This window comes from Hibiscus syriacus, unplaced genomic scaffold (assembly GCF_006381635.1).
Source record: "Hibiscus syriacus cultivar Baekdansim isolate YM2019G1 unplaced genomic scaffold, ASM638163v2 tig00117056_pilon, whole genome shotgun sequence".
NCBI classification, from domain to species: domain Eukaryota; kingdom Viridiplantae; phylum Streptophyta; class Magnoliopsida; order Malvales; family Malvaceae; genus Hibiscus; species Hibiscus syriacus.
The window spans coordinates 5,245,758-5,317,846 of NW_024063539.1; the positions used below are offsets into that span (position 1 = coordinate 5,245,758).

A 72,089-nucleotide genomic window follows, 5' to 3' on the forward strand; every position below is an offset into this window, starting at 1 on the left:
TTGTTCGTCTCCTCAAGTTTGGATCGATGCTAATTCTGGAAGTACTCAGCTCAGTTCAACTCTAGATCGCATTCGGTATTAATAATTGGATATTTGTTCGACAAATCAACCACGAAGACCGAACTGAACGAAAGTACAATACATATATGAACTCTGAAGTAACCGGAATAGACTTGACTACTAAGTGAAATAAGTAACCTCAATGACTAAGAATTAAATAAGAGATTTGGATGAGTCTAGAAACGTTAATGAACATACATGATGTAATGTTCTTATGGGTCATGAACTATAAATCAAGCACGTCAGCATTTCATGATATCGTGAAAGCGTGAAAATGAAATTAAAAGTATTGGAATATCTGTTAGTTTCCTTAAGATCTATTCAGCGATGATTCCGAAGATAATCTATGGATAATAATTTTTTGTATTAAAAAGTAAATACCCTGGAAGGATAATGAATTTACCAATCGACAAGCATTAATTCTGGGAGATATTCATCTGGAGTTGTTTGGTAATGAAATCAATCGACATAGACTGTAAATGTCCTGAACCTTCATTTCTTCCTTATCAGCTCAAGTCATATTTTGAATAATTGATGATTCCGTCAGATATTAAACTCTTCCTATAGTGATTCTAAATTCCAACATTCTATCGGTATATTGAAGATCTGTGTTTCTCTGCATGTTAAGATTATCCAATACCTCTGAATAATATCTGTAAACTCTGGTGTGTTCCCTAATCACATGAATATTTTATCTGATTTTTTATTTGGATTCTGATTTGATACTTACCTGTATTCTGAAATGATATTTGACATGCATTCTGATCTGATACTTGACCTGAATTATGTTTTGATTTTTGATATATCCGTTTACGGACGGAATATGTTTTATTTGGGGTATTGTTGGGGGAAGAAAACTTGAAGGCTCCTCGGCTTTGTGCTCAGGACCTTACTGGACGTGACGGGGTTGTATGGTTATGGGGAACATACACATTTTGTTCGTGACGGATGGAGATTGTGTTATATATATATATATATATATATATATATATATATATATGTTTTAAAAGATATGTAGTTTTTTACTAGTTTTACCGGAACACACTAGATAACCTATTCTGATCACCTGAACTTATTCATTCAAAATACTTATCTGAACTGCAAGCTCATAGTCCGTTACCCCTGATATATCAGTAGGATCTCCGCTCAGCATAAAATCTGTAGATGTTCGGAATCAATAAGGGAATATATGTTTATTTGTATCTGCGCGTTCTTCAGCATGGTAGTTATGTATTATTGAGCTTTTTAAAACTCACCATGTTACTCACATTTTCATGTTAAAAGAATTGTACCAGTGCATCTATCGACATCAGTAAAGGAGTTCTTGCGGCGTTGAGCAGAGATTATGGGCATGTAATTGTATTTTATTTATAGTCTGAAAATATGTTTATTTGATAAATCATTTTATAAGTTACATGTTTTCATAAAAGTTTTAAATTGTTTGCTATTTTTACAGTGGGTTACTCCGGTGGCCCTAATGTGACACTCGAAATCGGATCAGGTTACCCGCATAGGACTGAATTTCCTTACATATGCAAAATAATTTCTCCCTCCCTAATTGCATTAAGAAACCCACTTCATCATCTCTATAAATCCCTGAAGTTAATTTAAGGTGATAATGATAAATTTGGGATCAAAGCTAGGGATTTGGGTATTAGGTTTAAGGATTTAAGTTTGGATTTATGAATTTAAAGGGATTGTGACAACAACAAAAAGGATGGTCAGCAACGGAAGTCTGACGACGGGTAAGTGATCGTTTGATGATGACGAAGGTGACCAGTGATGATCGATGACAGCTTATAATAAGGTTGAAATAAGAGGTTTAAGGGTTGTATTTTTTTAAAAAAATTATAGTGTTTTTTTAAAATAATATTATTAAGTTTTTTTAAATAAAAATTCAAACAAATATATAAATATTACATGTTTTACTTAACAGGTTTTTTAACAGTCGTTATAGCTTATGTATATAAAAGTGTAACATCATAAATGTTAGGTACATATTTTTAGTGAAAAAGTTTTTAGACACCTAAAGTTAACTCATGTTATAGTTTGACCACTTAATTTTGCTTTAAGCCAAAATATAAACATGATATGTAATACTTAACAATATATTTAACCGTCGTTACTGCGTAAATACCTAAAGTTTCACAGAGAAAACTTTAGATACCTAAAAATATAAAGAAAAAAAATTAGTCACCTATTTTTAATGAAAAAAATATTTAAACTCCTAAATTAACTTAAGATATAATCTAAACACTTATTTTTACTACGTAAAACTTAAATTTTATAATATTATAGTAATATCCAATCTAACGAAATAATGAGGTAAAATTTGATTCGTTAAATCTTTAAAATTATCATTTGATATATTATTAATGAAAATTTAATTTTATAAATAATATTCAATATGATGTCAAATATAATATTATTTTTTAATTTTTAAATATCCAAATTATGTCTGTGCATGTGGTGGTGCTTGGATCCCGATATAGGGCTCCCACATTCTTCAAGCCAGAAGGTACAACACACGGCCTATGGATGAAAGGCTGAATAAAGCCTTCAAATTGTGCTTTTTGTCCGTTTGGATCTTCGTAATTGGTCCAACCCGATATGGGAAACTCTGCCTTTTTAAATCAAAATTATCATAAATTAATAGACATCATCTTGGAGGTAAAATAAAACTATTGTTCAAATTATTTTTCAGTATTGTCAAATAAAATAATAAGAGCCAACTCAGGGGGAGCACCATGAGCTCCCGCTCAAGGTCTCTTCTTCTTTCTTCATAAAACAACAAAAACAATGTGTTTTACAATATTATAAATTAGTAATCGTACCTTATTATTTTAGTTGTATTTAAAGTTTTCTTTAAAATTAAAAATGTGTTTAAAAAAAATGTTTTATTAATTATATAATATTTGAAGTAATAGAATATGTTTTCATTCTATAGATTACTTAATTTTGAATTTCCACTCGGGTCTTGAAAATGTTCGAATCAACTCTAAAGGTAATTATTCTATGAAATGCTCTAATAAGAGAGTTACCAATCCAAAGAAGTACCCAATGTAACTTGTCTACCTTCAATCTTGTTTGCTCAACAATATAATCAACACAAGCCTGATTTAAACCATAACAGAATCTCTCTCCCTTACCAAGGTTCATTTGCAATCCGAGGAGCTTATGAAAAAGACCAATCACAGTACAAACCCCTTTAATAGAAGGAAAAACACAAGTGAGTTAAATTAACTTTCTTACACTTTGGATGATATTCAAATAACGCTTTAGAAGCAGCTAGATTTAAAAGATATCCATTCTCCAATCAAATAGGGAGTGATAACCTTTAGCACCCGAGAAATAACCTACGAGTCCTTCTTTCAATGCTATAGCAGAATATAGACATGGTTATACATGTATTAATCCAAGTTCTAAATTCATTGGGATAGCCCAAAACCATGAGGACTTGATTCTTAATCTAGTGAGGCAAAAGTTTTTATGAGGTCTACCTTTAAAGGGAAACCTCATGACGTTGATGTGATAGTTCATTGTATTGATGTAATGATCTATAATGATTGATAATGTGTGAATGAGTTAAATTGATTTTTTGACTAAGTTTGAAGGTCAAATTGATTTTTTTAAAAAGTTCAATGACTAAATATACGAGTTTAGCACAGTTCTACGACGTACTTTACCCTTAATTCAAATGTACAGTTCATGGAACTATGGTGCATAACCTGTATTTTATCCTCATAAGTGTTGTAAGCACTACATTATTAGATTATCATATCACTAAACCATTTCTTACATTTTCTTTACTTTTTCTTATTATATATTTTCTTCTTTATTTTTTTAGTTTTTAATAACGTTGTCTTTGTGATATGTTTTTCTCTACCTTATGACATGTTTTCGATTTTTTTATCGGTCGTTTGGTTATTCTTTTCGTTTATCTTTTTTCAAAGTAGGATTTGGCGTTGCTTCGATTGATCAAGATTATGCTTATTTATTGTCGTGTTGATTTCCTTGTTTTGGATCCTTGGATTGAATTTGGATACACGATTGTGTTTGTGGATAATATTCTCATGTCACTTGATTATGATTTACGGTTTGTCGGTAGTTTTTAGTAGTTTGATCCCCTTTGTGGTTCATTTGTCGATGCAGTCAAATCTGTTTGTATGAGTATCTATCTTTTATTCAAGCTTTTTGGTTAAATTTTTAACATTTTCCTTATATAATCCTTGTATGATTACAACTAATTAGTTTCTCGTGTCAATAGTTTTACGAAAATATACTAATTATATGTTTAGTTTATGATTATGATTATGATTGTAAATCTTCATTGTAATTTTAAAAAATTTCTCTTTTTAATAAAATTAACGGTTATGTCTAAAAAAAAAATACTTTTTAAGCATTTCCATCTTAACAAGCACTTACAGTCAAAGCGGAAAAGTCATTAAAAATAGAGTAGATTACACCACAGATAGTTGTGTTATGAATAAATTTATAATTGGATTATCGTATTTTAGAAAGTTACAATTAAATCTTTCTATTTATTAATTATAATAATCAGATTATTTGGCTATTTTATAATAAAAAAACTTTAATTTTTTGTTATATTTTGGTTACTCAACTATGTATAAGTTTATATTCGGCCACTCAAATCAAATGTAACTAAAAATGTAAAGGTCGTTACACACTTAAAGAAAAAGTGACTCAATTGATACAATTGATAAATAGAATGATCTAAATGTAAACTTTTAAAATATGATGATACAAATGTAAATTTACTCATGATACAGTGACCAAAGATATAATTTACCCTTTAATTTACCAAATTATCTTTGTCCGAAACCTAAATCAAATGAAATCATAAATGAGACTGAATCAGGACAAATGTCGTTCAAGTCGATCTCATATTATTGTAAAGAACAAAGCTTATCTCATATTTAATACATGTAAAGATTCTTAATAATTAAAACCGAATCATTAAAAAAATCCACAAAAACAGCGCAATATGATTAATTAATCACAATTATATGTAATTCAACAAAATACTGTGTGAAGATTCTTGTGCAAAGTTGACTTGTCATAAAATAATTATTGATAATTGTTGGACAATATTTTTATAATATTTTAATATAATAAATTAAGGTAAAATATTTTTAGACTTTATTGAATTTGTTCAAAGTTTTTAAAAAAAATTCAAAATCCATTAAACTAGAATTTGAACACAAAACAGTTTTTTCAGTAGTATCGGTACTACATGAACAATATTGATATTGTTCATATGGTATCGATACTCTCTAGGTAGTATCGATATTACCAGTTGTTTTCCAAATTGTTCAAATTTCACAATACAAAATTGGTACCGAAACTCAAGGGGTACCGATACCACTTTACGCAGTGGTATCGATACCATGAACCTTAGTATCGATACTGGTCGAGCCCAACGGTCTTTAACGGCTAGTTTATTTAAAGGAGTACCAATACTCTATGTTCTAGGGAGTTTTACTTTTGTAGAAAATTCATCCCCAACGGCTAGAAACGACCACAAACTCATTCGAACATATAAAAACAAGTTGAGGACACTTGAAGAATGTTACAAAACATATCCAAGCAATACATATCAAGAGAAAATCTCTTTCACACTTTATTTTTCCCTCTTCTCTTGTACATATATGTTTGAACTTATTGCAAATCTTTCAATTGTTTTTCTTGTGAGCTTAATTATTGTAAACACCTACCTTTGTGAGGGTTTCTTGTTTACATCTTTTAACCTTTGTAAAAGGGGAGTGATTTTAGTTTAGTCATTGAAAAATTAAGGGTTTTGTAAAGATTAGTCTTGAGCCTAGAAAAAGAAAGAACAAATTAGTGAATTTGTTAGAAAATCTTTAGTGTGGAGCTAAGGGAGTGGATGTAGACTTGGTTTAGAAGTCGAACCATTATAAATCCTTGTGCAAATTGTCTATCTCTTTTTACCCCCATACCCAAATTATTTAAAAGGCCAATTCACCCCCTCTTAGCGCTTTTTCAATTGATCAATTGAGCTTTATCAATACTAACAATAATGATAGTATAATTTTTTATAATATAATAATAGAAAAATATGTTCTACAAAGATATTATATATATTAATAAATAAACTATTTATAATCTTTCTTAAATATCTAAATCAATAATTATTTAATTTAAACACATTTAATTTTATGATTTTCAAAAAGTATTAATTGAATTAAGAGTTAATCCATACTAGAAAAATGTTGTTCTTTATGTTCATCTCTTGATTTCCAAAGATTCGTCATGATTAATTCAAACCGACCCTGATTGTACATTTGGTTTTAGTAGATGAGTCTCTCAACTGAGATTTTCTGCATACACGACTCGAACTCGAGACTCGTTTAAGGTCTATCAAACTACTTATCACTTGAACCAATCTTTTTTTAAAAAAAAATGTTATTTAAACATAAAGAATTAAGTTCACATTTGGAGTTTTTAAATATAATATATGAAATTTATTGAATTATTTTGAATGAGAATCAAATTGAAAATGTATAAGTTTGAGGATAAAAATTGTTATTATATAAAGTCACATCACTATTCTAGCTATTTTTAACAATGACTTGTTTGTAAAAACATTTTAATTAAGTAATCTATTTATAAGTTTTAGAAAAAGAAGTGACTTGATTATTACTAAACACATAATTGAGTACCTGGGGTGTATTCTACCTTTATAATCGTAAAATTGACGTTGAATATTTGGTTTTGGTTAATTTAAAAATTTATTCATTAAACTTTATTCTTTCTCTTATTTCAGTCACTGTACTTTAAATGTTTTAATTTAATAGCTGAACTTTATACGTTGATTTTTTTATCACTCGAATGGTACAATGTGACTTATTTTAATATTAAAACTCATCCAAATAAAATTTATATTTAATAAAATAAAAATTAACTTTTTAAAAGTAATTTTAAAGAATTACTAATTGAAATTTACACCGAAAACCCTATACCAAACCCTAATCCCTAAATGCTACTGCCAAAATATTCTGCAAATTAATCGACGGCCATGAAATTCCACAAGCATATTCAATGGAGATCACCAAAACTTCACTTACAAGGTCTCTAACCCAAACTGACGCCCAAGTTACTTCCTTTGCTTGTCATTTGGACGCGGACACAAGTAAATATTTATAGGAACGTTTGACGAAACAAGAAGCAGTGGAGCAGTGAAATAAGAGAGGATGTTTCAAATTCGCTAACATTTCAGTTTTCACTTATTATCGACAACATATTTCTTGTCGAAATTATAACTACGTCCATCATATTTTAGAATCCCAAAAATCTCGAGCAATCTTGTTCATATATATATAGTAGCTTGTCTTCTTCCGATCCTTTAGATTTCACAGTAGAGAAAATGGGAGGATGAGAAGAAGAATAAAGATGGAAAAGGGAGGAAATGAAGGAAAAACCTAAAAATATCATTTTTTAGACAAAAATAACATCGTATTGATCAAAATTTATTTTTTTTTAAAAATCCGAAATTACATCGTTTTGATATAAGATTCTCAATCATAACACCGTTAATTATTTAATAGACTTTTGGTTCACGTAATGTAATATTACATTTGGAAATAAGATTACTGAGATTTAACATTACTTTGGAAATATTGTATTATATTGTTTGATTGTTTAGCAGGAATGTAAGATTATAGTATTTGGTTAAATGAATAAAAAATTACTTGAATGCATATTTTATTAAATTATACTTTGTGATATATGTTTCTTTTTCAACAAGGTAAACTTTCATATTAAATTATAAATTTTTGAATGAAAATTTATAAAAATATTTAATGGTTATACTATATAATTTTAAAGAAAAAAAATACAATTATCATATAATTAATATAATTAGTATATCAAACTTATATTTTAAATAAATTTTATAAGTATTACATTTATTTATACAAAATATAATATAATATAATATAGAAAATAATATTGTGGTCTCGAGTGGACAAATATATTATTTTTCAATGTATAAAATTTACTCTTTTAATAATTCAAAATTAAAAATTGTTTAAATAATTTTATTTTTTATAATAATAACATTTTCATCATATTAAAAATATAAAATAATTTAACTACTCAAAATTTATTATTTTTTACTAAATCAAATTCTTTATATATTATTATTATTATTAAATTTTTAATTTTAAGAAAAGCACGATGAATAAGAATTAAGAAGGATTCATATGAAAAAAATTCATTATTTCAAAAGTACTTGTGTCCAAAATAAATGGAGAGAATTGTTCATTACCTTAGAATTTAAAAGTAATGACATTTTCACCATTTTAACTAAAAAATATTATTATTGGTAATAAGTTATTACCTGATAATGCTTTTTCAGTGAATAAATGTGAGAACACAATTCCGTAAAAGATTATTCTCATTGATAATAGTTTTTTGCGTGAACCAAACACCCTCTTAACGGAATGGCTACAAAATTTTAATGTATAAATTTTAGTGAGTAAATTTAAAACTTTTAAAGTATAGTAAGTAAAATAGGAGAGAGAGTAAAGATTAGTAAGTAAATTTATAGTTTACCCTCTGACTTTTGAATCGGCAAAATTTTGTCTTGTTTCCTGCTGTCTAAGACTTCATCCTATATAACATAGTCAATTCGGGTCTCCGATGCACTACACACTCCTCCGTCGCCACCAACCTATCATCACTATTGTATTTCCTTTACTATGGCTGACGGAAAATTGTCTAGCGAAATTGCCGGAAAACCAATTCGATGCAAAGGTAAACTGTCAACGATCTTTTCCTCGTTTCTTCATCTTCTTTGCTTGTTAGAGCATTAAACAGAGTGTTGTTATGTGCTTTACAGCTGCAATTTGTCGCGAAGCAGGGGAGCCTCTAGTGATCGAAGAAATCATGGTGGCTCCTCCGAGTCCTTACGAAGTTCGAATTCGAATCATCTGCACATCTCTCTGTTACAGCGACATCACGTTCTGGAAACTGAAGGTTCGATTCAACCTTTTTTTTATCTCTTGAATTTCTTAATTTTTGTTGCTTAACTGAAATATAATTATTCCTTGAAGGAACCTCCTGCTTGTTTCCCCAGAATTCTGGGCCACGAGGCTGTCGGGTGAGCTTGTTTTCTTCGTCAACCTTTTGTATTTTTCCATTTTCCTACTATTTCTCATCATCACATCAGAACGTTGACTTTCATTTACCCAGTCTTTATTATTTAAACCCGGTGAGCAAATTCATTTTCATTTAATTTACAAATCGGACATTATGTTTTAGTGTGGTGGAGAGTGTGGGTGAGAATGTAAACGAGGTCGCAGCGGGGGATGCCGTCATTCCGATCTTCTTGTCGGAATGTGGAGAGCGTGACGATTGCCGTTCGAAACACAGCAATTTGTGTTCAAAACTCCCATTCAGGATTCATCCATGGATGCCTAGATACGATACCAGCAGATTCACTGACCTTAAGGGAGAGACTTTATATCATTTCCTATTCATTTCGAGTTTCTCCGAGTACACGGTGGTCGATGTTTGTAATGTCGTCAAGATTGATCCTTCTATTCCTCCCAATAGAGCTTGTCTCTTCGGGTGTTGTGTAGCCACAGGTAATGTTCCTTTGATCTTCCTGCCATTTCCTGTTCGCAAAGTGCTTGATAAAAGGTGTACACATCATTGCTTTTTTAAGGGGTTGGTGCTGCTTGCAAAACGGCCAAGGTTGAGGCAGGATCAACAGTTGTCATATTCGGGCTGGGATCGATCGGACTAGCGGTATAATCTCGATCAGAAGTTTCACTCGCAATCCGATATCCATACATGTTTTCCAATTTGAAAAACTGACAAAGTTTGCTTTGTTTTCTAGGTTGCAAAGGGAGCAAAACTGTGTGGTGCAGATAGAATTATAGGAGTGGATGTGAACCCTGATAAATTTGAAGTTGGTGAGTGAATTTGTGCATGATAGTTTGTCATGGAATTATTGTTATTCAAATTGGGACTCGAAAGATCATTTTAAAAATAGCCAAATTCTCCTTACACGAGTAGTGATGGTTGTACATGATGATAATGGCATGTTTTGTGTGGTTTTCTGTTGATGTTTCGTCTTTCACATATATGCAGCAAAAAAATTTGGGGTCATTGAGTTCGTCAATTCAAAAGAATGTGGGGACAAATCTCTAAGCCAGGTCTTCTTCTTGTTGCTTATGCCTTACAATTGATTTTTCGGGTTTGTTTTGTGTAGTTTTGATGGAGCAGAGATCTCTTCTGAAATATAATGGTATAGATGAACAGAATATTCAATGAACAATTCGAATTGTTAGTATAACGTTCATTTGTTAAGCTAATTAAATAAACGAGTATGAACAGAAATTTTATGTTCATTAATAAATGAATGAATACAAACATAGTTGTGTTTGATTCGTTTTTAAGTTAGTTTATCGACTCATTTATAATCTCGTTTGCCCGGTTCTCCTTCTCCTTAAGGTAGGAACAAAATTGAACATAAAGTGAACTTTGGAGTTCAAACTGTGAAACCTAAGAAGCTTAGAACTAAGACTTTAATTTCACCATTTTCCTTTGGCTTCAAATAAAATAGTAAAAAGAGAGGGTTGGTTATTGAGGGGAATCGAATCATATAAACAAATATGTTGACGAACATATCCGTGAACGCTAAATGAATTGAACACGAACACGATATTGAGAATTTATATAAACATAAATTGAATATAAACACCTTTAAAAATAAATAAATAATACGAATAAAACCTTACACGTTGAAATGTGCAGCAAAAAAGCAGATTTTGAGGTAAAAGGAATATTTGTCGACTAAATGATTCACCAACTTGTGTATTCTTTTTCCTTTCCTATTAAAATTTGAACAGGTAGTCACTGAGATGACCGGAGGAGGTGCAGATTACTGCTTTGAATGTGTTGGGATATCATCCTTGGTAGAAGAAGCCTTTGCAAGCTGTCGAAAGGTATACTGTTTTCTCTGGCAAATTCAAGTAAAGACGAGATGTATCGAAAGGATTTTCTATATAAACTTTTAATATCTATTTTGTTGTGCGATCGTTATACTTGTTGTTAACAAAATATATGTATCAGATTATATCATTGCTGCCACCGTGCAATTGCAGGGTTGGGGAAAGACTATTGTACTGGGAGTGGACAAGCCAGGTGCACAGTTGAAGTTGAACTCTTCAGAAGTTCTTTTGTCTGGGAAAACCCTCACGGGTTGCTTGTATGGAGGTGTCAAAACCAAAACCGACGTCCCACTTCTGATAAAACGTTACACGGACAAGGTTAATTTGATATATATAAATACGCACATCGTATGAAAAAGATGCTTGCTTTAACTGTTTATATTAATTTTGCAGGAATTGACGGTGGACGAATTTGTGACGCATGAGGTTAAGTTTGAAGACATCAACAAAGCCTTTGAATTACTTCTGGGAGGAAAGTGCATCCGATGTCTGATCTGGATGGACAAATGAGCCATCTGCTCATATAATTAATAACAGGGCTTTTACCTGTGTGTTTGAGCTCTTATATTGTCATCAATTTTATGAATTTGCAACATTATCTCTGTATTTTATTTTCCAATAAAGTACAGTTGTTTGAATTCAAATATAGATAAAAACATAAAAGTAAATAAAATATCAGAGGTAATTTATCAATATATATATATATATATATATATATATATATGTGTGTGTGTGTGTGAGAGACAGATCAATTACATCGTTTTAGGTAGAATAATAAAAAGAGAAAATAACCTCAGTTACCAAAAATCTCAGATAATATACGATTTTGACCAATTTTTTTTGGATTTGCGAAAATGACCAACAAAATCGCAATGCGATCTCCACTATCGCAAATTCGCGTTGCATTTCGCGTTGCATTTCGCGTTGCGATAGTTGAAAATCGCATTGCGATTTTCCATTTCGCGTTGCGATAGTCTACAGTTGTCGTTGCGATTTTCCAAATTCGTTGCGATTTTCCAAATTCGTTGCGAAAATTCGTTGTGATAGTTAAAAAAAAATTTGTTTCTTAAGAATTTTCTCTAAAAAGATAGTATCCGCACGGACGTGTCGAAGACACGACCACGACCACGACCACGACCCGAGACGAGACGGCGGCGCGCGAGAGTCCCCCTTGTTCTCTTCCACTCAACAAGGAAGTGGGAAATTCAAGCCTTAAATACCATTCCCAATAGTGTTTCCAATACTATGTGGGATTGAGCATTACCAACACCATAGAATCTTAGTTCCCGACCACCACTTACTAATCAAAGAGACCGAAATATGAAGGGACTGTTAAACTGCATACATAAGCATCTGTTTTAGTGCTTCCTTGACTATGTAATGAGCATGCATTCTTTGATATATGTGTATTTTCTAAATCTCTGCATAGGAAAATGCTAATAGAATATAGTAATAAGTACAGGCAGTGTTTTCTCCTCGAACATTTCTATTCAGTTAATATGGTAGCGGAACATGTGAAAGTATTAGATAATCTTACTTGATCGGTGGTTTTAATGCGTCTTATGATGGTTATCCATGAGTATCAAGAGTAACTTATTGGAAATTAATCGCTAAATGATGGTCAAGGGCTTGATTTGCGGTGTCGTCTGTTATTGATTGAGTTAACAATAGTTGTCTATGTTCATTCTCCACTGTTTTTGAAAGTCAAGTTAGGGAAGTAGCAGTGAACTATATATGACTCATGCCTTTCAAGTGATAATGGAAAGAGATCTCAATCTGTGGTATGATATATCTTCTTTCTTTAATCGAAATGAATCTGAAATAATCAAACGGTTTTGATATGTGGTTGGGAACTAAGATTCTATGGTGTTGGTAATGCTCAATCCCACATAGTATTGGAAACACTATTGGAAATGGTATTTAAGGCTTGAATTTCCCACTTCTTTGTTGAGTGGAAGAGAACAATGGGGACTCTCGCACGTCGCCGCCGTCTCGTCTCGGGTCGTGGTCGTGGTCGTGGTCGTGGTCGTGGTAATACGTGTCTTCAACACGTCCGCGCGGATACTATCTTTTTAGAGAAAATTCTTAAGAAACAATTTTTTTTTAACTATCACAATGAATTTTCGCAACGAATTTGAAAAATCGCAACGGCAACTGTAGACTATCGCAACGCGAAATGGAATATCGCAACGCTATTTTCAACTATCGCAACGCGAAATGGAAAATCGCAACGCGATTTTTAACTATCGCAACGCGAAATGGAAAATCGCAACGCGATTTTCAACTATCGCAACGCGAATTTGCGATAATGGAGATCGCAATGCGAATTAGAGATCGCATTGCGATTTTGTTGGTCATTTTCGCAAATCCAAAAAAAGTTGGTCAAAATCGTATATTATCTGGGATTTTTGGTCAGTGAGGTTATTTTCTCTAATAAAAAATGTAGGAGCGTAAATAAATTAAATTTAAATAAATAAAATTATATTTGTGATCGTTTGTTTATTTTTAAATATATTCATGTAAAATATATTCATATTCAATTGATTTTCGTTTAAATTTTTAGTATCATGTTTATGTTTAATTTTTTTAGAATATTTGTATTCGTTCATTTAACATTTACAAACATATTTATTTAATGTTCGTTTAATCTTGAACAACCAACATTTTCCATTTATTTGCAAGTAAAAAAAATGAAGAAATACACTTTTAATCTTTAATTTTCGTAGGCTTCACCAAACGGCGTTTTCCAGAAAAATACTGATGATCGATATATTTATCGATCTAACACCGATCAGACTATATTTCCCGATCTAACACCCTTAACAGTAAAGCGCACCCTCTGCACCGTGCTATATGCTGATTTTGGCGCCACGTGGAGTAAGACGCCCCCCTGAAGTGCGCCTTATGCTGACATGGATACATGTGGATAAAGCGCGGGGTAGGTGTGTAATTACACCTAAGGTACGGGGCAGGGGCCGCACTTTCCTTGTAAATCTGACACGCGTCAGGACGGCGCATCTACTCTGACTTCAATACCCTCAAACCTCCCTATAAATACCTCCATCCTCAATCACTTTCATCGCACCAAATTCTCTCAACTTCTTTCAAATACTCTTATAATCTCTTCTAATGTATATTTTATTATATTTTTAATATTTTGTATTTAATTTATTTAAGATTTTACTTATTTAATTTTTTTTGCATATATAAAATTTAATTTTTTTGCAGATATAAAATGGCAGACGATCTACTTCGCTTGGATGCAAATCATATATCTCGACACTTTGGTGATACTGTAACATTTTAACATTTTAATTTAATTTAAATTATTAGTAATAATTTGTTGATTTATTTAATGCATGATTATTAGATTAAGAATTAATTTTTGTAATTATTTAATTTTAGGAGAAGGACCGTGTATTATATCATTTTATTAGGAATCTTAAGTTAGTGATATCTAGTCGTGTCTTGCCGTATTTAGTAGAGGCTGGATTCGGTTACATAGGTAGATATCAGGATCATTGTAAGATAGAGTCAGACCTGATTTCTACCTTAGTAGAGCGGTGGAGGCTGGAGACCCACATATTCCATCTTCCGTGCGGAGAGTGCACGATTACACTTGAGGATGTTTCTATGCACCTGGGGCTTCCGGTGGATGGAGATGTGATATCGGGGATCGCGCATGGTTCCTGGACTGCTTTGTGTCGGGATAATCTAGGACGTGTCTCAGAAAATTTTAACGGTGGTCGGATACCACCGTTAAATTGGTTAGATGCCAATTTTTGTAATTTGAGCGAGGACGCGTCTGAGGATGAAGTTAAAATGTATGCACGGACATGCATACTGCAGCTGATAGAAGGGTTGTTGATGCCGGACAAATCGCGCAACCAAGTTCACTGCATGTGGTTGCGACACCTTGGCGACTTTCATCTGGTTGGATCACTCAGTTCGGGCTCGGTAGTTTTGGCTTTCCTATACAGAAAGATGTGTCGAGCCACTGACTACAGGCGTAATGCTATCGGCGGATGTCTCCTGTTGCTGCAGTCTTGGGCATGGTATCGATTGCCCTTTTTATGTCCCGTTGTCAAGAACCCATTCGTATTTCCACTACTATTTGAGGTAATTATAAAACTGATTTCGTATATTAATCATTTTATACAACGTATAATAATTTTTTTTTCCTCGAATAGGTGATCTACTGATAGGAAAAATCATCAGGATCTACCTGATGATTTAGAAAAAATTAGGGTGCTCATCGATCAGTAGGCTGTCACACAGGTATGAATTTTAATGTTTAAAAATTGGTTTTAGATTATAGTTATATAATTAGATTATTATTTTGATAAAAATTATATATATTTGTTTAGTTTGAATGGGTGTCTATTTACTGTGATGTGAGGGCGGTGACCCACTGAGTTGAGGGGCTCATAAGATGTTTGGATGGCGATGATCCCCTTGATCTGTTATGCGACCGTCGAGTGGCACTCTACTGATCGCGTGCTCTGGCAATTTGGTTGTTTTCAACCAATTCCGGAAGCACCTCACAATATAGACGAGTTGTATAGCACAGATAGACGCGGTAAGACAGATACAGATTGGCTGGTGAGGTATCACGCGTGGGTCGTATTATGGGAGGATCGACATTGACGCCTTCCCCGTAGAGAGCCCAATTTTTATGACCTCTTGATAGTTGCTGAGGGTTATTACGAGTGGTTCAACAGTAACGGGAAACCGTTTCTTCTTCCCGAGGATGCACGAGGGCATACATTTCTGTGACGTCGACAGAGACGTTCACCGACACAGCACCATCGTCCCCCGACTCGTAGACGGAGAACATGTGCTTCGGATTCATCCTCAGCTGCACCAGCAAGACCTTCACAGCAGCCACCACAGCCATATATGATGCTGGCACCATCTTTCTATTACCAGATGCCGACGCAAGCCATTCTTTTAACCGATGCCGCCGTAGCCACCATCACCTGGTTTTATGACCCCGTCGCCGCCACCGTCACAGATGACCCCTCCTGGAGGCTATTATGAGTCTATGTTTGTAGATCTGACTTGGGGTTCATATGCTGGATATTTAGCGGGTTCAGCCTCATCACACATGGCCACAGCACAGACACCTTCTGTACAGTTTTCACACTCAACGATGTCTGGGTTTTATGAGTTTTCCCAGTTTTCGCAGGCCGGTGGGATAGTCAGTCATACACCTCTAGAGTCCTTATTCTATGGAGGTGCTTCATCGTCGTCAGCTTCTCATGTACATACTCAGGACGACGACGACGACGATGATGATGGTGATGACAGCGCACAACCAGTGATACGAAGAAATCCTCCTCGAGACCGACAGCCACCGCCCTGCGGAACACATTCGCGTCGCAGACATCGATAGATTTTGTTTTTTTTATTATATTTGTATTTAGTTTATTGGACTTTTTAATTGTAATTTTTTATTATTTCTCATTTAATACTTACTTTATTTTGTTAAATTTGTTGGATTTTTTTTAATGTATTTTAGTTGATTTTGTTTATTATCATTTAATCTCAGTTATTGTAATTTGGTTATCATTAACATTTAATACTTATTGTAAGTTTGTTGTATTTAAAATTATTTTGAAATACCAAATTGTTATCAGTTTGATAAAATTTAATAATTGTGTTCGATAACTTTCTTAAGTTTGTCACTTATTATCTCTTTTATTATAATCACATATAACGCAAACGTTCAATCTCGTATTATTGTATCATTTTTTTAATTTTCACCAGCGATTATCGAATGACATTAACTTGAAGTAAATGCAAATTGAAGTGCAAGAATTATTATTTGATAAACAAATTCATCATTTCCTCATCAATTGTTACTTGATGGCAACAGAAGTGGGCATGTTTTTCCAGTGTGTTCTGGGTTTCTACAATGCCCACATCTTCTGTCTTGTCTAGATCTTTCTCGAATATCCATATCGCAATGAATTCGATTAGATTTTAGACAACCACACTCCCTCAATAAACTCGGATTTGGTACAATCGGAAGCCAATCTTGAACCTCATCAAGGACTTTGTCATTACCTATGGGGGAAACTCAAATTTATATTCCTTAAAAACTTCAGATAGTAGGTATATACGAGATCCACAAAATGGTTATAGTCTTGACGTGTATGCGAGCAAGTTGCTATCACATGAGAGCATGTTGCTATCACATGAGAGCATGAATACTTCAGAGCTTGAAAAAACCCACAGTCGCACGTTCTGTCCCTTAGATTTACTCTTAACGACACAGCTTCAATCCCTTGAAGAGGTCGCGGTAACTCTGTGACACAAAACATTTCATGCCTTCTAGAGAAGCTTGTTACAAACATTCCATTTGATGCATAAATTTTTTTTCTGTAGATCTGCAACTAATCTAGGGTGATAGATATTACCGCCTTGCATTCAGGTTTGAGCTTGTCCCCCGAGCTTCGCAAAAAGCGCCCCCAAACGAAAATATATAGTCTTTACCAAAGCCGCTACTGCTAAGTAACGTACACCCTTTAAGGTCGAATTAATTGCCTCTGCCAAGTTGGTCGTCATGTGTCCATATCGATATCCACCATCATATGCGTTCGTCCACATTTCTTTATCGATGAGGCTGATGTAATCGTATCCTTCCTCGTTCTTCGCCCGCAAATCTTGAAGCATTGATTCAAACGTTCGAGGAAGTAGTTCGTAACCTTATCAAAAAATGTATAACTTACTAACTTGCTTTCTTTGCAAAATTAAAATGATCGAAAAGAAAACACATTACATTAGTTTCACTTACCCATGCGCACAACTAATTGACGCTCATAATTCTTCTTGTACCTTCCATGGTAGTTCGCAACAATGTGTCGGAGATAATACCTATGTTGGACAAAGGATGGTTGCCACATTGGACCCAAAGACTCCATTGTTGCTTTGATCCCAGCTCCGCGATCTGAAATGAAACAGATGTTTTCCCTCGTGATAACATGTGCACATAAATTTTTAGAGGAAAAAACCCCAAGAATATGTATCTTCTCCTTCGACAAGAGAAAAAGCAACTGGAAGAATGTTGCGATTGCCATCTTGGACAACTGTCAATAATAAAACTTACTTGTATTTTCCATACAAGAAAGTCCCGTCGATCTGGACCACATGCTTGCAGTATTTGACAGCTTTAACGCATTGTGTGTAAGTCCAAAAAACCCGGTAGAATTGGCAACGATCGCGGAGAAATCGATCATTATGGTATGTATAGGAGGTTTCGAAGTCCACAATTGTCCCAGGATTCAACCTCCGCACCAGCCTAAACCAGCCTGGAAGTTCGTTGTAAGATACATCTCATTCGCCATGAAGTTTGACAATGGCATTTTATTTTGCCAACCAAGTTTTTTTATAGGAGACAGTGTGCCCTACTGCAATCGTATAGCTAAAATCAACACATCAACAGCTATATGAGAGCTTTATTTTACCATGGGCATGATGGCTTGGCATATCACTTCAGAGTTCAAGTTGGGATGATCTTAGTTGACCCCTCCAGCACAACATGTGTGGTGACCGTTGTATACTGTTAGTTCCCATATGTTGTTTTCCTCTTCCATTTCGATATGCGAACCATCCAATTGCATCCGTTTTCGCGTCAGGCGCAGTAACATATATATTTTTCGGTCGTGGATCGGTTGACTCTGGACTGAACATAATTACGGATATTATAATTTTTTATAGCCATCACCTCTTCTTTTTTGCTTGAAAACTCCATGCCTAAAGATAACTCACCATTATTTATTGATGAGTAATATCTATAGTCACCGAGATGAGGCATATCCGTAAATTCTGGCCCGTACATTGCACCATAATCAGCTTCATACATGTGCGCAGGAGGGTCAGTTTGTGTTATATTTCCTGAAACTTCATCATCATTGGAGTTGAATTACGGTGATTCTGGGTAAATGAATAGTCCAATCTCAGCACCATCTACACCAGGCTCACGAAGCGGTTCTTCTGGTGGAGATGATGATTCCTCCATACGATCCACATTTAGGTCGAACAACCTACTACTTGCACGCCTTCCCCTTGAACTAGAAGGCATATCGACATTGAGATTGAAAAAACTCGCAGTCGAATGCCTCCCCCTAGAGCTTGAAGTCATCGTGTCAAATAGAAACTGCACAGATGGTTGCGTCGATGACATCTCCATATTAAGATCAAATGGATTTGCAGATGAATGTCTTTCCCTTGAACTGGACGCGATGTTGCCATACGGATTGTTCGTCGACCCACCTCGGTACATATCGTAAGGAGTTGCGGATGAATGTCTTCCCATTATGGCATTAAAATCATTACACATTACTGTCGTCGGGCTGTCAACTTGTTCAGCCAGCCCATAGTGGGAGCTAATGATTGACCTCGAACGACACGCACTTGAATAAAATTTGCATACATCTCAATATCGGCGTCTGAATAATTACTTTGAGCTTTAACCATCATTTCAATATCATCATTGTTCAAAAGTTCGAACGCTGTATAAGTTAATGGCAACAATAATGTTGGAAATCTGTAATGCAACGACGACATTTTTCTACTACTTACAACATGAATCTTCCTCGAAATCTTCGTTATAAGCTCCTCAAGAGTTATGTTTCTCTTCAATGATATTTTAACACTCTCATTTGATACGAAAACGTCGGTTTCATCTTCTCGAATTTCACCATCATAATAAACAATAGCTGAAAGTCGCGTCATTCTTTGAGTTTAAAAGTGCGGCAATATTATATCTACAAAAAAAAAACAACTGAAACAATGCTGATTAAATAAATAATATATGAACGAAAATATAACAAAATAAAATTTTTACACATAAACGTAAATAATTTAAATAATATAATTTTATATTATTACATGTACCGCAAAACTATTTCGACGTATATTCCCGCTTTTTAATTTAAATATTAGTATAATATTTTTTTCAAATAATCATAATAAACAATAAATATAATAAAAAAATTATCACAAAATTACTTTATAACAAAAAATCGAACGAATTTCTGAATAAAATATGAGAAAATTATCATAATTATTGACTAGTTGACGGAATTGTTATATTAATTTATAAATTGAGAGGAGAAATGTTAGGAGATGTGAGAAACTTAATCGAAGAGAAGGGTATTTATAATCGAAAAAAATTATAAGGTAGTTAAATGTATATCGCGACCCCTGCCCCGCACTATACTCCTACGTGGCGTAAGGCGCGTCTCAGTGACCGCGCTTTACACACGTGTATCAATGTCAGTATAAGACACGCTTCAAGGACGTAACGCCAAATCAACATATAACGCAATAAAATAACACATTTTACTGCTAAAAGTGTTAGATCAAAAAATATAGTCTAACCAATATTAGATTAATAAATATACCGATCACTTATAATTTTTCCAAAAAAAATACCTCACCAAACTTCAATTTATATTCAATTTAGTTCATATAAAGTTTTATTTATTTAATAAACATAAAATATTAATTTATATTTATTTATTTAAATTAATAAATATTATAATAATTATTGAAAAATTGTTCAAATATTACGTTCATTTATATATCATAGAGGAGACAACTAATCTCATTCATGAAAACTAGTTACGAAAATACTATCCAAATCACATTGGTAAAAAGGGAAACTGAAATATTTTATCATTTCTGACATACTATTATTTATTACTATTATTTTGTTAACAGAAAAGAGACAAGACGCTTATATTATGGAATATACAAAAAAAAATAAAAAAAGAACAGACAATCCCAACAAATTAAGAAATCACACAATCCGATAGACAATTTTACTTCAAATATAGAGTATCGATTCTTCAATGGGAAGCAGTGGCTTCTTTCTCGTCCTCAGTTTTGGTGTGGTACCCAGGAATCTTCTCCTTGATTTTATCCAAAAATCCCTTATTCTCTTTTGACTCTTCTTCATGGTGTTCAACCGCAACTTTATCGGCTTGTACAGCAGCAGGCGTCGGTGGTGGTGATGGTGCTGTAACCTCTTCGTCTTTCTTATTCTGTCCGGGGAGTTTCTCTTTTATCTTTTCTATGAAACCCTTCTTCTCCGGCGTCTCTGGGTGCTCCTCGGGCTTTTCAACCGGGACTGCAGTTTCATCTTTTTTCTCCCCACCGATTTTCTCCTTAATCTTCTCCTTCAATCCTTTCCTCTCCTTCTTCTTCTCTCCGCCTTCACCTTCTTCCTCGCCGCTAGACTGCACATTTACACAACACACCTCATGATATTGTATTTGCAAATATCGGAACTTTTTTAAAATAAACATAAAAAGAAAGTGAAAATACATACGGAGCTGGAGCTGCTACTGGATCGGTGAAGCTTCTCGAGGAGACTGGGCTTCTTCTCACCTTCTTTATGTTCCTTCTCCGCCTGTGATTCTTCTATCTTAACTTTCTCCAAGTCAGTGGCCAAGGCCTCCTGCTGAGGTTCAGGCTTTTCGTCTTTCTTCCCCATGAAATCAAACATCCCTCGGTCCTTGCTCTCCACTGCTCCTTGATCGCCACCAACGTTGCTCTCGAACTCGGCCTCCTTGTGGGTTTGCTGCTCCGCCATTTTCTGATGAACCGGAAATTACTAAACCAAAGGAATATGATCAACGCTTACTAATGTATTTGCTTGAAATGGAATACAAAGTTGGCTACAAATTGATGGGTTAAGAGAGATGGGAAACTGGGATTTTATAGTATTTTCAAAGCTTTAATTTATTCCGGCGCAGTTATAAAATAGAATAAAACGGAGCTAAATGACAAGCAAATCGAGCGCCTTTACTAAAAGTGTAACTGTCTGAAGATAATTGTTTGTTATTCACTCTCTTTTTAAACTCGACATCTGTTCATCCAGATTACGTGTCATATAAATACAGAGAGTTTTGGGTTTATTTTACAAGGCAGCGCTGGTGGGAATACAACAGTAAAATGTCATAAAAGCTAAAATGATCATCATGAGAGCTTTCTACCACTTTAATCATTCCACGTGGATGAAGATTTCGATGGGTTTTGTCCCTGGCGGGACCCGGCCGGTGTGGATGAAAGGACGCAAATGTCGGGACACGTGTTGGACGTCGTGAATGCGAAAGAGGGTTCGAGATTTTGGAACTGTTACTGTTAGGTTGTGGTGGGACCGACTGAGATGGTAGGCTCGGCTTCGCTGTACGTTGATCACTTTAAATTTCATCACTTTCCCCCATATACGTTACTTGGGGAGGGCCCCACGAGAGACAAGTGGCGGTCTAGCATTTGACCCATTTAATATCAATATCATACTATGAGATGTAATTTACAAGGATCACGTCTTTAGCTGAAAATTTGTAGATTTAATACCTTCTGTAATTATCAATACTCACGGAACACGTATATTTAAGCTGAAAAATTATTCATTTTTATTTTTTATATTCTCTTATAACCAAACATTTATATGTGGTCACATCCTTTACGTTTATCGATCAGATTAATTAATTAATTATAAAGGCCGAGTGCTAATTATGCCATTCTTATCACAATTAGGTTGAGGACTTTCGTTTTACAAATGGGCCAGTAATAAAATTAAATACATGAAATTTAATTGTATCTAGCATGAGAATTATTATTTGGATACTTATGAAATTCCCTCAGATTCTGGATATTAAATACATGAAATTTAATATCAAACGGGGAAATTATTATTTAGATACTTACGAAATTCCCTCATATTCTGGAGATTGCAAGCTTGATAAATTCTCTTTTTAAAATCTTCCCAGATGGGTTCTTGTGTATTGAAGATACGAATGCCACTTTCCGGATTCTCTTGTATGGATTGGTGCCACCTGTTTTTATTAACTAAAGTCTAAATCATCCTATTCTTTTTCAATCCTTATTTCATACCACAATTGTTCTGTTCCGATGCAAAATCCATGACTTGAGTCTGATATATTGCTCCCATTTTTTCAAACCACATACGCCATGGGATACTGGCCAACCTCATCATCCGGAATCCTAATAACTCGAAATTAAAAAAAAAAATCACATAAATGTTACGTATTTCGACACTAACGTATGTTAATATTCGATAAAAGAAAGTTTAATGTCTATTAAATAATATATCTCCAATATAAACTTACGGTACAACAGCAGCATCAGAAATCTGGGGGTGAGAAAGTAACAATGCCTTAAGCTAGCAGGAAGAACCTAAAACAATATAAACAAAGCCATTAAATCCTGCAAATGTATAAGCTATATACGATTTGTATAGGTAATATGTGTCATAACCATTTTTTAAAAACAATTACTTATTATTTTAAAAAATAGTTATGATTTTTAATTAAAAATTTTGCGGATTTTGAATTGATTTGGATTAAATTGAAAAGGAGTTGCCGTCGACATTTGAGCTAAATATGTCGAATACCTAAAAACGTATTTTAAAACAAATTTAAAGAAAAATAATTTTTTAAGATAAAAATAGTCTGCGTTTATCAAAGATTAGATTTAATTGATTCGAGAGTCGATTACGCGTGGGGAAATATTAGGGCCCCCACAGCGCCCAAAAATTGGTACTGAATCATTTATACTGTAACATCCTCAATACCGGGTCAGTGACTAAATTGAAAAGTTTCAAATTTTGGTGATTAAATTAGAATGAATGAATAGTATAAAGATATATATGTAAATGATTGTGTAGGATTGAATTGAAAGGAAGTAGGAATGGAAGGGCAAAAGAGTCATTGCAAGGATCAATTAATTAAACAAGGGATAAGGATATATATGAATACAAGTGGGTTGAAAAGGAGAGAACCAAAGGCTTCCAGACTTATTATCTTCTTCTTTCTTCCTTGTACGCGTGAACCAAAGCAAAGGTAAGATTTCTGATTATTGAGTTTCTTGTTAAATTTAATATTGGGTTTTGATTATTAGATGATAACTAAGCTTAAGGAAAGCTTAAGTTATCTTAACATCAAAGGATGATTGAGTTAGGAGAGATTTAAGATTTGAAGTTCTTAAATGAAATCTTGGAATAGAGTTCATAACTAGAATTGAAAGTTATATTTGACTTGTCATCAATCTAGTTAAGATATACGAAGTGTTAAAAACGGAATTCAAACATGTTGATTTATTAATGTAATTCTTGAATTACATATGAATGATAGGATTTGAAGGTTTAAGATGAAATAAATGAGTATAAATTGGTTTAAGGATGTGTACTAGAGTTAAGAATGAAAAAGGGGATTAAACATGAAGGATTTAATCCAAATGAATGAACTTTCGGGTTCAAAAAGAGGATTCTGGGCAGAGTGCACCGATGCACATTCATGGTGCATCGATGCATCAAGGTTAAAACCCAGAAATTATATGAATGTGCATCGATGCATTGGTAGTGCATCGATGCACTATTTTAAAATAATAACATCGAATGTAATTCGTGCATCGATGCATAAGTAGTGCATCGATGCATCCCGTTAATAATGAAACATCGAATGCAATTGGTGCATCGATGCATAAGGAGTGTATCGATGCATCCCAACAATAATACTATATCGAATACCTTTGATGCACCGATGCATCAGTAGTGCATCGATGCATACCTTCATTAAAAGATGAAATTGACTTTTCTCTTAGTCTAAAGAGTGAACCATTAGAGTATATTAGTTATAATATTGATATACATCCATGTGTGATTATGTAGATACTAAAAGTAAGCTTATTCCGAAACGATCAAAGGATTAGAATCGAAACAAAGAAAAGCTAAGGTGAGTGCATACTAGATGTATATTATAATGGAATAAGACTTGTGATAAGTCTAATCCCTATGTTGATTTTTATAATATAATAGTTGTGAACATGCATACATGATAATTGTTGTTATACATGCATAAGACATATATATGTTCATGTGATATGATATGTGATATGATATGTGATATGACATATAATATGAGAACATGATATGAAGTGACATGAGCTACATGATCACAAGAGAAATGACAGAAGTATATGAACATATGAAAAATAAGAATAATGCCCATAGTATACGATATGAGAACTATAGGTGTAGTTGGCATGCCAAGAGTCGAGGGTATAATAGTCCTTCGGGATGTAGTCCTTCGGGATGTAGTCCTTAGGGATGTAGTCCTTCGGGATGTAATGGTCCTACAGGACATAGATAATAGTCCTACGGGATGAATACTGAACTAAGGTTCGGTGCCCCATGAGGGAATTGATACGAGCTGTGGTGACAGCATTAGTGCACAACCTCAATGTACTCACATACCTCTATTCTCAATAATATACATGGGCAATGCAATTGAAATACCGATTTACAGTGAAAGTGATACAAGAAGGTAAGTTTCGTATGTGCATTATATGATTATATATGTTATCATGTGATAAATAAATGCACATTGAGATGTCATGATCCAATGGTAAGCATGAACATTCATAAGTTTATCGTTGCATATTCATTTATTGCCTCACTAAGTCTATGACTTAGCGTGTAAGTGATTTACACGTAGGTACCAAGAATCAGGAAGAGTGGAAATAGAAGTAGCACAGGCAGCAATACTACTAAGAGATCAGATCAGAAGTAAATTGACAAAGTATGTACTTGATGATGTATAGAGTGTTGGTATGTAATAAGTGTTAATTACGAATACTCTGATCGATTTTGTATTTTATGGTCTTATGTAAATTAATGTATTTCGTTTTAATGAAAGTTTTAAAAATTCCCGGGATTTTTTGTAAGAGTCAAAGATTTGAAAAGTCAATGTGACACCTCGGACTTGTATTCGGGTCGGATATGAGTTAAGGGTGTTACATTTAATGGTATCAGAGCTACGGTTTAGTCGATCCTCGGCATAAACTGAAGTCTAGAGTGTCTTATAAGGTATACATGCCAACAAATAGTGGAAACTTCTGATCTGATGGATTAGTAAGTAAGTTGTTTTGCTAATAGAACTATATGGTTGTATTTTTATAGATGTCCGGACAGGGTAGATCTAGAAATGAAGCAGGAGACGATAGACTCACTGAAAGCAGTAATTCACCTGCCCCGGCCAGGCAGAGTGAAGAACAGACATCCTCTGGAATGCCTGTCAATGATCAAGATATATTCTTTAGAACGTTAGACGCGGTATTGACGCGTTTCCAACCTCCTGTTATTTCAACTCCAAAAATAAATGTTGCGAAAGAGTTGAAGGGATTGGGAGCTCCAGAGTTTAAAGGGGAAGCTAATGAAGGTCCTGTTACTGCGGACCTTTGGCTTAATGACGTGAAGGTCATGCTTACGGGACTTCATTGTTCCGATGCTGATAAGCTAGATGGAGTAATTTCCTTGTTGAGAGGACAAGCAAGGATCTGGTGGACTAATGTTACATTGAGAATGACTAACGCCCAAGTAACTTGGTCATTGTTTTTAGAAGAATTCAAACATAAGTACATCGGAGATCAATTTGTTCGTCAAATGAAGAAAGAGTTCATGAATCTGAAACAATGGAATCACACTGTATATGAGTACGAGTGTGAATTCAATAAGTTGAGTCGTTTTGCTGCCGAGCTTGTTCCTACTGAAAATGATGCTTGTGAGTGGTTCGTAGAGGGATTACGTCCTCGGTTGAAGGAGATGTTGATTGTATTGAATCTATCCTCATTTCAAGAGGTAGACAATCGTGCCGAAGCTTTGGAAAGAGCTCAGAATGAGAGATTTAAAAATTCAAGGACTCAAACAGTCAAGAGAACAGGTGCTTCTTCGAGTTCCGCACCATCAAAAAGAGGTAGAGATGCTGGTTCTCGACCTCAAGCTAAATCAGAGTCAGTGGTATCCTCAGCTAGAGGATCAAATCCGATGAGAGGTAAACAAACTCAATCAGCAGGATCGGGAGCTGGGAGAACTAATCAGAGTCAAGCCAGACAATGTCCGCATTGTGGAAAGAATCATTTAAGGGTATGCCGGATGATTTCTGGAGTCCGCTTTAGATGTGGAGACGCCGGACACTTCGTTCGAGACTGTCCAATGTCAACTAGTGAACCTGTACAGCCTGAGAGGTCTGTTTCTGTAACCCAGAGGGGAAGAGGTAGAGGCAGAGGAAGAAGTCAGTCAGAGTCCTCTGCTCAACAAGAGATACACTCCACTGCTCGGGTGTACAACCTCAAGACCAATGATGATTATGATGACCCAGATATTATAACAGGTACCTTTCTATTGTTTGACAAAGGTGTTATTGTATTGATTGATCCCGGGTCTACATATTCATACATTACTAGTAAGTTAGTGAAAGAATTAAACATTCAGTTAGAAATTACTAGCAAGGAGGTGATAGTGACGAACCCATTAGGGCATAGTGCCCGAGTAAATATGGTGAGCCGAGGGTGTCCCATACGAATTCAGGGAATTGAATTCCCTACTAATCTGATGGAATTACCTTTTGATGAATTCGAAGTGATATTGGGTATGAATTGGTTATATCGTTATTACGCTGATGTCGATTGTAGATTGAAAAGAGTGACGTTGAGAAGTTCCGAAGGAGTAGAAATTATTGTATTTAGTGAAAGATGGAATCCGTTAGCAAATGTGATTTCAGTGATGACTGCAAAGAAGTTACTGCTACAGGGATGTCAAGGGTTTATTGCTAATGTACTGGATGTTAGAACCAAGGAGAAAGGGATTGAAGGGATTCCTATAGTCAGAGAGTTTCTCGATGTATTTCCTGCAGAGTTGCCAGGTTTACCTCCTGACCGAGAAGTAGAATTTCAGATTGAGATAATACCGGGAACAGCGTCCATTGCAATGGCACCATACAGAATGGCTCCAAAAGAATTACAAGAATTAAAGATTCAATTAAAGGAGCTATTGGACAAAGGGTTTATTAGACCAAGTGTATCACCTTGGAGTGCTCCAGTTTTATTTGTTAAGAAGAAAGATGGATCCATGCGTCTTTGTATCGATTACAGACAACTCAATAAAGTAACCATCAAGAACAAGTATCCACTTCCCCGAATCGACGAGTTATTTGATCAATTAAAGGAGGCTTCAGTGTTCTCAAAAATTGATTTACGTATGGGTTATCATCAATTAAAGATTCAAGAAAAAGACATTTAAAAAAAAACGGCGTTTAGAACAAGATATGGTCACTATGAATTTATCGTGATGCCGTTTGGAGTTACGAATGCACCAACTGCTTTTATGGATTTAATGAACAGAATTTTCCAACCGTATTTGGATCAGTTTGCTGTGGTGTTCATTGATGATATTTTAATATATTCAAAGTCAGAGGAAAAGCATAGTTCACATTTGAGGATTGTCTTACAGATATTACGAGATAAAAAGCTTTATGCTAAATTTTCTAAATGTGAATTCTGGTTGAATGAAGTGGCATTCCTTGGACATGTAATTTTGGCAGAAGGAGTTCGAGTGGATCCCCAAAAGATTAAAGCTATTCTGGAGTGGGAAGTTCCAAAGAATATATCGGAAGTTAGAAGTTTTCTGGGGTTAGCTGGTTATTATCGAAGGTTTGTTAAAAACTTTTCGATTATAGCATTACCCCTGACTAAACTGTTGAAAAAGGAAATAAAATTTGTTTAGACTCAAGAATGTCAAGAGAGTTTTGAAAAGTTAAAGAAGATTCTTACAGAAGCTCCAGTGTTAGTTCAACCTGAGTCTGGCAAGGATTTTGTAGTGTATAGTGATGCGTCTCATAATGGCTTGGGATGCGTGTTAATGCAAGAAGGCAAGGTGGTGGCCTACGCTTCGAGGCAATTAAAACCTCATGAGAAGAATTATTCGACACACGATTTGGAGATGGCTGCAGTAGTGTTCGCTCTAAAAATATGGCGTCACTACTTGTATGGTGAAAAGTGCTACTTGTATACGGATCACAAGAGTTTAAAGTACTTGATGACTCAGAAAGAGTTGAATCTAAGACAAAGAAGGTGGGTGGAATTTCTCAAAGATTATGATATGGTGATTGATTTCCATCCTAGAAAGGCAAATGTGGTAGCTGATGCCTTGAGTCGAAAGACGTTTGCAACTTTGCGAGCTCTTGATGCTAGATTATCGTTAAGAGGAGATGGTGCAATTTGTGCAGAACTGACTGTCAAGCCAGTATGGCTAAATCGAATTAAAGAATTGCAAGTTAAAGATGAAAAGTGTTTAAAGAGGATACAACAGATAAAGAATGGAGAGGGTACGGATTATGAGATTAAGTCTGACGAGAACTTGTATTATCGAGAAAGATTAGTAATTCCAGATGATGATGAATTAAAGAATGTTTTGTTGACGGAAGCTCATTGTAGCCCATTGATAATGCATCCAAGAGGGAACAAAATGTATATGGATCTCAAGAGTCGATATTGGTGGCCGAGAAGGAAGAAAGACATTACGGAATTTGTATCAAAGTGTTTGACTTGTCAACAAGTCAAAGCTGAGCATCAAGTTCCGTCAGGATTGTTACAACCAATTTCAATTCCTCAATGGAAATGGGAAAACATAACGATGGATTTTGTGACGGGTTTGCCTTTAACTCAGAACAAAAAGGATTCAATCTGGGTAATCGTGGATAGATTGACTAAGTCAGCCCATTTTATTCCAGTACGAACTGATTTCTCCATGGATAGGTATGCTGAATTGTATATAAGAGAGATTATACGTTTGCATGGTATACCTATTTCCATAGTTTCTGATCGGGATCCTAGATTCACATCACGGTTTTGGAAGTCATTACATGGAGCATTGGGAACTCGGTTAAACTTCAGTACATCGTTTCATCCTCAAACTGATGGTCAATCCGAGCGAACTATCCAAATTCTGGAGGATATGCTTAGAGCGAGTGTCATTGAATTCAAAGGATCATGGGAAAAATATTTACCACTTGCTGAATTTGCATACAACAATAGTTATCAGTCAAGCATCAAAATGGCTCCCTATGAAGCTCTTTACGGAAGAAGATGTCGTACGCCCTTGAACTGGTATGAACTTAAGGATCGAGAAGTTATTGGTCCTGAGTTGATTCAAAATACGGAAGAGAAAGTTCAAGTAATTCAGAATAATCTAAAAGCTGCAGCTGATAGACAGAAATCGTATGCCGATTTAAAAAGGAAAGAAATTGAATTTCAAGTCGGAGATAAAGTGTTCTTGAAAGTGTCTCCGTGGAAGAAAATATTGAGGTTTGGACGTAAAGGAAAGTTGAGTCCTCGGTTCATTGGACCTTATGAGATTACTAGGAGGGTAGGATCAGTAGCATATCAGCTAGTTTTGCCACATGAAATGGAAAAGATACACAATGTTTTTTCATGTCTCAATGCTTAGGAAATATAGATCTGATCCATCTCACGTTGTGACTACTGAAGAAATTAAGATTCGACCAGATTTAACTTATGAGGAAGAACCTGTTCAAATATTAGCTCATGAAGTCAAGCAATTAAGGAACAAGACTATTCCATTGGTTAAAGTCTTGTGGAGAAATCACAAAGTAGAGGAAGCAACATGGGAACGTGAAGAGGACATGAGGATTAAGTATCCATACCTCTTTACATAATGAAAATTCGAGGACGAATTTTCTTAAGGGGGAGAGAATTGTAACATCCTCAATACCGGGTTAGTGACTAAATTGAAAAGTTTCAAATTTTGGTGATTAAAATAGAATGAATGAATAGTATAAAGATATATATGTAAATGATTGTGTAGGATTGAATTGAAAGGAAGTAGGAATGGAAGGGCAAAAGAGTCATTGCAAGGATCAATTAATTAAACAAGGGATAAGGATATATATGAATACAAGTGGGTTGAAAAGGAGAGAACCAAAGGCTTCCAGACTTATCTTCTTCTTCTTTCTTCCTTGTACGCGTGAACCAAAACAAAGGTAAGATTTCTGATTATTGAGTTTCTTGTTAAATTTAATATTGGGGTTTTATTATTAGATGATAACTAAGCTTAAGGAAAGCTTAAGTTATCTTAACATCAAAGGATGATTGAGTTAGGAGAGATTTAAGATTTGAAGTTCTTAAATGAAATCTTGGAATAGAGTTCATAACTAGAATTGAAAGTTATATTTGACTTGTCATCAATCTAGTTAAGATATACGAAGTGTTAAAAACGGAATTCAAACATGTTGATTTATTAATGTAATTCTTGAATTACATATGAATGATAGGATTTGAAGGTTTAAGATGAAATAAATGAGTATAAATTGGTTTAAGGATGTGTACTAGAGTTAAGAATGAAAAAGGGGATTAAACATGAATGATTTAATCCAAATGAATGAACTTTCGGGTTCAAAAAGAGGATTCTGGGCAGAGTGCACCGATGCACATTCATGGTGCATCGATGCATCAAGGTTAAAACCCAGAAATTATATGAATGTGCATCGATGCATTAGTAGTGCATCGATGCACTATTTTAAAATAATAACATCGAATGTAATTCGTGCATCGATGCATAAGTAGTGCATCGATGCATCCTGTTAATAATGAAACATCGAATGCAATTGGTGCATCGATGCATAAGGAGTGCATCGATGCATCCCAACAATAATACTACATCGAATACCTTTGATGCACCGATGCATCAGTAGTGCATCGATGCATACCTTCATTAAAAGATGAAATTGACTTTTCTCTTAGTCTAAAGAGTGAACCATTAGAGTATATTAGTTATAATACTGATATACATCCATGTGTGATTATGTAGATACTAAAAGTAAGCTTATTCCGGAACGATCAAAGGATTAGAATCGAAACAAAGCAAAGCTAAGGTGAGTGCATACTAGATGTATATTATAATGGAATAAGACTTGTGATAAGTCTAATCCCTATGTTGATTTTTATAATAAAATAGTTGTGAACATGCATACATGATAATTGTTGTTATACATGCATAAGACATATATATGTTCATGTGATATGATATGTGATATGATATGTGATATGACATGTAATATGAGAACATGATATGAAGTGACATGAGCTACATGATCACAAGAGAAATGACAGAAGTATATGAACATATGAAAAATAAGAATAATGCCCATAGTATACGATATGAGAACTATAGGTGTAGTTGGCATGCCAAGAGTCGAGGGTATAATAGTCCTTCGGGATGTAGTCCTTCGGGATGTAATGGTCATACGGGACATAGATAATAGTCCTACGAGATGAATACTGAACTAAGGTTCGGTGCCCCATGAGGGAATTGATACGAGCTGTGGTGACAGCATTAGTGCACAACCTCAATGTACTCACATACCTCTATTCTCAATAATATACATGGGCAATGCAATTGAAATACCGATTTACAGAGAAAGTGATACAAGAAGGTAAGTTTCGTATGTGCATTATATGATTATATATGTTATCATGTGATAAATAAATGCACATTGAAATGTCATGATCCAATGGTAAGTATGAACATTCATAAGTTTATCGTTGCATATTCATTTATTGCCTCACTAAGTCTATGACTTAGCGTGTAAGTGATTTACACGTAGGTACCAAGAATCAGGAAGAGTGGAAATAGAAGTAGCACAAGCAGCAATACTACTAAGAGATCATATCAGAAGTAAATTGACAAAGTATGTACTTGATGATGTATAGAGTGTTGGTATGTAATAAGTGTTAATTACGAATACTCTGATCGATTTTGTATTTTATGGTCTTATGTAAATTAATGTATTTCGTTTTAATGAAAGTTTTAAAAATTCCCGGGATTTTCTGTAAGAGTTAAAGATTTGAAAAGTCAATGTGACACCTCGGACTTGTATTCGGGTCGGATATGAGTTAAGGGTGTTACATATACATTGTCATAAAATGGTAGAGATCATAAATCGAAAATAAAGTTAAAATATGACTCAATTATTAAAGATTATTATCAGTAAAAGAATATTCCTTCCTCATTGATTTAAAAAACGCGAACCAAATATAAATGAAAAATCAACATCTTTGCATAAAATAAATGCTATTTAGAAACATGCATTGCATTGTTCAACTTAAAATAAAAAGAAATAATTAACAAAATAAAATCAATTTTATTTCAAGTTCACATTTTGTTCAAATGTCGTATCGGATTACAACACTTCAATCAAGTGATGCTTTCCACATCCATTATACAAATTGTTGTTCTTAAAAATATTCAAATAATATCCCATTAATAGATAAAAATATAAAATTGACATAAATGTAATTGGAAATATATGAAATAAAATAATTACAATAAATAGAACTAATAATATTTATTTAATACAATGCAAATAACTACAATATGTAAAAAAAACTATTCATACATAAAGAACTAAAATAAAAAAAACGAACATTGCAAACCAAAATAAAATACCAAAGATAAACATTTAAAAGACCAAAATATGATTAACAGAAACTTGAAGGACTGAAAAGTGATAATAAACAACCCAGGGCCACAAACAAAAATATTAGACAATATAAGCACCATAAACGAAAATAATCCAAAAATAATGTTAAGGACTAAAATAAATTATAGCAAAAGTATGGGGAGATAATTAATAAATTTACCTAAATACATCCATACAAAATAGTGACTAAAACAAAAAAATGCATAAATCACATGGTCAGATTCGAATATTAATAAACATGGCATAATATATATATATATATATTAGTGACTAAAATATAAATTTTGAAACATAAGCATTCAAAACAAAATAATATGAACTTCATTATATGATTGAAAAGTGAAATTACAAAATCTTAGGGACCTACACTATAAATATCCCCAAAGAAATTAAAAGCACATATGAGATTACAAAGATAAGGGTCTAAGCATGCTATTTACCCATAAGCTAGTTACCATAATACAAATAAATTCCTAAAGTTAAAGGACCTATGACTAATTACACCACGATTTGGTGATTGAAACGTAAAAACACGCTAAACATACAAGGACTAAATTAAAAATAACTCTAAAAACATATAACAAACATAAAAATATAAAAATTATAAAAACAGTCCCTACAGGTGATTAACATATAAAAACACGCTAAAGTTAGGGTGAATAAACAACAATTAAACAAAAAATTATAAAACATAAACTTAAATGGTTAATTTATGAAATTGGTCCCTATAGGTGATCATTTTGCAAAAACACGTCGAATGTTGATGGATTTAAATGCAATTTCCCCTTAAGCATTTCTATAAATATCCCCTCTCTCTCTAGAAAATCGACGGGTTGTCAATTGATTATCTTCACCGGCTGTGGTGTCTTCTGCCGTTAGCCGCTATCGCATCGTTGTCGTCACCAGTGGCTGATGGCCACCAAATTACGAGAGGATTGTATCGGCCTCCCTTCTCCGATATGTGGTTGGATTCGCAAGAATCTGCCCCCAAACACCATGAATATAGCTGAAACCGTTTGACCTTCCTCTCTCCGATCCGCCGCCGCCCACTCGTCCCAGTTTTCAAATATGTTGCTTGCCTTGTCGATGTGCTGCTTCTCACTGCTCGGATCTTAGAAAAGAGGCCCCGATCGCCGGTGAAAATCCGACCGAAGGTAACCTTTCCCCTTTTCCTTTTTTTCGTTTGAATTTTTTTTGTGCTTTGTTTCATAAGAAAGAAAAGGAAAAATTTGCTCTAAAACTGTTTTTTTTAATGCTAATAAATTATCGTTTACATTGATTTTCGGTTGGGTTATATACCCAATACAAATTATATGCAAAAAAGATTAAATTTGTTTGTTGGTGGTGGTGGCGGGGTATGCTCGGGATGGCAACAGTATGGTCACTGGCACAACATGGTGACTCGAGCAGGGCATGGTAGGGGTTGTTGGTGGCAGGGTATGGTGATTGAAGAAACCCAACTGGGTTTGGATTGGGTCGGATCTCGAAGTTGGGCCTGGATCCAGATTCTAGGCTCCAGCTCGGTTCTGGTAGGTTGGGTTTCAATGTTAATATGGACTCAGGGATTTGTATTTCGAGCCTTTGGGTGGTTGTTTAGCCTGTAAAATATGTAAACAAAATAAATAATAATAATAATAATTATTATTATTAATAATATTTTTTTCGATCCGAATAAAAATAAGTGTTTGCATTATGATGAAATTGTATCCATAGCTTTGATTTTTAAACACCTGAAGTCTCTTGTATTTGATAAGCTCCTTCAACCTGTTCACAACATAAAGGTAACCATCATCGTCAATGTAACAAAGATCATCCGTCTTTAACCATCCTTCTGAATCAATTGTTGCTGCTGTCATTTCTGCGTTGTTCAGATAACCTAAAATAGCACTAGCCCCATTAATCATAACCTAAAATAGCACTAGTCCCATTAATCATCAAGAGATTTAAAAAATATAATTAATCAATTTCCAAGTCGTTAATATATTCCACAAATTAATCATAATAAAATAGTTTTAGAGTTAATTAGTGATATATAGGGGTTATATAGGAAATAAAATATTTAAAAAAAATCCTTTCGTTTACTTATTATGCATATATTTTTAGGATTGATGCATAATAAAGCCTTTGAACTTGTGAAGAAAATTTTAATTAGGTGTTTGAATTATTATGTACCTTTCATGACAGAGGGCCCCCCTTAGCCAAAGCTCGCTTTCTCATTGACATTTCACGCCGTTCCAGTTTCGGGGTCAACGATTTTGGCTTTCCAGGTTCGGCGACAACAGCCCTACACTGCCGTACTTCCGGCACTCCTCCGCCCTATGCATTGATGCCCCAAACCCCGTCGACTCTGTTAAAGCGTACCCCTGACGTATTTTAACCAATGGAAACTTCTCAAGAAGACTACTGATTAAATCCTTGCTCAGCGGAGCGCCGCCGCACAGGATTGACTGCAGCGAGCTCAAATCGTACTGCTTTCGTATCCAATCAGCTTCCTTCACCAACGTCAGGAGTATAGGTGGCTCGAGTGGGAGGCAAGTGACTCGGTACTTCTGGATTGTCGACAGCATCACGTGCATGTCGAACTTCGCTTTCGTCAGCTTCCCAATGGCGAAGGCTCCGAAGCCGTAGATATGGAACATGGGAACGGTGCAGAAATAGGTTTGCTCTCCGTCCTCTGGGAAGGTCAAGTATTGGAGAAATTGCATTAGTGCCATTAGGTTTCTGTGAGTTGATATTACCCCCTTGCTTGCACCCGTCGTACCCGACGAACAAAGTAGACTCGCCGCCTCATCCTGGTACACTCGGTCCCTGACTCCGATCCGGTCCGTTGGACCCTTCTTTATCATCTCATTAATGGTACCAACTATTTTGACTTGTCCAGTGGCTTCGGTCGTGTCGAGAAGTACAATGGGCAGGGACGATCCAGCCAGTTTCGGAACGACTTGGCCGGTGGTGAAGACGAGGACGGGTTTCGAATCGGCAATATGAAACGCGATTTCGCGGGACGTGTTTAAGGGGTTGCTGGTTGTTATAATAGCTCCGAGATGCATCACGGAGAGAGTCAAACGATGGGGAAGAAGATGGAGTTCGGTGCGATGATGGGAACGACGTTGCCTTTCCGTATTACGGAAATCGGATAAACAAGTTGAAACGGATTCAACCGCACGCCAAAGCTCGGCAAAGGAGAGGTGGCGGCCGGTAGTGGCGTCGATGAAGGCGATTTTGCCGTGGTGAGGGTAAGAGGAGATGAATGTGGATGGAAGTGGAAAGGGAGTGTGTTTGCCATAGAAAGTAGAATTGGAAGAACAAAAACCGGTTCTGTGATCGATTCTTAAGCTGCTAATTTTAGCCATGGAAATTGATTTTTGATTTTTTTTCAGTCACAGACCACCTTCATCTGCTACGTACTTGCCGTCAAGCCTTAGTATTATGTGAGAGATTAAGAGCTTTGATCTGTGCACTGTGAACAAATGATACACATTGTATGATATGCTAATTTCTTTATTAATATGTTATTTCATACTTTGTTCTCTCTGGAAATATTGGCCTTGAACAATTAAGTCTATAGTATGTATATATTATAAATTAATTAATATTTTTTAATATACACAAACTAAAAAAAATATTAAATAATATACAATTGTGAACATTATCTTAATCCAATTTGAGGAGTACAACGACCCAATGCAAACTTAAATATTAGAATAATAAATCAATGTACATTTTAATCACATAGAAATAATTATATTTGCGAATAAAAAATATAAATTAAAATAAACTCAAATCCGGAAAAAGTTTAAACCTAAGTTTGAAACCGGATAAAATCCAAACATAAAGGAACTGTAGTCTGAAAATACAGACTTGAAGAAGCTCTAACTAACCCGACCTAAATCTATCGATCATACCGAATCGACACCTCTAATCTAACTATTCCTTTCATGGTTTCCCAATATAAATAGACAATTTTCATTTCTATACAACCTGTATTATATATTTAATTCAGTAATTATTTTTAAAATTATATTTTATAAACATTATAATTATTCACTGACATTTATTATAATTATTTTTTTTATAAATTTGAAGTCAAAAGTAAGAGATTGTCCGTTTAAATTATTATTTTGGAAGTTAACTATTTATTCCCTATTTATCTAAAAATAATACTTTTGTTCGTATTTGTTATTTTGAAGACTGCCCGTTTTTTTTTTTAATTTTTTACATTTTTAATAATTTTTAAATAAAAATATTTCTGAAAATATTATGGGGTAATATTTTGATGTAACATGTGACACCGTTAAATCCCAAGGAAAATATTATTAGATTTAATAACCAAAGTTGATGAAAGAGGTTAATTGATGAAATATTGAAGTAGGGGAAATTAATTGGATGCAAAATTTTAAGTGGTTTAATTGCTTTTCCAAAATTTTAAAGGCTTTTAGAACCTTTATGATAGTTTGAGGACTAAATTATAACGAGGACTAATTTAGAATCCAAGTAATAGTATAGGGATATTTGGTGCAGTTTAAATCAAATTAATATTTATCACGTTTATTGGGCCTGGCCTTGGCATTAGGTTTCGTCAATTTTGTTTAGCCGATACGCTAAAGCCCAGTATAACGAAGAGAAACGAATCCATGATCCAGTCCAGCATATAAAAAAATCGGGCCTTCAGTTGATAAATTTCGCATCAAGCGGTTTGGGGATCGGTTTAAATCAAAGCAACCGGCGGGTTATTTTACTCCAGCTTCGCACATCTGGGACCATATCTGGTGATTTAGGGTTCGATTGCAGAGAGATGGGAGGGGGAGTACAACTTACAAAGGTGTAACTTTGCATCACCCAAAGCGATGGCATGTTGTCACCGGCAAAGGCTTGTGCGACGTCATGTGGTAATCTTTTTTGTCTCCTTTCCGTTTTTCTTTTCTTTGAATAAATCTATCTTGATATGTCACTGTTTTGCATTTATTGGATGATTCTTTTGAGCTAAGAAATGTGGGAATAGGGTGCAATTTTAATTTGCATAGCTGAATATAGAATTCATGGATGTGCCGTTAAAGTGAAATTTTAATTTATATTGAACTAGGGTTTTAGCTGAAAATTTATGCAAAAGGCTTCAATTCGGATCAAGTTAATTGATTCTCTGAGGGTTTTATGTCTTAGAATTAATCTTATTTTCCTGGTTAAGCTGTTGTTGTGCAAGCATTTTTTATTAATAATCATGGATGTTGATGGTTTAGATTTTGCTTTGAACATTTTGTTGGTATGAGTATGACATCGGAAGCGAAGTTTCTCGTAAACAGTAATAAATGTTATACTGAAATGCTGGTGGATTTTCTGAAGTTTCTTGGTATCTGGTGTGCTTCAGGTTTTGGGTCATGTACAGGGCTAAGCTAGATGGTCCTGTTGTATTGGTATGAAATTCCTTGTTTCAACTGTCTTAGTTATTGATCATTATTAACTTGCTTTCGGTCCTGGACTGACTTTGTTGCTGTTAGGGTTGGAGACACCCTTGGGAGGGCCATGATGATCATTCTTACAGTCATGGAGATACGCATTAGGTACTGTTTTTGCTTTTTATGCGACTGCATAGCATGGCTTGTTTAGTTTCAGTTTTGCATTCAAAAGGAGTTTTCCCGATGCTTGAAAGGTTTATCTTTTTTCGTCTACTATGAGGTGTTATTGAAATTTCAATGCGTTGTTACATTAAGATTTATGCCTATATATTTGTGCTTCGAGTCCATATAACTTTAAGGTTTTATGGTCTGCTATACTGGTCATGTAATTAATGTCGTTTGCATATGTATGCATAAGGGAGTAAGGATTATCGCTAATACTATAAGGGTGCGTTTGGTTCACGGAATGTAAGATTATCAGTGAGAATAAAATATTACCAGAGAATAGAATTACTGGGAATGTTGTATTTTGTGTTTGGTTGGTTTAACAGGAATGTAAGATTACCGTGTTTGGTTAAAGGAATAAAAGATTATTGGAATGTATATTTGACCAAATTGTCCTTATTATATATTTGTATAATATTACAAATTGTAAAATATTTATATGTTTTCTTTAAAAAATTAAATTCATAATATTTATATAATTTTTTTACAAAATTAAAAATATAAAAAAAGTTTAATGAAAGGGTAAATTTTTTTTTAACACCTGAACTTCATATAAAATTTTAATTATAGATTTTTTTTTTGTAAATCTAAAATAATTTAAGGATAAATTTGTAATTTAACCTTCGTAGAATTTTTATTATTCAATGACAGAAGAAGGATATTTTTGAAAATAAAAATAAAAATTTAATGGTATTTTAGTCAAAAACGTCGGTAATGTTACAATACCTAAGGGAATAGAGGTAATGACATTCCCGATAATATACCGAAAAAAATCTACTATTGGTAATAAAACATTACCGAGAATGAGATTCACGGCCAACCAAACATGGGAATATAGGATTTCCATGGAATGAGAATCCCACATTCCTTGAACCAAACACCCCTAATAGAGATGAGATAAACCGAGGATTGTCATTGTTATTATCAGGTATTCAAGTATTACCAATTTCTATGTTTTCCTATTATGTTGCTCGGTTAGGAGACCTTGGGATGTTAATATTCATCTGCTCCAACATTTAGATCGTATCTTTTGCGCCGTATATGTGTCTGTTGCCAATTATATAGTGTGCACATAGTTTGTTGTGATACTCATCCAAGTATAGGTGTAGGTAATATTATATTCATGTTTTGACACGAAAGAAACTTGATTTTCTATCGCAGTGATTATTGGCAATGTGTTTAACAGCCGCCGGAAGACGATTATCGGATTATAGGCTGCTGTTGGAGATGCTGTTCTGAGTCTTCTTGTTAATTGTTCGGTTTGAATAAAGTGTTTGTGAAGAAAGATTGTGGGGATAATGAGATAAAAAAACGAAACTCCATTTCAATCATGGTTTTTTGTTGATTTTAATCATGGATTTGTTTGAATGAATGTGTTGTTGCTTGTGCACCCCTTTGTTCAGTTGAAGCATTCTTGGTATTAGTCTACAGCATAATTGATAGTATTAATCAAGATTTTTTAAATTAAAAATTAAATATATATATATATATATATATATATATATATATCGAATGAGTAGCATGTCAACTATAGATGAGGCTAGGGATGAGTAAAATATATTGCTTTTTTTGTCTTAAATATATATATATATATATTATTAATTAAGAAAAAAAATTGAATAAATATATTTTATAATCACAATAAACAATTCAATATATATGCGCGGGCGCGCTAATTATGTTAGTTGTTAGGCTGGCAATTTACGCATACAAAAGGAAAATAAATAAATTTGATTCAGCAGCGCAGCAAGATTATTTTCGTGCCCGTGGCATGCGTGAAGAGTGAACAACCGCAGATGTTTATTTATTTATTGAGAAAATAATCTCAGTGATCGAAAATTTCTTATAATATATGATTTTGACCAACTTTTTTTCGATTTGTCAAAATGACCAACAAAATCGCAACGCGATCTCCAGTATCGCAACGCGATCTCCAGTATCGCAACGCGATCTCCAGATTCACAACGCGATTTTGACTATCGCATTGCGATTTTCCAAAATCGCAACGAGAATATGTAAATCGCAACGCGATTCTGACTATCGCAATGCGATTCTGACTGTCGCAACGCTGAATTTCAAATTCGCAACAGGTTTTAGTTTCGCAACACAAATGTTTTGGATATATAACTACGCAGCAGAAGCAACTCATAACCTAAATCGCAACTCATTCCATCTCCATCTATCACTCTCTCCGGCGACATCCGTTCATATATCCAACGACATCCTTCCCCATCCGTCAACATGTTTTAGTTTCGCAGCTCGTTTGTTTAGTAAATTAATTTACAATAATGAAATCATCTAATGTTGATCATGTTTGGATAGATTTGTGTTTTAGAGGGTCATGGGAGAATGTTCATGGTGTTTTACAATATATGTCTTTACCCATGAATCTTCAACTAAAACTGTCATTAAAAAAGTTAACTTATGAAACTCTAATGTTATATATTGCAAATAAATTAAATTTAGAGCCCTTAAGTCGATTTAGGCTATCTTATCAGAGAAAATGTAAAGTTTATTTGTTAACCGAAAATTAAGATGTTGAACGATTCATTGCTTACATTAGTGTTTCGCAAGATGATGTTACATTGTATGTTGTTGAACCTAGAAGTAGTGAAGTTGGGTCAGTAGCAGGTAGTAATCAACTAAGTTTTTCAACCCCAGTTTATGGTGCTCAAAATTTAATGGTTCTACCACAATTTCATCACCAAGCAAATTTGTTTCACCACATTTCCAATACCAAACACAATCTCAAAACCCACAACCTTTCCCTAATCCAAATCCCAATCAACTTTCAGCACCAAATTCCAGTTTTCGTATTGACCAGTTAGACGATGATGAGCCAACAGAAAAAATTGTGAGTACTAGTCAGTATTCAAAATTTGATCTTGGTCAATACCCGGACTTTGATCTTGGTCAATACTCAGATTTTGATGATGTTTCAGAAGAAGAAACAGACCATGCGTGTAATGATTTTGATATTGGTCAATACCCGAATTTTGATGATGAAACAGCCGCTGCCGAGGAAGATGTTGTTGATGATAATGAGGAGGAAGTTACGACTGTGAATGAACATGTTGAACATCCATTCTGTAATTCATATAACCCTGAAGAAGAAGAAAAAAAGAAGAAATCCCCGAAGAAAATGTCACGGGAGTATAACTGGAATATGCCAGAATTACTTCAGATACTGGAAGAAGAGTTGGTAAAGATAGCAATTGATTGTTACACAAAAATTATTCGTATCAAGAAAGATGATTGTTTTGATACAAAGGAAGACTTGAAGATAGCTTTGTATACGAAATGTGTGGAAGATGGCTATCAACTAAAAGTTAACAAATCAAGCAAAGATCGTTTCGAAACAAGGTGTATGATTGACAAAAATTATATGTGGCATATGATTGCAAAGAGGATAAAAGATTGCGAAATGTTTCAAGTTAGGACTTTTATTGATAAACATACATGTTCAAGAACCCAAGTTTTCCTTAACATAGACAGGCAAACAAAAAGGTGTTGGGTGGTTTTCTGGCTAAGTTAATATTTTTGAATGGCAGGGTATATCGGAGACATGAAATTATGACTAACATGAATGCTCGGTTCAAGATTAGTATCTCATATTTTCAAGCTTGGAGAGCCAAATGTTATGCCTTGGAATTGTTGAGGGGGTCGCCAGAAACATCGTTTGCCCAACTGCCGGCTTATTGTCACAATTTAAAGCTGAAAAATCCTGGGTCGGTAACTCATATCAAAACAGATAGAGATGGACGCTTTGAGTTGCTGTTTATCTCCATTGGTGCTGCGGTTAGTAAATCAATATAATTTTGTTGACTCATTTTTGTTAGTTACATGCATTTCACATTTAAATGATTATATTTCTTGTGTATATGATTTTTTAGATTCGTTCGTTTATTACTTGCATGCGCCCAGTTATTATAGTTGACGAAGCACATTTAAAAGGTTGATACCTTGGAGTAAACTTATTAGCAATAGTCATAGATGCTAACAATGGGATACTGCCAATAGTTTACGGGGTTGGCAAATCTGAAACCTCTGATTCATGGACATGGTTTATAGGGCATCGTAGGGATTGCATAGGTCTTATTAGCAATCTGACAATCATATCCGATAGGGCAAACTCAATTGACAATACTGTTAGAAGGTGTTTCCCAGATGCTTTTCATGGACTTTGTGGTGTTCATTTGTATAGAAATCTAAAATCAAGGTCTTCTGGTATAAAAAATCACAAATGGGCATACTGGAAGGCTGTAAAAGCTTATCGGGAAGTGGATTTTAATAAGCATATAAATTGTTTAAGACGTGTTTTACCTCAGTGTGCTCAAACACTATAAGATGTCGGGTTTGAAAGATGGTCAAGAGTACATCAACTTGGAGCAATATATGGTTTCATGACGTCTAATAGTGCAGAATCAATAAACGCTCTAAGTCGTCATTCCCGGAAATTACCCATTACTATGTTATTGGAGTTTTTTCAAGCCTCTATTCAACAGTGGTACTACAAGAAAAGAAATCATGCATGTATTATTTCTTTAAATTCGTAACTTATCATATATTTTACTAAGTATTATTTATTTAAATTTAAAGGAACATTGGAACATCGTGTTACACCATGAACTGAAAAAAAGATAACGAAACGTGTTGTGAAGTCAACGTCATGGAGAGTTGAACCATGTTCAAACACTTTGTTTGAAGTACAGGATAATAACTTAAATGGGCTTGTCGATCTAAATGCAAAGATGTGTAGTTGTATGAAATGGCAAACATCTGGTTATCCGTGTGGCCATGTTATAAAAGTTGCTCTTCATCTAAACCAAGATGATTTAAGCGCATACGCTATGGATTGTTACACTATAGAAGTATATCGACAGACTTATGCCGAGATTATCTACCCTATTCTACATCCTTCTGAGTGGGACATACCAGATGACTTACAAATAGTTTTGCCACCAGCCATGGACAGAAGGCTACCTGGCCGACCAAAAATTCACGATCGTATACCGTCTAAAGGTGAAGAGAAGAAGAGATCGACATGTAGTCGGTGCAAGGAAAGTGGTCATACAAGGTTGACATGTGGATCACCAGTGCCATCACAATCATCTTTTCCTCTACCAAAATATGGATCCTCATCAAAATCCAAAGCTCATATGGTGTCAAGAAAAAGGCAATCAAAATCGCAATCAAAATCAAAATCCAAATCACAACCGGCTTCACCTTTTGGGACTATTAACTTAGGTGATTTTTAAATGAAAACGTTGTATTATGTGTATTTTATGTGTAAACTTTTAACATTTTCAGTTAGGCATGTATTAGTAACTTGAGTTTGAACATTGTTATGATCTGTTCAGTTGTTATCACTTATTACACATTCATTTGAATATCGCAACGCGAATTTGACTATTATGTGTATTTTATGTGTAAACTTTTAACATTTTCAGTTAGGCATGTATTAGTAACTTGAGTTTGAACATTGCTATGATCTGTTCAGTTGTTATCACTTATTACACATTCATTTGAATATCGCAACGCGAATTTGACTATCGCAACTCAAAAATCGCAACGCGAATTTGACTATCGCAACGCGAATTTGACTATCACAACGCGAATTTGACTATCGCAACGTGAATTTGATTATCGCAACGGGAATTTGACTATCACAACGAGAAAATCGCAAAGCGTATTAGACTATTGCAACGCGAATTGACTTTCGAGTTGCGATTTTGGCTTTCACATTGCGATTTTAACTTTCGCATTGCGATTTTGACTTTCGCATTGCGATTTTGAGTTTAGCGTTACGAAAGTGTACCTTCAACAAGTCTTTTGCCTTCAATATGATGCATATTGAAATCAACAAATCAACTTTTACATTTCAATCAATTAAATAAGCACAAATAAGAATTATTTACACATCAATTAAACAAATCAACTTTTACAAATCAACTTTTATAAATCAATTAAACAAGCACAAATAAGAATTATTTACACATCAATTAAACAAATCAACTTTTACAAATTAATTAAACAAATCAGACTTTTAAGAATCAATTAAACAATAAAAAAATGTACCACAGACAGTTGTTTATGCACCCATACATCAATTTCACGCAGCTCACTTCAGGATTAACATGTAGAAACTAAACATTTGCTCAAACAACACTTTCTACACATCTAAAACCAACAAACATCAAATTATTATTGAATTCTAGGTACTTAACAACACTTGCATTTGACTTACAAATTGTTTATGGACACTTTCATAACGCGGATGCAGGTAGGCAGCATCTCGCATATATCGCTCTAGCCATAAAATGCCGAAACCACAAGCCTACTGTACCTCTATCTCTATCGGTGGGAGGTAGAAACTGTGTACTTCCTGTCGTCAAACGCTCCAAGCACATGCATATGAGAGGACCACAATCCCCTCTGGCTTCATGCGTTTGTTGTGGCGCGGTCACGTCTCTGATAACTGTGACATTGAACTTCTTTGGCTTCTTGTTTCCAGAATAAGTCCAATAATTAATCGCATCCAAGAATTTAGCCAAATGAGAGCTTCATCCCTTAATAATATCTCTCAAATCAGATAATGATATGTAATTTATCATGTTGTCATATACTATTATCTTCATGGATGAGAGCTGAAGCTCGACGAGAAGCCAATAAGTACGTTCCAAAACAGGGATAAACACCTGCAATCATAAGTAATAATTCAAATTGCACACTTATTTATGAACACCTTTAAAATATTTAAAAAATAAATACTAACCTTATCAACCTCCCACCACGCAGGATAAAGTTTAGCTTGTCCATTAGCCAACACATATGATTCCTGTCGTTGATTCTTCAAGTGAACTACGTGAAAAGACGTCGGCATAATTGTATATCGCGTATTTTTTTTATTTTTCCTCAATTTCCTTACTATTAGAAGACGTGACACCCATGCATCAATATGCTGTTTTACAAAAAAAAGACATATATTAGTGAATTACATAAATTAAAAAAAAATTAATCAAAATGAAATATATGAAGAAATATAAGACTTACCCCCCATCGAAATAGCCTTTGTCTTCAACCCCTAATAACACACCCCACCAAGACCGGTCAATCAACAAATGCATATCATCGTTGAGTTTGTATATGTCAGCGTAACACCCCTGGATCTGCTCATATAGATAAAAATCAACTGCGGTCTTAGCCCAAAGGGTATTATCCAGAATTGTTACGGTAATTGTCTCCTCTCCACTTCATCTGCCGGAATGGTATTGGCCGGTAACTCATACGAAAACCAACAGTCATCCATCATGTCCGGCACGTGAGGGGGTTTCTCAATAATTTGACATATTACGCCGTGTGAATCGGGCTCTTGAATGGTGGGAGAGACCTCTTCAACGATGACAGGGGCCTCTTGAACGGTGGGAGGGGACTCTTGAGGGATGATAGAGGCCTCTTGAACGATAGGAGATGCCTCTTGAACGATGACAGGTGAGTCGGGCTTCTTCTTACAGAGTCTTCGCACTATTGGGGTGAACGGAGACGTAATGGCACGTGCACGCCGTCTGATGCGTGAACCCCGTCATGCAAGAAAAACTCGACGTAAAGCATCTACCTTATCGGGCCGCTAAAAATAAATTAATACATAAATCAGTAAATAAACAGACATGATATTAAACAGTGAAAACAAAGACAAATATGTTTCAAACTTGCACAGTATTCACTCAAGTCATTATTCTATCATAGTTCACAAAATGCATCAGATAATATTCTGGAAGTAAGCACTTATATAAACATTTAAAAGGACATCATATAGGTTTAGTGCATGTTCAAGGACAACATAAAGAGTAGTAGTTTATTCTTGAAACTTAAATTTGCAACACTATGAAGTTAGTATTTGTCTTTATCTTTTAGTTGAAGTAATGCAATCCATTAGAGTTTCAATTTGCAGAAGAAGAATAGTTTCTGAAACTTAAAATCGTAACACGAAACTTAAAATCGCAACGCAAAAATGACTATCGCAACGCGGAAATGACTATCGCAACGCGAATTTGACTATCGCAACGGGATAATCACAATACGAAATAAAAATCGCAACGCGAAACCAAAATCGAAACGCGAAACCAAAATCAAAACGCAAAACTAAATTCGCATTGTGATTTTCACGTTGCGATTTTTATTTCGCATTACGATTATCCTGTTGCGATAGTCAAATTCGCGTTGCGTTAGTTATTTCCGCGTTGCGATAATCATTTTTGCGTTGCGATTTTAAGTTTCGTATTCCGACTATTCTTCTTCTACAAATTTAAACTTGAGTGGATTGCATTACTTCAACCAAAAGACAAAACAAAGACAAATATTAACTTCACAGGGTTATTTTAGAACTGTTTAGCAGTATTGACAGCAACCGAATGAATTTACTAAGCAATCTAAGTGAAATGGTTAATCTAAGTGAAATTACGAGTAAATCAAGTTAAATATGAAAAATCTTAAACTTACCTCGTTGCGTAGAGTATGAACCTCATTCTACAACGATGCTACCATCTCACGTAGAGCCGCTATGTAACATCCCAAACTATGGGTTAGTGACTAAACGGTAAAGTTTCAGAATTTAGTGGTTAAAATAGAAGAATGGATTAGTTCAATGATTTATCTGGAGATAAATCCTAAAAGTTTTAGTAATTATTAAAGGAATTAAAGGGCAAAATGGTCTTTTTATCTAAAAGATAATTATCTTATCTCTTTATTAAGAGATAAGCATATAGGGAGATATTTCTCCAGAACTTCTCCTTCTCCTTCCTCTCCTCTCGTAACTCCAAGCTTAAAGGTGAGTCTTCTACTTAGTTAATTATTTGTTAATTTTAAGATTTGGGTTTTGATCATTAGATGATAACTAAGCTAAAGGAAAGCTTAAGTTATCTTAACATCAAAGGATGATGGAGTTAGGAGAGATTTAAGATTTGAAGTTCTTAAATGAAATCTTGGAATAGAGTTCATAACTATAATTGAAAGTTAAATTTGACTTGTCATAAATCTAGTTAAGATATATGAAGTGTTAAAAGTGGAATTCAAACATGTTGGATTATTGATGTAATTCTTGAATTTCATATGAAGGATAGGATTTGAAGGTTAAAGATGAAATAAATGTGTATAAATTGGTTTAAGGATGTGTACTAGAGTTAAGAATGAAAAAGGGGATGAAACATGAAAGATTTAATCCAAAATGAATGAACTTTCGGGTTCAAAAAGAGGATTCTGGGTAGAGTGCACCGATGCACATTCATAGTGCATCGATGCATCAAGGTTAAAACCCAGAAATTGTTTGAATGTGCACCGATGCATTGGTAGTGCATCGATGCACTCTTTTAAAATAAAGACATCGAATGTAATTCGTGCATCGATGCATAAGTAGTGCATCGATGCATCCCATTAATAGTGAAACATCGAATGCAATCGGTGCATCGATGCATAAAGAGTGCATCGATGCATCCCAACAATAATACTACATCGAATACCTTTTATTAACCGATGCATCAGTAGTGCATCGATGCATACCTTCATTAAAAGATGAAATTGACTTTTCTCTTAGTCTAAAGAGTGAACCATTAGAGTATATTAGTTATAATACTGATATAGATCCATGTGTGATTATGTAGATACTAAAAGTAAGCTTATTCCAGAACGATCAAAGGATTAGAATCGAATCAAAGCAAAGCTAAGGTAAGTGCATACTATATGTATAGTATAATGGAATAAGACTGTTGATAAGTCTAATCCTTATGTTGATTTTTATAATACAATGATTGTGAACATGCATACATAATAATTATGGTGATATGATATGTGATATGAGAACATGATATGAATTAAGTGATATGAGCTACATGATCTACGTGAATGTATGCACTTGTGATACATGTGATATGATATGAAATATATAATTACACATACATGTGGTATGTGACAGAAGAGAAAGAACAAGTGATATGAAAGGTATAAGAATAATGTCCATAGTATACGATATGAGAACTATAGGTGTAGTTGGCATGCCAAGAGTCGAGGGTTTACATATGTTTAAAGGCACATATGAACAGTTTACATATGTTTAAAGGCACATATGAACAATTTACATATGTTTAAATGCACATATGAACAGTTTACATATGTTTAAAGGCACATATGAACAGTTTACATATGTTTAAAGACACATATGAACAGTTTACATATGTTTAAAGGCACATATGAACAGTTTATATTGTGACCTCTGGATCGTGGTCCTTCAGGATGAATACTGAACTAAGGTTCGGTGCCCCACGAGGGAATTGATACGAGCTGTGGTGACAGCATTAGTGCACAACCTCAATGCACTCACATACCTCTATTCTCAATAATATACATGGGCAATACAATTGAAATACCGAATTAAAGTGAAAGTGATACAAGAAGGTAAGTTTCGTATGTGCATTATATGATTATATATGTTATCGTGTGATAGATACATGCATCTTGAAATGTCATGATCCAATGGTAAGTATGAACATTCATAAGTTTATTGTTGCATATTCATTTATTGCCTCACTAAGTCTATGACTTAGCGTGTAAGTGATTTACACGTAGGTACAAAGAATCAGGAAAAGTGGAAATAGAAGTAGCACGGACAACAATACTACTAAGAGATCAGATCAGAAGTAATTGAAAAAGTATGTACTTGGTTATGTATAGAATGTGGGCATGTAATAAGTGTTAATTACGAATACTCTGATCGATTTTGTATTTTATAGTTTTATGTAAATTAATGTATTTCGTTTTAATGAAAGTTTTAAAAATTCCCGTGATTTTCTATAAGTGTCAAAGTTTGAAAAGTCAATGTGACACCTCGGACTTGTATTCGGGTTGGATATGAGTTAAGGGTGTTACACGCTACCTCACTACGTAAAGTAGATACCTCGTCACGCCATGCACCATTGTCATCGCGTAAAGTACTGACCTCCTCACGCAAGGCATTGACCTCATCACGTAACTCCCCTAACTCATCCCGTGGAGGTGGAGAACAGGGAGATAAATATCGTGGCATCTTTGCCGGTTACCTATCATGAGGTGATGGTGGAGAAGAGGCTCGATGATATGACAGAATAGATGATGGCTCTCGTTGTAGAGGTGTATAGTGTGGTCGATCAGGTGATGGCTCTCGAAGTGGAGGCTGCTCATCATCTGTGCCATCAAAAAAATGCTTACTAGCTTGCCACCAATCAGTGGCAAGCTCAGCCTCCGTGGGTTTCAGCCTCTGTAATGGAGTGTTGGCATCCTAACAATATAAAAGCTCAAACAAAGTTAAACGTGTACTAGTAATAACTTGTTTATATATGGTAGTATTTGTGTTAACTTACATCATTTATTGTCGTATACCGTAGTAACTCTTCCCAAATCAACAACCGCCGTTTCCTCTTCCAGGAAATAACTCTAGGAATATCATTTGAAGTTTTTAATGCATATGTCTGCATGTCGGGAAAAGCCTCAAATATCCAAATCTACAAAAACAATATAATACACAAACATTAGTAATTGTTAAATAATTAATTATAATTTTAGAAACATTAAATAGAAATTATTACCTTAAAGGCCCAAATAAAGCCTGGCAAAGTGTATTTGGAACCATCGCCACACAAACTTTTGCGGTCATCAAAGGCAGACGACAACTTATTCCAGGTAGCTTTCCATAGATACAAACTCCACGTAAACAAGTTCCATGCATTTAGGTCCTCTACCAATAATATTAGGTCCTTAGGAATAGGTTGTCTGGCCTCTCTGCCTAAAAAGCCGGCATGCAAAAGTACTAAAAGGCATACTCGGACAACATTGACGTCATCCATCCGAGTAAAACCATCTTTCTTATTCAATAATCTCGTCAAGTCGTCGACGTGTAAATTCGGCTTCTCCATTGACAGCTCAAGAAAAACCTGGGATAACCATGATGGACGGGTAATATGACTAGTGTATCGACCTACATCATCGTGTCCGAAGCGTATACCAGTGATTAAGTAAAACTCCTCCCGCCCAAAACACGTATACGCCGGTGGAAAATGAAACCATATCTCTTCATTACCACATTTTATACTCTCCGGTAGATCGCTAGTCATGGTCTGAAGCCACAAATGGGTCAACATAACATCTCCATCCGGATGTTGTACTTTCAGCCATGGCCCGAAGCAAGTATCCTCAAACAATTTTCTTTGTACAGGTGAAAGCTTCGACACAATTGTAGTGACTACACTTATTTTATTCCTTAAGGTCAATTGAGCCGAAAAAAAGTTCTACAAAAACAATAAACATACCCAGTTAGATATACCAAAAACTACACTGTGAAGATATACCAAAAACAATAATAAACATAAAGAGTAGTAGTAGTTTATTCTTCAAACTTAAATTTGCAACACTGTGAATTTCGTATTTGTCTTTGTTTTTTGGTTGAAGTAATGCAATTCATTCAAGTTTCAATTTGCAGAAGAATAATAGTTTCTGAAACTTAAAATCGCAACACGAAAATGAAAATCGCAACACGAAAATGACTATCGCAACGCGAATTTGACTATCGCAACGATATAATCGTAACGCGAAATGAAAATCGCAACGAGAAAATCGCAACGCGAAACTAAAATCGCGTTGCGATTTTATCGTTGCGATTTTCATTTCGCGTTGCGATCCTCGGTTTCAAATAATCATTGTCTAAAATTGAAACTTGAATGAATTGCATTACTTCAACCAAAAGACAAAACAAAGACAAATACTAACTTTACAGGGTTAAAGACTAAACAATTTAGCAGTATTGGTAGCAATCGAATGAATTTAATAAGCAATCTAAGTGAAATGGTTAATCTATTATTGAAATTACCAGTAAACTTATCATCAATTTCAATATGAAAAACCTAATAATAATGCAAAAATTTCAAAATAAAAAAAATTAAAAAAACTAACCCTCGGTGGTTGATTTGGTTGATTTTCCATTTCTGATCGTGAATGATTGTGAGGGTGGCTATGAGAGATGGATATAGACGGATTTCGCCGGAGATGGGGATGAATTTCATCGGAGATGGGGACGAATGTCGCCGTAGAGAGTGAGAGATGGAGATGAGACTGAGTTGTGATTTAGGGTTTTAGGTTAAGAGTTGCAATTACGGGATGTATTAATATTCGTGTTTGGAATTTGAAAATAAAATACGTGTTGCGATACTAATGGCGCGCATTGCGATTTTGTATTATCGCGTTGCGATATCTAAAATCACAACGCGAATTTGGAAAATCGCAATGCAATAGTCAAAATCGCGTTGCGAATCTGGAAATTGATTTGCGATACTGAATATCGCGTTGCGATTTTGTTGGTCATTTTGGCAAATCGAAAAAAAGTTGGTCAAAATCGTATATTATAAGGAATTTTCGGTCACTGAGGTTATTTTCTCTTATTTATTTCCTATATTTAAGATCTATTTAGCAGATATTATATTTTTAATATAATTATTAAATAATTAATTTAAATTGAATATTATAAAAATTTAATGTAGAAATGACTTTTAATTAAATTTTATTTAATTGAAATGTTAAAATTTAAACTAATTGTTGATGTGATTATTAATATAATCAAGTGTTGGTTGCTTTGTCTAAGTTTATAAATTATAAGCAATTATTATGTTGGTTGCTTTGGAACCTGGATCATCACATAGCTAAACACATGCACTCAATTATTGATTTATACAATTTTAATCCAACTAATTGGATGCTTAATTTAAACACTACTGGTTAGCTTAAGAAGATATTATTGAAGGGAGAACTACTAGACACGGAAACATTCACGTGTATTCATTTCATGACAACTTTTATATTATATTTTAAAAATATTTATATTCAATTTCAATCTTAAAATGAACTTATCGATTTGAGTTTGAGCAATTGTATTTACAAAATGTATATATTTTATTATAGTTTAAGAAAAAAATTGAACATGTACCTTATAATCATCCCAGATTATTCTAAAAATATATATTTAATTTACATTATCTATAAGTAGAAAACCCTCAACAATAATAATAGTTAAATTCTATTCATCAATTCTTATACTAGGTGTAACATGTGAATTTAATAAATATAATCTAATTTGATCAATTTTACTTTTTATACTTATTAAATTTTAAAATTTTAGTCTTGGTTCCATTGTTTAAAAAAAAGTCTTGGTTCCATTGTTTAAAAAAAAGTCTTGGTTTGAATGAAGAATAATATAATTATATTATAAATATTTAAAGTAATTACAAGATACCAACAATTAGGACTGTGATCTTATTGAAAAGAATCAAAGAATGCAGAAGTTATTTAATCACTAAATCAGCCTATCCAGCTATCAAGTTTTAATTAGCATAACAACTAACCAATGAATAATTTTCCAGTTGAAAGGGGAAAAATATGTTCATATTGTATGTTGATTAGTTGGTAAGTATGTTAAGAAGCAGAACTCTGGTCTGGATTAAACGTCTAAATATGCACTCTAGCTCTGCTTCAAGATCCTCAATCGTTATTTCCACTGCCTGCAGTCGTTTATTCGCGCTCTGAACCGCCATTTCATCGCTTATATCATAAAATCTCTGCCTACTCGATTGCATGAACTTCGATCCGAAATACCCCTTACCCGATTTTCTCTCCAGCCACGGAATCGAAATGAGGGAAAGCAGTGACTCCACCACGGATATCGATGTCACTCTCACTTCTTGTAGCACATCGACAACCATCGACAGATTATCGTCGATGGCTGCTACGATGTCGTTGGCTACAGGCTTGTTTTTCATCCATTTTAGTGATTGCAAACACTTGAGAGTCTCTTTCTTTAGCTTCTTCGAGTACTTGTCATAAACCGCCATCTTGGTTCCGATATCGGACTGATTGGTGCTCACTCGGCGCAGAGTGAATTGCAGGTCCTGGACGTGTTCCTTGACGAGCAAAAGAATGTCTTGGGAAATGCCGCAGACATCCAACATCCTGAGAGACGATTCGGATACTTGATGAACCCATTTCTCTTGACCCTGGTGAACGAGTGCTCGCTTGATTGTCGGCGAGTGAAGGAGGTCATTAGCAGAGTTATGTAAGTCCCTTAGAGCACTGAAATTTAGATTTGCCATACTCGAAAACAAAGGAAATAGTGATGCTGATGATGATGGGGCTGTGAAAGGCTAATCAACACTTGAACATGGCTTTATATTGATTCCATTTAGGACAAGTTATCCTAAACTAGATCTGAGATCCGTGAGAAAATGCGTACGAAGTCTCCTTCAGAGTACGGGCGTGGGACAATTGGTAACAGCTGAGGAACCATATTTGTTTGCAGGAACCTTCCGCATAAGCCACCCAAAATGTTTCTTTATCTTATACCTATATCCAACTAGATAAGATTGAAGATATAGTATTTTTTTAATAGTATTAGTGATTATAAAGAAATATCTATTTATAATTTTTTTAATCATTGATAACTCACAGATGTAGTTGTTCGAATTCGGAAACTTATAAAGAGAACGATACTCATTTTTACCAATGAGACAGCTTTTACAATATCATACTCTGACATATATATTCGAGTTCGAATAATATACTCTATTAAATATTAAGCTGTTAAGATAATATTGTTGGGGTGTTAGAGACATAAACTGGTGTATAAAAAAAATGCATGCACGAGGGATTGGGTGCCAGCTTGTGTTCATTTCTCACAAGGCGGAACCGTAGAAGAGACAAGATGTTGCGAAAGAGGGATTAAACAATTAGTATACTAAATTAATTATAATCCTTTTTTATGTAATAATGTTTTATGTTTTCTTCTTTATGGTAATCAACTGTGTTGTAGTTATGTTCTGTGAGAAGGCGACATGAAATCTGATAACTGATCGTATATATCAAGATTTCAGGTGGGGGAATTTCCAAGAAAATTTCATGAAGGTTCCTTCATATATCTAGAAAAGACGAAACAATTTATTTAACCCTAGCTCTAGCTGAATATATGAAAAGGCACAAAAAAATTACATAAACACATCAACATTATTATTGTCATTTTAACTGTAAGTGATCAAAATATAACGTCAATGATATTTTTTAGAAAAAAAGTAGTTAGATGATTAAAATATAATCGAAGTGATAATTGGACGATCAAATACATAATTTATCCAAAATTTATTTAACCTAGTTTCCATTGATCTATCTAACTTATAAGCACATGCTTCTGCATGCGCCATGCAATAAGACGACAACTCTCCAATTGTAAAAGATGAAAAACCCACCTCAACTGTATGTCTATGTCAATAGCATCACCGTATGCGTTTCTGGTTTAATGAATTAAAAAAAAACTGTATATCAGTGACAGAGTCACTTGTATAGTGGGAGGGTATTGGCTACCTGATTATTACTATTTTTGGATAAAGTTAATTATTAGATTTGTTTTTAGTTTTGAAATTAAATAAAATTAAACTTTTTGTTTTTAATGAAATTTCAAAAATAAATGTTGGAGTTCGATTCTTGAAAATTTTGATTATAATCCTCAACAATTAGTATTGTATTCTTAAAATATTTGTGTGATTGTAGATGGAAATTTTATCTTTAGATACTTAAGAGTATCTCAAATGTGTGTCTGTGTAGGATTTAAGAGACCATGATATAAATTACAAAGAGAAGACTTGTGGTCAGGATGTATGGGCGGCGACACTAGACCGGTGCTTGCTGAGCCAGAGCTGACCAAAATCAGCAACTTTTTATCTACCTTTGCTCTTGAGTTGTCATTTATTTAGAGTCCTCATTTCCGACCAAAAAGCTTAATTTAAACAACCTTTTTCTTCGCAGAGAGAAAAAGGCCAAAAAGAGTTTTATGTAAAATTTTATTTTAAAAATAAATTTTAAAATTTTTATTAAGGAATAAACTTATTAAATTGTAAAGTGTGAAAATAGATATTAAATAAAAAGTACATAAAATTTTAAAATAAATAATAATTTTAAATTTTTAAGAGCACTACATATAAATTATATTGGCACTGCTCTTATTAGGTTAAAACTCAATGGGGAATCAAAAAGGTTTGAAAAAAATGGAATGGAGTGGGTCCTAGACCAGACTATATGTATGAAGAATAATCATTAAAACTGGCCGATAATGGCTATTCCTTAAATCACCACGATTGACTGATTGGATTCAAGAGTTTGAAATCATTGACATCGAAATTATTACTTGAAACTATTATCTTTTTCAAATATAAATTCAACCCAAAAACCAATTTTTGGTTGAAAATAATGACATATATACTTTTTTTTTAATAAAGATTCCTTAATTTCCATACATTCATTCCAAAATTTTCAAACTAAGTCGTTTCAGCAGCTAATACTAGTTCTTTTTTCGGTTTAATTAATCTGAGTGGAAACGGATCGCTTATAGCTATCTCCTTCACTCTTAGATGCATGGGCTAAAAAAAGGAAGATTCAATGTAGAAAAAATTAATCTAAGATTGATTTATATGGCATTTATAAGAGAAAAACACCTGTTGATTAAATGACTAATCTTGAGCTTTAAAAATGATATTATTACTGTAGACATCATTTTTTTCATTTAAATTTATTATTATTATTAAATTTATTATTATTATTATTATTAAATATTATTATTAGTATTATTATTATAATTATTATTATTATTATTATTATTATTATTATTATTTATTATTATTAATATTATATATTATTATTATTTAATAAATAATTACAAAACTGGAAGCCCATTTACAAGCCCAAATACCAGGCCCAACCAGAACCGACCCATACCCAAATGGAAACCCTAAACTGATTTAGGGTTTTAGCTAGGGTTTTCAAACCCTAGCCCCCAGCCGCCGTCAACATCATCAGCCGTTGGATCTGGCAAGATCCAACGGCCCAAAAGAGTTCCAGATAGGAAACCCTAGGGTTTCTAACCCTAGCAGCCAGCCGTTTCTAGATGCTTCCAGCCGCCTCCGATGAGTCCAGGTGGTCCAACAGCTGCTGCCGACACTCCAGAACGTCACGAAGCTACCCACGTTGAGCCCTATGGTGAGTCACCACCATAGCTATGGTGACTCACCGGGCCTTTCATCTCTGGAACCGGTCCAACGAGAGCCTCGGTGGTGGCTATAAAAGCCACCCCACCTGCAAGAAAGAGAAGGGACAGCCACAGAGAGCAACGGAGAACAACAGAAAAACAGACCAAAACAGAAACCAAGAAAGAAAGGAAAGCTTACCAAGGAAGCCACCGGTGATCGAAAACGCTACAGGCCGACCAAACTATTTGAAATACCCGAAGGTATTTCTTCAGATCTACTCCGATCGGGAGTTTTTTAGGGGAAACTAACGCCGGATTCGGCCTAATAGGGTTTAGGAGGTTATTTGGGGTATTAAGGAAAAATCCGGCCACCGCGTGTGGTGGCCGGCGGTGGAGACCGACACCGGAGTACGGTGTCCGGCGACTGCCGGAAACTCTCTCGGTTAGAGAGAGGCGAGAGAGTTTTATAAACTCTCTCGGTTAGAGAGAGACGAAGCAGAGAAGAAATGAGGGATGCTGGCCCTACGGGCCAGCCATTTGGTCTTATATACCCCTCCCAAACGACGCCGTTTTGGGCAGGGGTATATCTGTAATTTCGCACATGGGTCAAACCTCTCGCGTAGTCATCCTAGATTTGTAAATTTCTATTTTTTGTCACTAAAATCAATTCTTATACGTTTTAATTTCGTCTCGTAATTTTATTTTATTTCATTTTAGTCCTAGCCTGTATGTTTAAATATTTAGGATAAATAATATATTTAGTCCCTTAACTCTAATAAATAATATTTTAATCCCTAGTTTATATTTTTAATTTATTTTAATCTTATATTCGAATTTTAGATAAGTTTATTTTAGTCACTAAATTATTAAATAAGAAAATAGCATATTTAATCCCTGTAATTTTGAGTAATTATGAATTAGGTTTTTAATTTTACTATAATTTAGTCATTTATTTTAAATGTTTTCATTTATTTTATTGCTTTTAAATATATAGCTCCAATTGTATTTTTATTTTAATTTTATTTGTTTATATATTTTTATTATTATATAGTCATAAATATATATATAATAAATAAATATTTATTTCAAATAAATTATTTCAAAATTTATTTTTCAATATCGAAGAAAAGGACAGTCTTAATACAACTGGATGTCCTATTCTGATATTTTAAAATTTAATAATTAATTTTTTTAAAATATTATTTAATTTAAATTAACATTTATCAATATCAAAGAAAAGAGCTGTCTTAAGGCACCTAGAAGTTCTTTTCTGATATTTTTAAATAAATAAATATTTTTATATAATTTTGAAAAAATAGAATTATAAATTAAATATATTCGAAATTTTTTCTTCTAATAATAGAGACAATTTATAGTTAATAAAGTACCAATTTTGGGCGTTGTAGGGGTGCTAATCCTTCCCTAAACGTAACCGACCACGAATCCCTTTTTATTAATAAAAAAGAATGAATTTTTGGTTAAACGCAGATCAGTTTATCTTTTAACTGATGTTTTCTTAAAAACTCTTTTAAAAGATGATTTTTAGGTATTCGACCTACCTGACTCAAAAGGCCGATGGCGACTCCCAAATTATTTTAAAAACCATTTATTCACATTACTTTTCCCATAAAGTTAATATTTTCGTGCCCGGACGAAAACCGGTTACGACAGCTTGGCGACTCCGCTGGGGACCGTCAAACTTTAAAATCAATTGTCTCTATTAATTAGAAATTAAAAATTCATTTATTTAATTTTTAATTCTTTTCTTTCAAATTTTTATTATTTATTCTTTTTATATTAATATTGTTTTTTTTTATTCAGGTATTAATTATTTTATTTATCTGTTAGAGGTTTGAATATTTCTCCTCACACACAACACTTGCATTGCATAACATAAAGCTCTATAATTGAGTTTGTCCCTTTTAAGTGGGAGTGAAAGCGACGTCTTCGTGAGAATTTATTCTCCGTGTCAGACCTAGCAAGTAACTTTCGGGGTTCATATGCTCTATGTCTTCGTGAGAATTTATTCTCCGTGTCAGATATAGAGAAATGTGTCCCCTCGAATTGAACTCGATCCGTTTAAATCTGTAATGGACTAGGATTGAGGGTTTGACAGCCCAAGGGGGCATCAACAAGGACAATTCGAGTACCTTTACTCCTAGAACTGAAAACCTGCATATAATAAACCCTAGAAACTCTCCCGATCTGAAACCATGCCGAAATTTTGTCATTAGGTATACACTAAGGAGAAATAAGCTTTAGCTTTTAATTTTTTAATATTTTATTTTTTTCTGAATAAATGCCTACGAACTAAAAATCATGCGGTTAGGTTAAATTTTCCAAACAAAGCATGGAACTAGAAAGCATGAGGTTAAGATTTATACCTTGATAGATAGATTTTTTTCATTAGTTAGTACTAACTATTTTATTTTTTCTCATTTCTTTTGTTTGCATTGCATGATCATAGCATAACCAAAAGGTGTTTACTTGAAAGACTGTTCATCATATTGGAAAGAAATCGTAAATGGACAAAAAGTTTTATGATCAAACAAAATATGATGCGGCCAAAGAAAGACATTCTGAGGAAACTCCGAGGATAGAAGCAAGCTATGCACCCAAAGATCGTATGACCATTAAGGAGCAAGAGGAGATACGAGAAATAAGAGAGCAGATGTCCAAGATGATGGATAGAATATCTGTGTTGGCCAAAGGAAAAGAGATTCCAGCACAGAAAGAGAGAGAGCTCAATGAATCTAACTCTGCAGTTTCAGATACGCAAGGGATTTTGATTCCTAACCAATTAGAGAAATTACAGACAGTCATCATTCGTATTCACAAATCGTATGGAGATACCAAAGAAATGGTGACGACTGTACAAGCTCCCAGAGAAGAGAAGAAATCATGTAATCAGAAATCATCAAAGTTTGGTCTGCTCCCGACGTCTAAAACTCAGGTTCAATCCAAAACAAAAGGTGTTTCTCATGTTGATGCTGTACCTATATCATATAAAGATTTGTATGAAAAGTTACTTGAAGCACGAGAAATAGATCCATATTACATAAAACCGTTCCAACCTCCGTATCCAAATTGGTATGACATCAACGTTCATTGTGAATATCATGCCGGAGCTCAAGGACATACTATCGAAAATTGTCTTGCCTTCAAACGCCGAGTCCAAAGTCTTTTGGATCATGGAACCTTAAAATTTATGGTAAATGATCGACCTGGTTTGGTAACCAAGGGTCCTGATAGATTAATACCAAAAGTCTTCAAAGGTAAGAATATCAGTAGGGGCACCCAGAGAGAAGAAGATTTGCTGAGGTGTGAAGCTCAAATACGTCATTTGAAGATTGAAAACAATAAATTGTGCACCAAAATGGAAACCATACATGAAGACTTCCAGAAGGTCATTCAAGCTTTTCAAAATGCTGGAATAGGAAACACCCCAGAAGAGTGGATATCAGGGGTCACTAAACTGAAAAAGAGTTGCAGCATACATGAAGATCTTCTCCAAAAACTTTTTGAACACAAATGTTCTCTTGCAAAGGAAAATGATCAACTCCAAGAATTAACATAGGAGATGAAAGAACCCCAGAATGTCATGAAAGAAGCTGCATTCCAGACAAGCAATATGGCCCATAAGCTGATAATCTAACTTGGTTTTAGAGAAGAAAATGGGAAAGTTATTCCCTATATGTAAAGTTTTGTTGAAGTTAGGATTAAAAGTTGTCCCCTACATGTAAAAGTTTTGTTTGATGTACTGAAGCTTTTGTGTTCAATGAAATCTGTTCTAAGATGATCACTCTTAAGTAACACCTTTTCATACATGCATTTACATTTTGTATCTGTGCATTTTCATTTTGTATTTTTATATCTTTGAATTGCACATTTTGCATTCTTATTTTTCCATTTATGCATTTTTCATATTTTTATTTAATTATTGTCATGTACTTTAATTATAAAAACATATAAATAATTCATGAAAGGTTTCTGTAACAGTAAAAACCAAGATCATTCATTTATTTTACTGTACCATCATCATGAAAACAATGGAGCAATCTTATGAAGGACTACAAGACCATTGGCCAGAACCATTGACAGGGTTACCTCGGGATACAAGGAAAGAAGTTTCAGATTCAGTACCAGATGGATCAGATCAAATTATCCAGGGAATGGAATCTGATAAAGAAGATACAACTGCTATAGAGAAATTGTGCTATCAGATTGAAGAGTCGAGAAAGATAACATACCCTGGGGCATCCCACTCAAACCCAAAGAATAGCCTCATTAATTATTCACAATATGAGGAGAAAGTCAAGAGGACAGAGAAAGCAATCAGAAACATGAAAGATGTTAGTGCCTACCACAAAGAATTAGAAGCAAGAGAGCTTAGCTTAGTTCCAGATTTGATTATTCCCCATGAATTCAAAATGCCTGATTTTGAGAAATATGATGGCCCCAGTTGTCCCTTAATCCATTTGAGAATGTTTTGCAGAAAAATGGGAGGATATTTAAATTCTGATGACCTGTTAATTCACTCTTTCCATGATAGTCTTGTTGGCCCAACAGTAGTCTGGTATAATCAGTTGGCCCAAGAACAGATCAAGAGATGGGTAGATCTAGCTGATGCATTTTTGAGACAATATCGGTATATTAAAGGCTTAGCTCCAACACGTATGGATCTTCGAAGAGTAAAGAAGAAAACCAATGAAAGATTTCAAGAATATGCCCTAAGATGGAGAGGAATAGCAGCACAAGTTCAACCTCCCATAATAGAAGAAGAGATATCACGTATGTTTCGTGATTCCCTTCCCGCTCCTTTCCGCGAGTTGATGCAGGCAAATCCGACAAAGGAATTCGAGAATCTTGTGACAACTGGAGATTTAATTGAGAATGTAATCAATGAAGAAAACTCAAAAGTCATATCCAAGAGCCCGATGGATCAAAAAGCAAAAGCTGATCATGTGAATGAATGTTGCATCCAGAGTCCTCGTAATTACAAAAGAAAAAGAGCAAGTAACTGTTCGGATCGACCAAAGAAAGTCATGCGATCAAGAAAAACTTTGGAAGTGTTCCAAACTTCCATTTCAGACTTGTATCCTCATTTGGTTAAAGGTCAATACATCACACCAAGACTAACTAAAATGACATCAAACCCTTCTGCTCATAGTTATGATCAAAATAGTGTTTGTAATTTCCACTTGGGGGTAAAAGGGCATTCTACAGGCAATTGTAGGCCATTGTTAAAAGAAATTGAGATGCTTGTTGACAAAGGGGTTTTGACACAAGAAATGATCAAGAAATGGGGGGGGGCAAATGAAGAAAAGAACCCTGATCCTATTACATACCATTATAGGAGTAATGAGGCATAATAAATAAATAAGTGGAAGTGTTATCTACCACTGTAGTACTTTTCTATTTTCAGCATCTTGTTTGAACTTGTTTTTTGTTCCTTTCTCCGCTTTTTGTGCAATAAATAAATGTGTGTTGCTTATTAAGGTTATGAGCAAGGAATCAAGTTTTAATCTTGAAATTATTGAGTATCAAGTAGATTAAATATTCTTTTAATTTTTCAAAAGTTATAGATTTATTGGCAAGTGATAAAATTATATCTTCAACATCCCATCCAACACCAATTACTCGACCTGTACCAAAACCAAATCCTGACACTACATTTATCTGAGACTCTGAAGAAATGTCTCTACCTGTTTTTGAGACACAAACACTAGATGTTTACCTTCTCAGGTAGAGTCGATTGATTGATGATACTACCTTCCACCATATACATGACTTTAAAAGTCACACATTTGTCCTTCCAAACACAAAACCATCATAAACCAAAAGACCTCAAAAGAACCAAACTTTCAATTATCCGTGAATCTTACTGCAAGAAGAGACGAGATGAGGCATCATAGACCAACTCATTGATGATAATTTCAAGTGATTAGGGCATACTTAAAGAAGAAGGGGAAAGTGATTGATTGAAATAAATATATCATGCATTAATTACATTTTTTCATGTAAATAAAGTTAATCTTGAATATTCATCCCCAGTGGATACCTCTTTTTTACAAAGGTTTCTGTGTATGAGATGATGAACGGCATTGTTTCATTTATCCCTTAATATATATATATCCTTTGTTGTCCCCATTTGAGCCTGAATAATTTTTCTTCTAATTCAACCCTAACCAAGGATCACCCTCTACATTGGGGGGCAAGGTAAAGGATATTGGCTCACAGGAATAAAGATTGTCAATACAGTTTTATTACGAAGACAAGTTTCTATGAAGTCATGAAAGTTTTGAACTATAAAGTATGTCCAATACAGAGTGCTTGAAGATCCATCCAATCAAGAATAATGGAAAACCTCCAAAATGCAAAAGGAAAAGGAGGTGCTCAAAGCAATTGAAGTATTATACTCATCCAGCAAAAAAAAAAAATTTGAATCAAGATGGGTGAGCCTCAAGTTACAAGGTTGATCAAATACAAACAAGAAAAGCAAGAAATGTTGAAGATATGAGAAAATGGAAATAAATCCAAAATTTGGCAGTCTAGAGGGATCCAGATGATGGAAAAATCCTCAACAAAGCAGATCCAAGTTAAGCAAGGCAAGGTGATGGCATCAGAATGAATTGATCCTTGGTTTGATTACCCTTAAACACTTATTTGGGCCTTTTTATTCTTTTCTTTCGTAACCATAAGCCATGACCTACGTTACGTACCTGAAAAGTCCATTTTAATCATACATGGATTTCTAAGTAAAAGAGAATATCTTTAGAATTCATTCCGCCTCTCAAGATTGATTTTTATTTGCAAAAATTGGTTTTTAAAATCTTTAATACATGATATGAAAAATGATAAAAGGGGGGTTCAAGATGTAAATTTTTAAATAACATCTTAGAACCAAAGGAGGATTTGAGTTGAAAACCTGAAAAGGCGGCTCGAATATTGAATGGTGCAACAACGACATAAGAGACGATTTTAAGCTCTTAATAAAGCACCGCACATCCCAAAGACGTTCCTGAGATTCTGGAATCAAGAAGTATCTCTACAAGATGAGCATAACAACTATTTCTTCAAGTTAGTGGAAGCCCGAAGCGACATACTAAACCAACTTGAAAGAATCTACTTTACCAAAATCCACCCACACCTCAAATCAGTCAATAATTTTGACACTTGCCATAGGACTATGATTTTTGAATGATTTAAAAGTGTAGTTGATTTATTTGATATTTATTAAACTCATTGTTTATGATCGGATTCTATTGTGAACCTAAGAAGGGCAATACTTTGTAAAAGTCTTTCATAAACAAAGGAGAAAAAAAAAACATTTTCAAACAGGACAGTCTCAAATGAGGAAGATTCTTGAAGCAATTGTTGCTTATTTTACCTCTGTAGTAGAAAAAGAATGAACGAGGCCAGAATAATGAAGCACTTCACATTTTTGAAGGCAAGTGGTCCAAGAAGCCAGAAAGTCTGGATAATTGAACTTGTGACACTCCCCTATGACATTATTATCAACTCATCAAGAAAGATTATCTCATGCTGAGGGCGATAAGCATCACCAGACAGATTATTTTCCCAAACCATCAATTTATGTTCTCTAGAAGATCACATTATAACCATGAACAAGTCACTACCTGCACTCTGGTTATATTATGACGCTGGCTCAAGTCTTGATACATCATTGATACTTCTTCTATGCCGATCACTTTCTTTGTGAAGAGGATACCCATTATGTCCTTCAGAAGATTGCTGAATTTGAATTTGAGGACTTATGGCACAGAATAAGACATTGGAACAAATTCTACATTTGTATGCCGTACAGGGTTCCAAAAGTTGAGATAACCAGTTTTACCATCAAATAAACCTTTCCATGGTTAGGGAAGAGTGGGATAAGACAGTGTGTATTTTGGAGCAGCAGAAGAGACAGTCATTGTGGTAGTCATTGCAAGAAAATGCACCAGCAAAAATCTTCTATTTTATCCTGATGATGTTTATTTCTTCCAGTAAGGTTGTTACACTGGATGTCACCGACAACAAGGTCGAATTCGACAAATCTACTCATCAATTGCTCCAACCGATCATCATTCAGTTCTTGCACATCTGTTTTCAAAAATATGCCAAGACAGTAGAAGACAGCCTCTGCATTATTGATCCCAGAAAAAAAAAGAGACAGGACATTGATATCACCAGAGAACATGTCTCTAGCAGCTCCTTATATATGGTTTTTAGGGAAACCTAGAAGCATTTCTACCTCATCAGGTTCAAGTGGAACAACTTTATTTCTTCTAACCCATACCAGATTCCATTTTCGGCACTCATCAAGAACATACTTCTGGACACTCGAAGGTAGCTCATCGTCATAAAGCTTTAAGAGCCTTACAGATCCTTTCTGTCAATCTGGAACTTCTTGTACATGTTTGTAAGCAGTTCAACTTTGTTCTTGGATCCCATGAAGACTATCATTTCTTTGTCAATGGAAAAATATCATGTATAGTGCATGGAGAAAACAAGATAAGAGGAAATCTGTTCTCAATTGGCAGATTATGAATATAGCCTATTTTCAGTATAACAACATGAAAATGCTTCGAATCTACAAATTTTGGCTATACATCGAATAAATACTGTGATATTCCAGTCCAAACATTAACTGGAGCAAGTGCCACGTTCTCATAGTAGAAATAAGGAGACCCATAGCATCTTCTGGAAGTGTTCTTTGAGTTATCTGATCTGGTTTGGTATGAACCACAGAACCAGTTATTGAATTTGGAAGAGGAATGTGCTCATAGCATCTTCTGGAAGTGTTCTTTGAGTTATCTGATCTGGTTTGGTATGAACCACAGAACCAGTTATTGAATTTGGAAGAGGAATGTGCTCATAGTATCTTCTGGAAGTGTTCTTTGAGTTATCTGATCTGGTTTGGTATGAACCACAGAACCAGTTATTGAATTTGGAAGAGGAATGTGCTCATAGTATCTTCTGGAAGTGTTCTTTGAGTTATCTGATCTGGTTTGGTATGAACCACAGAACCAGTTATTGAATTTGGAAGAGGAATGTGCTCATAGTATCTTCTGGAAGTGTTCTTTGAGTTATCTGATCTGGTTTGGTATGAACCACAGAACCAATCATTGAATTTGGAAGACAATGTGCTCATAGCATCTTTTGGAAGTGTTCTTTGAGTTATCTGATCTGGTTAGACAGAACCAATCATTGAATTTAAAAGATGAATTTGCTCATAGTAGAAATAAGGAGACCCAATAGCATCTTCTGGAAGTGTTCTTTGAGTTATCTGATCTGATTCGGTAGGAACCCCAGAACCGATCATTGGAATTGAAAGATGAACTGCATGATCATCTTCATTAAGAAGCTTCTTTTCAAGCTTCCTCTGCTTCTTCCTTTTCCACAAATCATAGCCCAAGTTTCGCCTTTGCTTGTAATTGGGATCATTGCATAATGGCTTCCTATATTCTACCATAAGAAGTGCATCAGTAACCTTAGCCATTTGATCAGCACATATAAAATCTGTCAATTCTGCAATTGATGAATCTGAACCACATCTCTCCCTGGTTATTGAAGCCTCAACCTCTGAGAATCCCATTTTTGTCAAGTATAACAATTTACTCTCCTCATCAGAATCAGAATTCATGATTTCCTCGATATCAGAAGAACTATCAATATATGTGAAATCATCCTGAAAGATCGCTTCATAATCAGATGAGTTGTTATCAGAATCAACATGTTGCATGGGTGCGGATTTTTGATGAGCTTGTACCATTGTATATGTAGTCTTGCCATTGCATCAGATTATTGTTTGCATAAATTGGTTTCTCTCCCACAGAAAAGTATATTTCAGATATGGCCTTCACTGAAAGATGATAAGCCACTGTGTCAACCTGGAATGAATGATTGAATACTTCTTAAGTTTATGACAACATAAAGAGAATTTCTCCAGTTACTTGACAACATTGCTGTTCAGTAACACCAGAATGAGAGTATTCAAGATAAACAGATTTGGGGCATGAATAAAGCCACAAGTACAACAGTGTATTGTCAAAATTAGACCTCGCAGGGATCATGATATTCAAGTCAAACAGACATTGAGAGTAAACCAGAAGCAGAATATTGGGGCATCTCGACAGCCCATTTCAGATAGAAATATTTCATGTGGGACATCTTGAGGGCTCATTTCCACCAACAATATGAATATTTGGGCATTCTTGGAGGCTCATCTCAACAAGAAGTAATGTTGAGCATACTTTTAGCATCTGCATCAGCAAATGTTGGGGCATTTTAAAGATTCCTTCAGACAGATCCATGTGGGGCATTTTGAAGGCTCATATTAACAAGAAGCAAATGTTGGTGCATGCTGAAAGCCATTTCAATCAGAATCAGAACTGTTGAGGCATTTTGAACACTTGTATTAGCCAATGTTGGGGCATGCTGAAGGCCCACAACATCTTGTGTCAAGATCATTGACTTGAACAAATATTTCCAATGAGACAGAAAGGTGTGAAGAATGAAAATGGTGAAACAGTGATAATCGAGCTGACTATACATAATTGCTTCGTTCATCAAGCAGTTATATTATGATCATGTTGTTGAACAAATATCTACTCAGCAAGTATGGTTTCAAGTACCCAATCTTCTTAACCATGTATCACATGACAGCGTGTTCTTTGTTAAGCTACATCATGGTTGCATGAATAAAGATGGTCCCCATACAGACTATTTGATCCAGGGTTCAGTTCCTCGAGATCTCAGCTTTGAATTTTGTATTCTCTGTGTCGGTAACAATTGAAAATATTTCTTTAAGATTTCCTGGCAGTTAGTTTCATACCATACTGTTGGAATTACGAAGCTGTTTTTCACAATAGTTTTCGCTTAATCGATGACATTGGAAAGGGAGACTCGATTCACTTATATTACTGTTATTCCCGTTGTTACTGGGGTTTTTATTGCCAGCCAGGAATGAACTGAATTTTTATCTATTTTGGGTTTTATTATGTGCGTTTCATCCCCAGCAGCAAGAATTCCATAGATATCTTTCTGTACATGGATCCTATAGCTGAAGTACTTCTACTTTCTACAAAGCTCATTACAGAAGAAAACGTGATCAGTATTACATTTGTCTTTGCCCGAGATGATATCAAGATTAGTTAGTGTCTCCTATTCAATTCAACACCAGCATATCTTGTGAATTTGACCAACTTTTTGGTCATACCAACATTACACTTGAATCCCCACTGAGTTTTGTTCTCAAGTGGTCTTGTGACGTTATTCAAAAGCTTTGAACATTAGGCAAAGAGCTTACATGATTGAGAAATCTTGGCAGAAGCCACAGTAAAAGATGAATGTGTTGTCAAATGTTTTACGAACATCTGAGCAGAAACCACAAGAAAAGATGAATGTATTGTCAAATGTTTTACGAACCAGTGATTATGGTGCTGAACCAATATTGGAATCATACGGTTTCCATTTATTGATCCAAGATGAAATATGTCTTCTTCAACCCCAAGATTAGAAGTCAGATATAATGAAGATTTCTTTCCAAGGAAAGTTGAAATTTTAAACAAGAAACTAATGGGGTCAACTAAGGTTGAACTACAGGTTGTTATTAAGCATCTCAACATGATATTGGTCCAAGTTGCCTTATTCGAGATCTGATTATATGTGGAGACATGAAAGGAATTGGAATAAATCTTCTTTGTGATGTTTCAAGAGTCAAATCAGAACAGACTCTACTCCCCTAATTAATCCCCGCTGAGTCGCATATCTACATCTACACTCTTCAAAGATGATAGGTTCTCTTTTTAAAGATGATAGATTCTCTTTTCAAAAATGAAAGCTTTATGGAATTTCTACACAAGTCCAAGCAAAGAAAATTGGTTTTATCCAAGACAAAATGGGACATCAAGGTCATAGTTCTGACTACAGCAAGAGTTCCACAAATGAAACATTTCTTCTGAGACCTTCATGAAGCAAAGAAGACAGTAAAGATACAAGTTGATCAGATGATTCTGCAGAAATGCAAGCTTGATAGCATAAGTTGCTACATTGATATCCAGAGGTAACACTGGCAATAAATGATGAACTAGAGGAAGACCAAGTTCACCACTTTGAAGTCAAATGAAGATTGCATCAACATTCATGCATTCATAAAAATATCATTTACACAATAGACAATGCATTACATTGATACATCTGAGTACATTCAAACATGAAGTTTTACAGATCTTCGGAAGAACAAGAAGATTCATGGTAAGAAATACCTTACAAGAAGAAGGTATTCAAAACCGCAAATACAGGAATCACGTAAACATCTGAAGAATAGATGAACGTAATCCACAAAAATGAGCATTATTTTGAGATTGGGGCATGTTACCCAATCAACATGTTATTTTGAAAAATAATGAGAAAACGATTTCCATAGTTTCTCATTCAATCTTTTCTGAAAATGAAATTGTTGAATAGTAAGAAAACAATTTCCATAGTTTCTTACTTAGTAAACTATTTCCCACATCTGTAAGTCCTTCAGTGCATGATGTTTCCAAAAAGCCTTCGGGAGCTTTTTGATGTTTTCAAATCCTTCGTGTCATCTGTAAGTCCTCCAGTGCATGATGTTTCCAAAAAGCCTTCGGGAGCTTTTTGATGTTTTCAAATCCTTTGGGTCATCTGTAAGTCCTTCAGTGCATGATGTTTCCAAAAAGCCTTCGGGAGCTTTTTGATGTTTTCAAATCCTTCGGGTCATCTGTAAGTCCTCCAGTGCATGATGTTTCCAAAAAGCCTTCGGGAGCTTTTTGATGTTTTCAAATCCTTCGGGTCATCTGTAAGTCCTTCAGTGCATGATGTTTCCAAAAAAGCCTTCGGGAGCTTTTTGATGTTTTCAAAGCCTTCGGGTCATCTGTAAGTCCTTCAGTGCATGATGTTTCCAAAAAGCCTTCGGGAGCTTTTGATGTTTTCAAAGCCTTCGGGTCATCTGTAAGTCCTTCAGTGCATGATGTTTCCAAAAAGCCTTCGGGAGCTTTTTGATGTTTTCAAAGCCTTCGGGTCATCTGTAAGTCCTTCAGTGCATGATGTTTCCAAAAAGCCTTCGGGAGCTTTTTGATGTTTTCAAAGCCTTCGGGTCATCTGTAAGCCCTTCAGTGCATGATGTTTTCAAACATTTCCATCCTACTCAAAAGAAGCCAAATGAAAAAATATTGTCTTTTTCGTCTTTACTCTATTCTTGTTAACACAAGGATGAGCAAAGAGGGGCAGCTGTAGACATCATTTTTTTCATTTAAATTTATTATTATTATTAAATTTATTATTATTATTATTAAATATTATTATTAGTATTATTATTATTATAATTATTATTATTATTATTATTTATTATTATTATTAATATTATATATTATTATTATTTAATAAATAATTACAAAACTGGAAGCCCATTTACAAGCCCAAATACCAGGCCCAACCAGAACCGACCCATACCCAAATGGAAACCCTAAACTGATTTAGGGTTTCAGCTAGGGTTTTCAAACCCTAGCCCCCAGCCGCCGTCAACATCATCAGCCGTTGGATCTGGCAAGATCCAACGGCCCAAAAGAGTTCCAGATAGGAAACCCTAGGGTTTCTAACCCTAGCAGCCAGCCGTTTCTAGATGCTTCCAGCCGCCTCCGATGAGTCCAGGTGGTCCAACAGCTGCTGCCGACACTCCAGAACGTCACGAAGCTACCCACGTTGAGCCCTATGGTGAGTCACCACCATAGCTATGGTGACTCACCGGGCCTTTCATCTCTGGAACCGGTCCAACGAGAGCCTCGGTGGTGGCTATAAAAGCCACCCCACCTGCAAGAAAGAGAAGGGACAGCCACAGAGAGCAACGGAGAACAACAGAAAAACAGACCAAAACAGAAACCAAGAAAGAAAGGAAAGCTTACCAAGGAAGCCACTGGTGATCGAAAACGCTACAGGCCGACCAAACTATTTGAAATACCCGAAGGTATTTCTTCAGATCTACTCCGATCGGGAGTTTTTTAGGGGAAACTAACGTCGGATTCGGCCTAATAGGGTTTAGGAGGTTATTTGGGGTATTTAGGAAAAATCCGGCCACCGCGTGTGGTGGCCGGCGGTGGAGACCGACACCGGAGTACGGTGTCCGGCGACTGCCGGAAACTCTCTCGGTTAGAGAGAGGCGAGAGAGTTTTATAAACTCTCTCGGTTAGAGAGAGACGAAGCAGAGAAGAAATGAGGGATGCTGGCCCTACGGGCCAGCCATTTGGTCTTATATACCCCTCCCAAACGACGCCGTTTTGGGCAGGGGTATATCTGTAATTTTGCGCATGGGTCAAACCTCTCGCGTAGTCATCCTAGATTTGTAAATTTCTATTTTTGTCACTAAAATCAATTCTTATACGTTTTAATTTCGTCTCGTAATTTTATTTTATTTCATTTTAGTCCTAGCCTGTATGTTTAAATATTTAGGATAAATAATATATTTAGTCCCTTAACTCTAATAAATAATATTTTAATCCCTAGTTTATATTTTTAATTTATTTTAATCTTATATTCGAATTTTAGATAAGTTTATTTTAGTCACTAAATTATTAAATAAGAAAATAGCATATTTAATCCCTGTAATTTTGAGTAATTATGAATTAGGTTTTTAATTTTACTATAATTTAGTCATTTATTTTAAATGTTTTCATTTATTTTATTGCTTTTAAATATATAGCTCCAATTGTATTTTTATTTTAATTTTATTTGTTTATATATTTTTATTATATAGTCATAAATATATATATAATAAATAAATATTTATTTCAAATAAATTATTTCAAAATTTATTTTTCAATATCGAAGAAAAGGACAGTCTTAATACAACTGGATGTCCTATTCTGGTATTTTAAAATTTAATAATTAATTTTTTTAAAATATTATTTAATTTAAATTAACATTTATCAATATCAAAGAA

General features: G+C 34.5%; 5 protein-coding genes across 6 annotated transcripts; 2 read left to right on the forward strand and 3 right to left on the reverse strand.

The window, feature by feature from the left end:
* Nucleotides 1-8,755: 8,755 nt before the first annotated feature.
* LOC120198044 (alcohol dehydrogenase-like 7) lies at nt 8,756-11,687 on the forward strand. The gene is made up of 11 exons (XM_039199437.1): nt 8,756-8,856; nt 8,942-9,078; nt 9,156-9,202; nt 9,364-9,689; nt 9,770-9,852; nt 9,944-10,019; nt 10,198-10,262; nt 10,959-11,054; nt 11,214-11,378; nt 11,454-11,586; nt 11,623-11,687. The coding sequence occupies exons 1-10, from the start codon at nt 8,802-8,804 to the stop codon at nt 11,568-11,570; spliced, it is 1,167 nt and encodes a 388-aa protein (XP_039055368.1). The 5' UTR covers nt 8,756-8,801; the 3' UTR covers nt 11,571-11,586; nt 11,623-11,687.
* A 9,052-nt stretch (nt 11,688-20,739) lies between these two features.
* LOC120198622 (phosphoprotein ECPP44-like) lies at nt 20,740-23,293 on the reverse strand. 2 transcript variants are annotated; one of them, XM_039199930.1, is made up of 3 exons: nt 23,281-23,293; nt 21,400-21,684; nt 20,740-21,307 (listed from the first exon to the last, which is right to left on the reverse strand). In XM_039199930.1, exons 2-3 carry the CDS (start codon nt 21,661-21,663, stop codon nt 20,918-20,920), a joined length of 654 nt encoding a protein of 217 aa, XP_039055861.1. In that variant the 5' UTR covers nt 21,664-21,684; nt 23,281-23,293; the 3' UTR covers nt 20,740-20,917. The 2 variants fall into 2 exon arrangements, with proteins under 2 accessions (XP_039055861.1, XP_039055860.1); XM_039199929.1 differs by lacking the exon at nt 23,281-23,293 and having other exon boundaries at nt 21,400-21,738.
* Nucleotides 23,294-35,169: 11,876 nt separating this feature from the next.
* On the reverse strand, nt 35,170-36,826 carry LOC120198620 (4-coumarate--CoA ligase-like 5). Its single transcript, XM_039199928.1, has 2 exons — nt 35,603-36,826; nt 35,170-35,306 (listed from the first exon to the last, which is right to left on the reverse strand). The coding sequence occupies exon 1, from the start codon at nt 36,781-36,783 to the stop codon at nt 35,677-35,679; it is 1,107 nt and encodes a 368-aa protein (XP_039055859.1). The 5' UTR covers nt 36,784-36,826; the 3' UTR covers nt 35,170-35,306; nt 35,603-35,676.
* Nucleotides 36,827-38,203: 1,377 nt separating this feature from the next.
* LOC120198443 (NADH dehydrogenase [ubiquinone] 1 beta subcomplex subunit 2-like) lies at nt 38,204-40,438 on the forward strand (the record flags this gene model as incomplete). Its single annotated transcript, XM_039199791.1, has 4 exons — nt 38,204-38,319; nt 38,796-38,841; nt 38,926-38,988; nt 40,210-40,438. Coding segments are annotated over 3 exons (225 nt in total), but the record flags the coding sequence as incomplete, so codon positions are not given.
* A 13,078-nt stretch (nt 40,439-53,516) lies between these two features.
* On the reverse strand, nt 53,517-54,306 carry LOC120197961. The gene has a single exon (XM_039199360.1). It carries the CDS (start codon nt 54,204-54,206, stop codon nt 53,517-53,519), a length of 690 nt encoding a protein of 229 aa, XP_039055291.1. The 5' UTR covers nt 54,207-54,306.
* Nucleotides 54,307-72,089: the final 17,783 nt, after the last annotated feature.

Coding starts and splice junctions, on each gene's coding strand:
- LOC120198044 (XM_039199437.1), top strand. CDS start 8,802: ATGGCTGACGGAAAATTGTCTAGCGAAATTGCCGGAAAACCAATTCGA. Junction 9,203..9,363: donor CTGGGCCACGAGGCTGTCGG/GTGAGCTTGTTT, acceptor ATTATGTTTTAG/TGTGGTGGAGAGTGTGGGTG. Junction 11,379..11,453: donor TAAAACGTTACACGGACAAG/GTTAATTTGATA, acceptor TTAATTTTGCAG/GAATTGACGGTGGACGAATT.
- LOC120198620 (XM_039199928.1), bottom strand. CDS start 36,783: ATGGCTAAAATTAGCAGCTTAAGAATCGATCACAGAACCGGTTTTTGT.
- LOC120198622 (XM_039199930.1), bottom strand. CDS start 21,663: ATGGCGGAGCAGCAAACCCACAAGGAGGCCGAGTTCGAGAGCAACGTT. Junction 21,308..21,399: donor CCAGTAGCAGCTCCAGCTCC/GTATGTATTTTC, acceptor GTAAATGTGCAG/TCTAGCGGCGAGGAAGAAGG.
- LOC120197961 (XM_039199360.1), bottom strand. CDS start 54,206: ATGGCAAATCTAAATTTCAGTGCTCTAAGGGACTTACATAACTCTGCT.